The following is a 72,089-nucleotide window of genomic DNA, read 5'->3' on the forward strand; positions in this document are numbered from 1 at the left end:
TAATTTATTACAAGTGGTCTGCCCCAGGGCCTTGGAGAACAGGTTTATCTTTTGTTTCCCCCTTGGGATTTATCACACAGATAGCAGATAGCACATAAGTAGCAAATAACATATAAGATTTGGAGCACAGAAGGTGCTTGGATATTCATTGAACAACAACAAAAAAAAATGTTGCCCATTCACCAACCTCTATTTCACCTCCCTGTGTGAGCTGGAAAAGAAAGAGGAGAGGCAGACAATCTGCTGTAGCCTGGATAGAATTGTTCTCCTTGTCACTGCAGAGAAAGAGCCAAAGAATGGGTTGCTGTAGTGTCCTCCTCTCCTCCTCTGGGAAACCCACTGTGTCCCTCCCTATTGTCTGCTCCTTAGAATCTCCCTTATTGGTGTCCATTATATGATGCCTGCTATTTATTTCAGGATTTAGAATAAGACAATCCACACATATTTGTAGGAAACAAGAGAGAGAGTAAAATCAAATCTCCTAGTCTTGGAATCAGGAAGGACATGGTGATTGTTTCCTAATTTGCTGGAAGTTCAAGGGGGGAAACTGGAGAAAAGTTTGAGGGACAATGGCTTCTTGTCCTCCAGGCTGGCTTTTCTTTCCTCCTCAGGAGAGGTGACTCTGCTTCATAGGCTGAGACAGTGTCCAACATGACCAGCACCTTCCGACCACTTGAGTCCTACCAAGTGCCCAGTGCTGGAATTTTCCCCGTGCTCATGGGAAACAGTGTCCAGATTAAGTGACAAAGTCAATTTCCCTAAAACTTGATGTCTGATGTATTTTATTTTATTCTGACTTACCCAGTCCCAAGATTCCTCTTGCAGAAGGAGTTGCCTACTCATAATGACATTTTACATTTAGACATTTTTAATCTAGCTGATATTTCATTTTAAAGGTCATTTTCCCCTTTCCTGTTGGCCACAAATTAAGGAAGGAGATATTTTATGAATAACTTCTGCTTTTAGTGTCCCAGAACAGTAAATTCAAAGGCTGAGGAGCATGTGAAGTTGAAAAATAAGAATGGGAGTTAGGAGTCCTGATTTCTAAAACAGGTCGTACTAGGCAGAGAGCATTACTAGGGATGTTTACCAGGTATGCAGTCTTAGACAATTTACCTAACCTTTCATCAGCAGTACTTTCCTCATAGATTGGTGTGGGGATTAAGTGTATTGCAAAACATTAGCAAAATACCAGATACTACATAAATGGCTCAAAACCAAATGCATTACAGTACTTTCATTACTAAATTACTACTGTTACACTAGAACAACAGTTTCTTTGCCAGAAAATACATGCTCTCTCGAACAATTTATTGCTCCGATCACAATAAACTCTCTCGAAGGAGTGTTTTCCTTTATGGCAAAGTCCATAACTTCATACCCGGCATTCACTGTAAGGCTCCTGGGCTGGGGATCATGAATCCCCCTGGGCTGGGGATCATGAATCCCCCTGGGCTGGGGATCATGAATCCCTAGGAGCCTGGGAGAGATGGAGGGAGGGGATAGGAGCTGGATGAGCATGTCACATATCTTTTTGGAAAGGGGTCCTGGCTCTCTGCTGTCATTGCTGATAAGGATAAGGATGATGTTTTTAAACAGTGAAAACACGACTTTTGTATGTGTTATATTTCCAAAGTAGTAAAAGAAGTCGGCAAAGGTGGAGATAATGGGCACTAGAGGCCAAATTTAGTGCCTTAGACACTAGGGCTGTCCTGCCATCATCTCAGGAATCTTACAACAAGCTCGACTGACTCAGGCCAAAAGTACCAATGAGAAAGAAAAAGACGGATTGAAATTTTCCAAAGTTATTATACCATCTAACAGAAAGTGAATGGGAATATTATTAGCAATAATAGTGAACAGCATTTCTTTAGCTCCCACTAATGTGTCAGGTAAGCACTTTCTAGGCCTCATTTTGTTTAATCTTCACTGTTGCCCTGTGAGGGAGGTTTTATTGTTTTTTGTTTTTGTTTTTGTTTTGTCATATTTTAATTGAAGAAGCTCAGAGAAACTACACGATTTACCAAAAAAAAAACATAGTGCCAGTGGCAAAAACAGGATCTGACCCCAAACCTGCTCATTTCTAAAAAAAAGATTGTTCCTTGCTATTACATGTCAACATCGAGCCCTCTGCTTTTCCTGCAGAGGAAGCCAAGGAAGTCTGTTGGTGAGCAAGGCAGACCTTTCACTTTTGGTAGATGTTTGGTAAAACCAAGTTCAAGATCCTTTCACCCAAGCCATGATTCTGGAGTTTCCTGTGCTCCTGTTAGTATAATGATTCTGGCTGCTCTCCTAAGCATTTCATATCAGTTCCACATATTTTGACTGTCTTGTTATTGAAATATAAATTCATATACCATAAAATTTACCCCTTCAACATGCACTGATCACTGGGTTTTATTATATGTGCAAATTTGTGCAACCACCACCAACCCCTACGATTTTCAAGCATTTTTGGAGTTCTTATTATAGAAATGGGGGGTTTCCAGGAGAGCTAAGAAAATACATTGTAGGACTCTGCCTTTATAGGGTTTACGGTTTTATTGAGAAGACAAGTTTTATAAACTTGGGGCTTTTCACTACTTATAGTAAAAGAGGATGATACCATGCAAGAGCATAGCTATATATGTGAATGTCTATGTGATAGGTGCTAACAGAGGAGAGGCACTAACAGCCAGCACTGGTAATCATGACTGAGTCCTCATGGAAGGGGCAGACCTAAGGCAGGCCCGCAGATGAGGACGAATTGGAGCGGTGTGAGCAGGGAGGGCCATCAAACGCAAGGAACTGTCAGGAAAAATGGCCCAAGTGTCAAAGTCTTGCCAATCAGAACTATGTGCCTTTCTGAGAAATTGGCTGGGAATTAAATAGGAAAAATAGAAAAAGGATTAAATGAAGCCCTGTGGTTTCAGCCAGAGAGCGTCTGGTCCATTTGAAGGTAATTTATATAATAGTGACGGGTAGCTTCTCTCAGAAACTCAGGTGTCGTGCTCATTGGCTTCAGTGGGGTGTGTGCATTGTGGAGTGAGAATGGCGTTTGTCCCTTGGTTGGAAATTCCTGCTTTAAAAAGCCATTTTTTTCCACACTGAAATAAAGTGACAGTGAAAACCATGCCCCGTGATGCTTCATGGTTAATAAAACTGCAAAGGCATTTCTGCCTGGACATAAAGGATTATTTTAAGCATCATCTCCTGGGCTCCTTGGTTACTAAGGGAATCCTGTCTCAGTTCAGCCGTGCAGATGGGCGAGTTGCCATGACGATCCTGCTAGGCCTGGTTGGAGTCTAACACCGCGAACGGAGGAACCACGTCACCACATGACCCCTGAACAGCCTTTGTAGTTTGAACACTCCTCCTTATGGACCTGCCTCAGCTGTCCGGTCCTCGCCCCTGGGGGCCCAGGCCCAATGGAAACAGAGCTAAAGGTCAGCAGCTCTTGCTGTTTGATGGTTAAGTCTCCCCTTCTATCCCAGACTGTTTTTCACACTGCATCGTAAAGTCCCATAGATTTTTGAGCATGTACAATTCTTCAAGCCTGGCCTTTGTCTTTCTCAAAGAAGGAGATGCAAAATATTTGTCCAGAATCTACCCTGAGGGGCAAAATAAAATACAAAATAGATCTTATTTTTTTCCTGTTTGTCAACCAGACATAATCCGAAACTTTCACAGGGTAACTGTCATGGTAGTCAGTAATTTGGTCAATCCCTGCAATGACCTAGCTGCAGTTCCATTCTTTCACAAGGACATACACGGGTGTTTGTGGTTCTAAAAATGACTGCAGCAATGTCCTCCTTCCCACATACCCTTGTGTGCCTCTGCCACTTTCCCATTCAAGTTCAGATCTATCTTTCTTCCCCTTCAGTCTGGGCAAGATTGTGACTGAAGTGACGTGATACCATTTGAATTCTGGAGCTATATTGTAAAAGGTAATACAGGTTGCAACTAGTTCTTGGGTTGCTTTCTCTTGGAACACAACTGCCACATTGTGAGGAAACCCAAGCAGCCACAGAGAGATCCTACATGTAGGTGTTTCAGCCCAGTTGAAATCCTGCTTGATAGCCATCATCTACCACCAGACATGGAGTAAATGAGCCTTCGGATGGTTTGGGTCCCTTCCCCTGGCATCACCCCCAGGCTTTGAGTCATTCCAGCTGAGGTCCCAAATGTCATGAAGCAAGAACAAGCCATCCTCATGCTGTCCTTTCTGAATTCCTGGTGAAGCAAAACATACAAATTACAAAATGGTCATTGTACTATGCCAAAAATTTCGGACTGATTTATTACCTGGCAACAGTTTCTGGAAACTTATTTCTTCTATTTCTACTGTTCTTTCTCCACTCCTAGGAAATTTTACTCTTCCCTCAAAGAATAATGGGATGGCACCTCCTCTATGAGTATGTGATCCAAGCTCTTTGTCCATACCCTCTACTTTGGCACCTACTGTCTGTCTGTCTGTCTTCTCTGTCTTTCCTGCTACACTGTGAGCTCCTCAAGGACTGAGGTTTTGTCCTGACACCTTAGAATTGAAGCAGAATGAGTAAAGGTTTTAGAGCCAAATAGACCTATTTTTCTAGCTGTGTTACTTATTAGCTAAGTGGGCAAGTTACTCTCTGAGTTAAATCCAAGCACCTATGTAAAATTGTGAATATGACGTCACTATTGTCAGGAGAAACTTTGATGGTATCTATTCTATGCCAAGTCTCTGGCATATAAAATGCACAATACCTAACAGGTATGATCATTTTATTTTATTGTCCATTTGATGATTTGACCAATACTTGTTAAACACCTACTAAAAACTGTATATTTCATGGTTGACATTTAACAAATGTTTGTAGTATATAAATATACAAAATAACCTAATTGGCAATGAATTTGGATTTTTAATGTGCACAAGCCTGCCTATCAAGAATTTTTTTTCAAAACCCAAAAAGAAACTTGCAAGTAGAATAGTTTTGTTTTTCCTTGATGTCATGTCTCAAAATGTTCCAAAATTAAAGTTTGTTTATTCTATGAGTTGCCAGAATTTTTAACTTTGGACTGAACAGTCTATATTAGTTTTCTATTGCTGCTATAACAAGTTACCAAACACTAAGTGGCTTAAACAATACAAATTATTTATTTTTATTTCAGCTTACTATGAGGATACAAACAATTAGTTTACAATGTTTATGCTTGTTAGGTAAGGTCCCTGTTGTAGTTGTGCCCCTCACCCAGGAAGCGTGCCATGTATCTCACATTGTTCCCATTAGGTGAGAGCACACCAATCCCCCTACCACCTCCCTTCTCCCCCCAACTTGAATTAAATTGAGTTTTTCTCTTGTGTGAATTTAATTCAAGTTGGGAGGAGGGAGGAGGAACATCTACTGGCTTCATATTAGTTCATCTACTGCCTTCATATTAATATTGAGTACATTGGATACTGCTTTTCCATTCTTTTGATAGTTTACTAAAGAGACTGTTCTCCAGCTCTATCCAGGTTAACACAAAAGACATAAAGTCTCCATCTTTTTATGCCAGAATAGTATAAATTCCATTGTATATACATATCACAGTTTATTATTCCATTCATGAGTTGATGGGTATTTAGACTAATTCTACATTTTGGCAATTGCAAATTGAGCTGTGATAAACAACCCAGTGCAAATGTCCTTGTGATAAAATGAGTTATTTTCTTCTGGGTAGATAAAATACCTAGTACTGGGATTGTAGGATAAAACAAAAGGTCTATTTTGAGTTCTTTGAAGATTTTCCATACTTCTTTCCAAAGAAACTGTATTAGTTCGCAATCCCACCAACAGTGTAAAAGTGTTGCCTTCTCTCCACATCTGCGCTAGCATCTGCAGCTTTGGGACTTTGTCATGTGGGCTATTCTCACTGGGGTTAGGTGATAACTCAGGTGGTTTGATCTGCATTTCTCTGATAATTAGGAATGAAGAGCAGTTTTTTGTGTGTGTTTGTCAGCCATTTGTCTGTCTTCTTCAGAGAAGTTTCTGTTTATCTCTCTTGAACAATGATAGATGGAAAAACACCAATTTATTGTCTGACAATTCTAGAGGTCAGACGTCTGATAGGAGATTCACTGGGCTACTATGAAGGTGTCAGCAGGGCAGGCTTCCTTTATGGAGGCCCTAGGGGAGAATCTATTCCCTTTCCTTTTCTAGCTTCTAAAAACCACTGCATTCCATGGCTTGTGGACTTCTTCCTCCCTCTTCCAAGCCAACAACGTTAAGTCCTTTTATCATTGCATCTATCTAACCTGTGTTTCATTGTCACTGCTCTCTCACCACTCTTTTCTCTTTGCAGCCAGGTAGAGTCTTCAATTTTATAGACTTGTGATAGACTAGGCCCATCAAGATAATCCAGTATAATCTCTCCATCTCAAGGTTTTTAACCTTAATCATACCTGCAAAGTTATACAGATTCCAGAAATCAGGTCATGAACATCTAGAAAAACACGACTATTGTTACATCTTATATAAGAACCTTCAGTAAATGGACTGGAAAGAGCTGAACAAACCCTGTTTCTTGCCATCTCACAGGTGAGGAGACAGAGAGGTGAAGTGATTTACTCAGTGTTTCATTGATAGTTTTGAGCAGAGCCTGAAGCCTATGTCTCTTGCCTGAGTCTGCAGCTCTTTATAGAATGCTACTCAAAGCTCACCTGTTAGAAATGTAGACTCTTAGGCTTCATGTTCAACTTAATAAATTAAAGCTCTGAATTTTAGCAAGATTCCCAGGTAAATCTTATGTACATTTAGTTTTGAGAGACACCAGCCTGCAGTAATAGCCAGTTTCTTTTTTGAAAGAGAATGCTGTGTAGGAATTAAATGGGTAAACATCTCAAGCAGTTTGACCTCATTGCTCTCTCTTGAGACCCAGTGATTCTGATCAGACTGATTAGATTCCTGAGGATATAGACCTAGCACTGCCATCTCCAACCTTTGCTTGTTTGGGGATACCTCTGAGTGTTCCAATATTGCACCATCCAGCTTTATCTTTAAGGAAAAGAGGCAGTGCAGCAGAGCAGGTACGCACTTAAGTTAGAGACCAACCTTCCTGGGCTCAACCCCTGGCTCTACCACTTCACAAATTTAACATTTATGATCTTGGAAGAGATATTTATCTTCTTTGTGCTTCAGTTTCCGTATCTGTAAAATGGGGATAGGAATAATAGTGCCCACTTCATAGGTGAGGACTAAGTAAGTGAACATACGTAAAGCACTTAGAACAATGTCTGCAGCTTAGCAAAAGCAATAAAAATGTTCATTATTTATCATTCTTCTGGGACTCCCTCATCCTCCTTCAAGTAGGATCAAAATATCAAAGGAACTCAGTCTCTAGGAATTTCTCCAGACTGTATTTGCTAGGCTTAGAGGGGACACCCTGACTATGGTTCCAGGCTCCAGCCACATTCCAGCAACCAAAACTACACTGAAATTAGGAGGAAGACCAGGGAGAAAGAGATCTAAAACTTTTTCACACGGTAACTGTCATGGTAGTCAGTAATTGGTCAATCCCTGCAATGACCTAGCTGCAATTCCATTCTTTCACATGGACATACACGGTATTTGTGGTTCTAAAAATGACTGCAACAATGTCTTTCTTCCCACATATCCTTCTTACAATGTGCCTCTGCCACATTCACATTCAAGGTTAGATCTATCTCTTGCTGAAAGCATTTGGTCCCCTGGTGTGTGATGCTCCATTGGCTGTTGCTTACAGTTTTTCTTGGTAATCAAATAATTTTAAAGAAATAAATATTAGCATAATTACAATAAGTTCCAAAATTATACTGAATACAACACAGGGGAGCAGAATGCTGAGAAAGTTTAAAACTATGCCCCACATGACCATGCTGCTGGTCTTTTCCATTTCTTCTTCTTTTTTTTAAATCAACTTTCTTGAAGCCAAATATATTTTCATTCTGGTCATCTCATGAAACCCTAATGTCTATAGGCTGAGTTAGGATTTAGCTAATAAAAAAATGTGTTTCTAAAAGCATATTGAAGTTACAGGTTATGATTTGGTCTTACTGGAAGACATCAATACAGAATTCACTTTCTAACTAAATGAGCATCTGGATGGATTTTGTGATGCAGCCTTTAGACTTTCTATTCTAGCCAATAATGGAATATCAAAGTTCAAATTTCCTCAAGGATATTCCATTTTATCTAGAGTTCCATTTTATTTATTCTCCCATCAGATTCTTGACTCACCTTCATAATATCACTACTAATTTTAAAATACACTAAATTCTCACAACTTTGGAAAAATGGAAGAAGGCCAAGGATAAAGTAATGAAATGTTTAAACTCATTTTGAAAAGACTTTTAATTTCAAGTATAAGACAAGCATGTTATGAACTGAGACAGCATAAACAAATACTACAATGCAAGTTATCCAATTGTGAAAATTTTATTATTCTGCATTAATCCAACCACATAGGGCACATCATAAATGTTATAAGAACTAACAGTAGAGTTTAATGGTAGGAACGCATAGACAAGATTATTTCCAATGAACCCTTGGCTTGAAACCTACTCTTTCTTTAATGATACTCTTATATTGGACATGGCTTTAGTAATTCAGAAATGAAATAATTACTAATGTTTTATTTAATAAAGAAGTTTATTGTATCAATTTTTGGTTGGGATTAGTGGGGGTAATAATTATAGAATTGTTGCTTCAAAAAGGGACGGTGTAGGTTATCTCTGCTCTAATTAAAGTCTTAGCAAGGCAAAATGGTATCAGAATCCCAGGGTCTAGGAAGGTTCTAGAGAATGATGTCAGAAATAACGTGAAGCTTGTGGTCAATGTCTGAGTGCCCTAGAGGAGCCTAGGTCACTCTTGAGAATTAATCTTTGTACTTTTCAATTAGCAGAATGCATGACTGCTAATCAAATATGATGACACCTCCCAGCCCTGCCTAGCAATTAGGTGACACATGTTTCATGACAGAAGAAAGATTGTGTTTTGATGACAGTTCAGGAGTCGTACCTGATGAGAGTTTTATTGAGTCAAGGTCCCAGTCTGGGCAGGAAGGTATTTGGAACTAAGAGAGAAGACTGGACTTTACAGCTGCCTCCTCAATCTTCACAGACCACTGTGTGTGACATATTTTACTTACCAACTTTCCTCTCTAGTATTAGAGGAATTCCAAGGCAAGGGTAGTAGCATATTTGTCATAGAGAGGCAAAGAAACAAAATATCTAAGAGCACAAGCTCTATGGTCACACTGCTGAGATTTACATTTTGCTCTATTGTTTACTAGCTAGGTGACCTTATTTAAGTTATGAAATCTTTCTGTGCCTACTTTCTCAACTGTAAAGTCTAGATAATTATAGTATTATCACATGGGTTGTTATAAATATTAAGCAAATAAATATACTGAGAGACTAGAAATGAATCCTATTAGCAATCAGACCACAGAATATCAACACAATATTTGCAACCCATCAGTCCCAAACCCCCCAGGCCTCAATCTATTAGGAACTGGGGTACACAGTAGAAGGTAAGCAGCAGGGAACAAAAAAGGCTTCATCTGTATTCTTCAACTTCTCCCCATCTCTCAGATAACTTCCTGAGCTCTGCCTCCTGTCAGATAAGCAGTGGCACTAGATTCTCATAGGAGCACAAACCCTACTATAAGTTATGCACACAAAAAATCTAGGTTGCCTGATACTTATGAGAATCTAATGTCTGATGATTTGAGGTTGAAATGTCCCAGCCTATGGGAAAATTGCCTTCCATGAAACTGATCTCTGGTGCCAAAAAGGTTGGGGACTACTATTCTTTTTTTTTTTTTTTTGAGACAGAGCCTCAAGCTGTCCCCCTGGGTAGAGTGCCGTGGCATTACAGCTCATAGCAACCTCCAACTCCTGGGCTCAAGCGAGTCTCCTGCCTCTGCCTCCCAAGTAGCTGGGACCACAGGCGCCCGCCACAACGCCCGGCTATTTTTTGGTTGCAGCCATCATTGTTGTTTGGCAGGTCCGGGCTGGGGATTTGAACCCGCCACCTTAGGTGTACGTGGCTGGCGCCTTAGCCGGTTGAGCTATAGGCGCCGAGCCGGGGACTACTATTCTAACAGACCATACCATAGGCCACACACCACTACAACAAAATGACTAATAAATCTGAGTGATTGCTTCTTTCTTAGCAAAATCATTCTCACTCTCATTTTGTTCTAGTCTCCAGAACAAAGATAATTGAGAAGTCCAGTTGCTGATCCGCCCTTGCTTCTTGATAGTATTCATTCCAAAACAAGTCCTTGCTTCCCTGATGACACCTTAAAGTTACCCAAATCTTGTAACAACCCCCCCAATCCGTCTTAGAGAAATTTCCTCAGGCATGTGCTAGCTCTTGCTACAATAAGATAATCAAACTTAAATTTGTGTTAGTTCAGACGTTCTCCTGGTGGTCTTTGGCTGATAGGATTTCACAATACTGAACACATAACTATATGCATACCATATGCACAAGAAATGTCAGCTATTGGCAGTAGGATGAAAATATTTTTATTCTCAGCTTCTTGCTTGTAACATATCTCAAGACATGTTTGATCAATGATAGTGGATTCTTAAGTAATTAGGAAGCTATGAAGCATAGCTAGATGAAGAGATGTAGATTTTTCTCCAAGGTCCAAAGTGCTATTAAGATGTGTCTAAGGTGTGGACAGGCATGTGTAATCCTAGCCCTCTGGGACTCACACTTGTAACCCTACCACTCTGGGAAGCCGAGGTAGGCAGACTGCTTGAGCTTAGGAGTTTGAGACCAGCCTGAGCAAGAGTGAGACCCCCCATCTCTACTAAAAATTAGCCAGGCATTATGGTGGGTGCCAGTAGTTCCAACGACTCTGGAAGCTGAGGCAAGTAGATTGCTTGAGCCTAACAGTTTAAGGTTGCTGTGAGCTGTGATGCCACAGTACTCTACCAAGAGCAACACAGTGAGACTCTGTTTCCAAAAAAAAAAAAAAAAGTGTGTAAGGTAACTGCAACAGCAATGGGTGGAATGAAACAAACACTTCAAGTCCACTGAAGTCCAAGTAATAGCCAGGTATTATATATTGCCTAGACCTTGTAAACCAGGCTAGCCAGGTAGCTAATAAAAGGAGAGGGTAGAAACAGCTAAACTTAGGTTCTTATTGATATTTCCAAATTCTTATAAATGCCCATTTGACAAATAAGGAAATAGACCTTTGAGTAGTAGATAGAATAGTCACATACATGGCTATTAGGCTTTATCTAATAAAGGAACCCAGGACAGGGTTTATTTGTATAGAATGTGTATTAGCTCACTATTGCTGCATCACAAATCACCCTAAAACTTAGTGACTCAAACAACACGGATCATTTATTTTTTCTGGCAATTATGCCTCATCAGGAACCCATGAGTTGCTTGGCTGGGTGAATCGGATTTAAGGACTTTCATCAATTGCAGTCATCTGAAGAGTTCCTGGGGCTGATGGCTCCAAGTTCTAGATGGCTCTGTCATGGCTGGCAAGTTGGTTTGTCTTTAGATGGGCCTTTCTGCAGAGCTGTTTGCGTATGCAGGATATGAAGTCTGGTTTTCTCTACATAAGTTAACCAGTATGTAGCAATACGGTTTTATAACCCGGTGCTGGAAACCACACATCGCCACTTTGACCATATTCTATTGTTAACACATGCCAGCCCTGTTTCAGTGCCAACCCTGCCCATCTGTCAGCTCTGTTGTTTTGGACCAGCACCTAAATTTGGAGTCTCTATTCCTTCATTTATATGTAAAAATAACTGCTTCTTTTTATGACTGTCTTAAGGATTAACCAAAGTAAGATTAATAAACGCAGTTTAGCATGAGTTGCCCCGCAGTTGGTACTAATTTATATATTATTTTCCTTCCCCTAGCCTCCTCAGGAAGCCTATGCTTATTCTTCCAAAGTTTAAACTGTCAACATCCCTTTTGCTTCTACCTCCGGAAAGGAGAGTCGATCCCAACCCATACTACCTACCAGAAGTCGGATCAAACTAGAACTATTGTGAAGGCAGAACTCTAGTTCCGGAGTGTCGATGCCAGTGCCCGGAACTTATTGCAATACGGACCGGAAGTGACGCTAATGACTCTTTCCGTCGCAGAGGGCATCGTGGAGGACTGCCAGAGCGACGGTTCCCCAAGGGGGTCCAGCGACCGCGTGGCGGTGGAGTGGGGACGCTCTCAAAGTAGAGCGGCGGGGCGCCCGGAGGTGTCGCAAGCCGAGCCCTCCCCAGCTACTCCATGCCAGGTTGGAGGCTGCTAACGCAGGCGGGCGCCCAGGTGCTGGGTCGCTGCTCGGGCGGCGTGAGTGCTGCCCGGGGCTCGGGGAACAGGTGGGTGTGGGCAAGAGAAGGGGCGCAGGAGTGAGCCCTTGCTTGGGCCGGCCCCGAGACCACCCTCTAGTCTCTGGCGTGTAAAAGGAAGGGTCTCTGCCCGGTCGTGGAGCACAGAATAAGGACCCTTAACCTAATCACCAATCCCTTAGGTCCTAAGAGTTTAAAGGGCTGATTTTTTAAAAAATGTCTATGAGCCACTGGCTATCAGCGAACGTTATCAACAGCTGTAATAACATTTTCCAACTAGCGTTTATTTGTACTAGACGCTTTGTTAAGTGGCACCTTATTTCATGTAGCCTCTCGCGAGCAAACTGCTATATGAGGTTTATAGGTAAAACTAAAGCTTAGGGAGGGAAAATGACTTGCCTAAAGTCGCTCAGCTAATAAAGTGGAAAATAGGGACTCTAATCTGCATCTGCCTGATTACAAAAGGAAAATAGACGGCAGAAAGTTTTATTTCTATGGTGACCCTCCTGCAAAATTACACACACCCCTGCTTCTTGGCCTCCAGCTACGAAGGTCTTTTTTGATGTGAGCCCTTTAGAGGTCATGTCTTTCGTGGCTCTTTAAACTTTGCGCAGCCAGTTTCTTCACTTCTCTGAGCCTAGCCTAGATCGTGTTATTGCAGAGAGAAGGTGAGCTTGTCTGACAAACATCAGCATGCCACATTCTGCCAGGGCCACTGGATATAAAGCTATTAAAATACACATTTAGATGTGTAGTAGCTTCCCATATATTTCAGTCTGTTAGGAGTCTGATTATCTGAGAGGAGAAGATGAAGAACTTTTTCTCCAGAGTAAACATTGATACTTGAAGTGTACGCCATATTATCATCATAAGGAATGTCAGGAAAAAAACTTCTGTGGGTCCAAACCCTGATTATACCTTCCAACACATGTGACTTCCCTTTCCTACGTTTTTCATGGGAGGACCTTTTGAATTACGGTTTGGTTTATTTTTTATTTTTACAGAACAGACATCTGGCTTTTTGTTAGAAGTCTCCATGGCAAGAGTGCTACTTGGTGGGATGAGCATCTTTCTGAAGAAAATGTCCCATTTATTAAGCAGTTGGTCTCTGATGAAGATAAAGCCCAGTTAGCAAGTAAACTGTGTCCTCTGAAAGATGAACCATGGCCTATACATCCTTGGGAACCAGGTGATTATTTTGTATTTGAGGAGTTCTCTTACTTGAAGCACATTCAAAATCATAGCAACTGCTTGATAAATTTATCATCTCTTAAATTTATTTTTCATGTCTTCATTGTGTCTGTTTTGGTTTGGTTTGCAAGTTTATTTTCAGCTCCCTAGCCTATTTTTAGTGAATGTCTGATGATGATAAAGCCCTCTGTGTTTCCTTCAGCTAAAAAGGAGGTAAAATACATCAAGGAAGAAAGGTTGGAAGATTACAATGTGAATTATAATGTGTTTTGCATGGATGTTTTCAGAATAATAGTTTCCTATTATTCCTGTTGAGTGTGTGGTCTTTAATTAGGGTTTATTGTGGCAATTGTATAGTGGCCAAAAGTTCTTAGTGGAGCAGCTTTACCAGTTTGTACAATAAATCTTAAGTATCATGTTGGAGACTGATGTATTTTAGCAGTATGACCATTTGTAGCATCTCTGTTGCTCCACCTGTCTTCTTAGATTTGGAGTGATAGATATTTTCTAATGAGTAAAGCTGGATATGAATGAATACTAGGGAAACATAATGATGGGTTTATCTTGCTCTCTATTAATGCCTTTATTTTAAATGTTAATATAGCAACTTACATATTTTCTTTGTTTTGTACCTTTCTCATATTTGTTGAATTTGCAAATAATTTATTGAGTACCAATATATAATGCAAGGCATGGTTGAAGCCTTGCCTTGCCTTGCCTTGCCCATAATGATGGGTTTATCTTGCTCTCTATTAATGCCTTTATTTTAAACGTTAATATAGCAGCTTACATATTTTCTTTGTTTTGTACCTTTCTCATATTTGTTGAATTTGCAAATAATTTATTGAGTACCAATATATAATGCAAGGCATGGTTGAAGCCACATAATATCTCTAAGGAACAGTCTTGTTTTACTCTATGGATATATTAGCATATTTCTTACATGCCTGCTCCTTATATTGAAACTGAATTATAGGAAAGATTGTTAAATCATGTTGTCAAATGTTGAAAAAGCTTTTGTTACTGTTGACTTGATTTTAATTGCCAGGTTCCTCTAGAGTTGGCCTTATTGCCTTGAAGCTGGGCATGATGCCTCTGTGGACCAAAGATGGTCAAAAGCATGTGGTCACGTTACTTCAGGTAAGGAAAAAATGGACTGTGTAAAAAATAGGTATGTGTGCCAAGATCTATTTGTGCAAACTTTAATTGGCAATGTATATATCCCAAAGCATGTAAATGCATGGTGAAAAAGGCAGTGTCAAACATAAATAATATTAAAGAACTTCTGATGGTTTTAAGAATGTTCTGAATCTTGCCTAATTGGTGGCCTTCTGATATTAGAATAACTGGGGCAATGAGTTCAAAAAAAGAAGTATAACTTAACATTTCACAGATCTACTTGTTTAATTCATAATCAGAAAAAATCTCAATCTCATTTTCATTTATGGAGTTCTTTCAACTCCAAATTATATTTTTGATTATTTTACTAATAGAATGTAATACAGTCTTGTCTGGGCAGGCTGCATTTTGTTCGCTAAAATAAGGTATACTGTTATGATTAAGAATGTGGACCCTGAGACCAGAATCTATGAGTTTTAGTCATGGTTCTGTAACTTACTGGCTGTGTCCCTTGGGGCACTGTGCCTCATCTGTACAAAGATATAATTTTATTCTATAAAAGAAATAAAACCCTATCTCAAAGGGTTATTGTGAGAGTGCACAAAGTGACAGATGTTAGGCATTTAAAACAATATTAAATGATAACTATTAGCTTCTGTTGTCTTTATCATTAGAAAGATCACTGATAAAATTAGGAGACCATCACTTCCCAAATCACTTTGGACAAGTCAATCTTGGGGCCTCATTTTAAACAACTGGTTATATAGGTGATGATGATTAAAGTAAAAGTTCATGCACATAAATGCTTAGAAATCTAATAAGGCGCAGAGAATTTGCAAACCTTTAGTGAATTTTTACTGGCTCTGAATGATTGCATATGGGACAGTAGTTTCAAGAACTGAGCAAGCTTTCAGGAACAGCTGATGGGATTGTAAATTGGTACAACCGTTTCAGAAAACAATTGAGCATTATGTGGTGAAGCTGAAATAGCTGAACCCTGTAGTCTAGCAGTTCCACTCCTAAGTATTGCTAGAAAGCACCAGGATTCCTGTATACTAGCATTTAGAGCACCATCACAGTTAATACACCAAAACTGGAAATAACCCAAATGTCTATAAATGAATTGTGGTATATTTATGTCATGAAAGGCTATACGACAATGAAAATTTACAAAGCAGAGCTACACACAGTACAGATGAACCCTTCAAATACAGTGCTTAGTGAAAGAAGTTAGACTTGGAAGAGTACATTACAACCTGATTCCACAGATGTAAAGTTTAAAGCAGGCAGTATAATACATTATTAAACCAATACTTTCAAAGGTAGTTATTATTAAAAAAAAATATGAGCATGTAAACGTGAAACATGTGAACGTGAAAAGGAGTGATTCTCAAACTTTATTTAGCCTTGTAATCATCTGGAGGGCTATAAAACACAAAGATTCTGATTCAGTAGCTCTGGATTGGGGCCTGGGAATCTGCATTTTTACCAAGTTCCCAAGGGATGCTTGTCTGGGGACCACACTTTGAGAACTCGTGTTCTAACGTAAAAACATGGATTGGAAAAACACATAGAGGCTCGTGCAGTTCTATTTCTTGGTCTGGATAGTGGTAGTGTGCATATTTTCTTTACAAAAATTCATTTTGTTACATATTTTATGTTTTGTGTACTTTTTTGTATTTGGTTTTTTTTAAGGTTTATTTATTTTGCAGTTTTTGGCCAGGGCTGGGTTTGAACCCACCACCTCTGGTATATGAGGCCTGCACCCTACTCCTTGAGCCACAGGCACCACCCTAAGGATTTATTTATATACAGTAGAGCCTCCACAGTTCACCACCTCCTTAAGTGGACTTAATTTTCATCGACCAGACATGCACCACATATATGTATCAGTACTAGGCCTAGTTCCTTCTGTCGACCACCTCTGAATGTTGACAAGTTTGTTACAGGTCGCTTGGGTGGCAACTTATAGAGGCTCTACTGTATTTTAAGAGTGTGGTTGCTTTTCGAGGGATGGTATTAAGACTTTAGAGAATTCCTAATTGTCCCAGGGTTTTAAGTGGCTTGTGTGTAGTGTTAAAATATATCTTGGCACATGCTTACTTTTTTTGTGTTTGCTTGTTCAGGTACAAGACTGTCATGTTTTAAAATACACTTCAAAGGAAAGCCATAATGGAAAAATGGCAGCCCTACACGTAGGAGGAAAAACCGTATCACGTTTCCATGTAAGGATGTATTCTCATTGGTTTCAGATCTGAATGCTTTTATGTTTTGAGAATATTCCACAGCCACAAACTTGCGTTTGTCTATGTAGTAAATTGTATATTTGGGAGCAGCCGTCTAGCTGAGCCATTTTGCACAGGAGAATAAAAGACTTAGTTTGTTATGGTACCTCCCCTTGCGTCTGTAACAAGTAACTTTGCCTCTTTTAAGTTATAGCGTTTTTAACATCTATAAAATAGAATAAAAATACTACTTACTTATTAGGTTTATCACAGGATGAAATAAGGTTTTCCAGGTAGGCCCAGAATGTAATACACTCAGTACATTTCCTTATTTTGTTACTGTTTTATATTTCATTTTGCTATCTTCCTATAGAAAATTATCTTAGCACTTCACACTGATGGCATGTATAGATTAATTTTAGGTGTTCTTGAAGGAGCTTTCAGTACTTGGGAAAAAAGCAGAATATAAACCTACATCAGATTTTTTTAATGAAGCATTTTTTTCCTAAGTAGAATTAGAATGCTGAGTTTGTAGCTTAAATTTAAAAAAAAAAAAAGGTCTAATAAGTGACCTCTATTAGATGACTAAAAATAGAGAAAATCTTACAAATAGTAATGGTTTTTACTAGTGAGCAGCAAAACATGTTTAAGTTTATTAGAACTTAGCACTTATCCCTAAGGCAGACTTTTTTTTCATTAAAAATTGTTTAAAATGAATATGGCCAGAAATTAGCATAGTTGATATACTGTCCAGCTGTCAAAACTCCCAAGTATTGTGTACCTGCTAATTACTTGAACATTTATTTCACACTGGGTACCTAAGCATTAATCCTTTTGCATTTAATATCTTATGTAACCTTTTTAGCCTCTAAGGTTAAAGCAGTTTAGTAAATCACTTTAGGCTACTCACTCATAAGAGGTAGTAAGACTCTAGACCCTTGGTTTCTTAACTGTGTCTTGGTATCTACCCTTTGGGAACTAGTAGGCTAGTGAGCAAGATAGACAAATAAGCCATACCAATACAGTATTGTATAAATCCAAGAAAACAGAACCAGAAATGGCCACTTTGCTTGAGAAAACCCTAGGTGGCTTCACAAGCAGGAGACCAGAAAGGGAAATAGATGTTAAAGACATGGCAGAGAGAATGGTCTCTGCAGAAACAGAAACTCGCGAAAGAGCATGCGTGCTTGGGAAGCAAAATGTGATGTGGGTGTGTGTCAGCATGCAGGCCTGGGCCAGTGGATGAAGAGGCAACTGTCAAGGTAGAGTGCAGATGAGTTCAGACTTCATCCAGTAGACTTTGAGGAGCTTTCTGAACTCTTTAACCGGTGCGGTAACTTGTTTAAATTGTTATCTTGGTTAACTAAAATTAGAAAAGTGATTGAGGGAGGGCTTTTTAGGAGGTGGTTTTAAGCAAGTAGGGAAAGGTCGGTAAACCTTTTGAACCAAGGCACTGGGGCTGGAGGTGCAGGGAATTGTAACAGACTGGGTGAGTTTGAGTGTATGGTGAGAGGACACAGGCATGTGGTTCCTAACTAAGCAACTGGATCAGCGTTGTTACTGTAACCTGGGATGGGGCAAGGAAAGGGAAGTTTTGAAGAAAAGATGTGTTTGAAGTGTTTGTTCATAGAAAATCCAGCTGTATTTGTCCCATCAGTAGTGGGAAATACTGATCAGTCAATAGGTGGTGGTTGAAATGGTTGGAGTCTATTAAAGTGGCTTGTTTCATAGGTATTAGAGAAGTTAGCTATTTTTGCATACATAAGTAGCATAGTCCATTTATTCTTCATTAAAGATTTGTAGGAGTATCTGTCCTGCTATTCTTATAGTTCATTTATTAACATACTCAATTTCAAGTAACTCTACAATAATTAAAAGCACAATGAGATATTTATGAGAACTATAAAAAAATATAAAAGTTTGAATTTTTTGAATGTGTAAATATGTACTAGTCTTTATGTGAATAATTCTTTGATAGATGCCACTATTTTCTAATTGATTATACTTCTGTGTTTTTTATTATAACTAGCACCAAATTCATAACTTTATGCCCTTGACATATGTAAATAAAGTGTCATGTTGCAATAATCTATTCTGCTCCAATAGGTCTGTAAACATTACTTTCTCGGAAATATGAGGTAGTGGGAAAATAAATGGATATAAGGTCAAAATAGTTGGGTTCTAATCCTGATTTGTACCATTAGCTCCTGTTTACTCATCTTTTGAACATCATTTTCTTACCCAGAAGAACAGGGAATAGCACTTGATGGTCTCCAACTTACCTTTCAATTCCAAGAGTCTTATGTTGGGTGTGTGTATGTTTTGGTTCTCAAGAAAAAAACAAAAGTTCGAAAAATATGTGCTTGTTAACTCAATTTATTCTATTTTACTTAGTGGTAAAGATATGTTATAGTTAAGATTTTATAAAAATAATACTAATAGTATAACTAATGTAGTACTAATAATTAAAACATTACAGAAGTGATAGTACTTAACATACTTCTACACTTGATGCTGGTCTCCACATGTGTGGTTGCTACATACTTTTCTCTTTACCTTATTCTTGTAGCTTTATTCTCTTCAGAGGTTTTGCAGTGCAGCAGAGTGATTTGGATGCTATATTCTTACATTGTGGATTTTAACCCACTGAACTTACATAAACTTTAAAAATTATTCAGTTCTCTAACATGGTACTAAAAAGGTTCCTCTTACATGATTTCTTCAAGATTTAAATTTTCTAAGTCCAGAAGACAGTTATTGCAAATATTAAGAATAAGGCTTCCTCTTGCATATTATAGCTCTTGGGTGGGGAAACTGCAAATAGATTGATCATAGAGGATTATTTTTTAACAAGACCTATGAATGTAAAATTCCAAATAACCAAACATTTGGAAAAAATTGATTAAAACAGTTTTAATTACAATGGGTCTAGACTGTTAATTTTTTTTATCTGTAAGAAATTTATGCCTCTAAGAAATTAGACTATTTCACCTTTGCTATCTTGTATTATTATAAATAAAAACAGATGTGGTACATGGTGTTTTTGAATGAGGAGGTTAAGTGGCCTTGTAGTTGATTAAATCAATTCATCTTAGGAGCAGAGAAGCATTTTCATTGTGGGAAGGATAATTGTAGAGAACTTTGAAGAGGGAGAAAAGAATGCAACCTCATAGATGGGATTATCCAAGTGTGACAATGCTGTCAGTCTTTTAAATTGCTTTTTGAAATCATTATGAATTTGAGAGTTTAGAAAAGAGGGAAAAAGCCCACCTCTTTTACATAGTTTCTTGTTTAAACTCAACTTGAGCATTTGGTTTTTCTCATGACTGAGACCTAATTTTATAATACTTTGATTTTTTTTAAAAAAAATAAGCATTCAGTATTAGTGAAACTGGAAGGTAATCAAGTAGTAAATGTTGCCTTAGTCCTTCTTATGCTTCAGTCTAAAAGTTACTTGGGTCAAGATGCTTATTTGTCTGTTTTATATTACTAAAAAAAATGAAGGATTTTTCTCAGAAACTTCCTAGTATACTTTAAAGACTGGTATTTAAAAAATGCTATGCTTTATTAAGAATTTTATGAACGTTAAAAATCTGAAAATCCATTCTAAGCTGAATGTAGTACCTCAGGAAAATAATTTCAAGGAACCACACTGATAAATAAAAATGTTGTGTCCTTGTTGTGGACAAAGTATAATTGAAAAGGAAAAGCAAGGGCCTTGGGAGGAATGGTATTGGGTCTTAGTTTTAGATTTCAGTGTGTCGGAAGTGAAGCCATAGGAAACAGTTGGAATGAATTTATATTAGGACTTCTGGAGGAAATGATAGCTTCTTGACAGACCTTCATGAGATACAAAACAATCTGAGTGGACATCAGAGCAGAGCTTCTCAGTATTTGTCGTATAGCCCTGCTAGAGAACCTCAGGGAGATTAGAAAATCAGAGTTCTATGTTTGCAGGCCATTGCCACCCAATTTCAGGTCAACTAAAGAACATAGTTTCCCTACCCCTGGGAAGAGTGGTGTGCTGTGGCAAGGCTTTTCAGGGAGGGATCTGAGCAGGAATTATAACAGGAACTGCACTAGAGACATATATTTGTATTTCCTGATATGAAGAACTCCTGTTTATCAGAATATAACCAACACAGGTGTTCTTGCTATTTCCTCTTCCTCAGCTTTCCCTCAAGCCATAAATGAAACTTTGGTGGGGAGATTATAGGCAGAGAGAGTGGTGTAGACAGATGCAGGTAAGCATACAGAGAGGACCACAGGCATTGAGGTTCTTCATTTATATTCTGATGAAAGAGGTACTCTTCACATCTGGAAATAGAAAATGGTACAATGTTTTTGGCAAGTCATGTAACAGTCTACAAGAACCTTAGAATTAAGGTAGAAGGAAAAATAATTCTTCGTTTTATATGGAACCAGAAAAAAAAAAACCCGAATAGCTAAGGCAGTTCTTAGTTATAAAAACAAAGCTGGGGGCATCAGCCTACAGCCATAGTGATCAAAACAGCATGGTATTGGCACAAAAATAGAACCATAGACATCTGGAACTGAACAGAAAACCAGGAGATAAAACTAACATCTTACAGCTACCTACTCTTTGATAAACCAACCAAGAACACTGACTGGGGTGAAGAATCCCTGTTCAATAAATGGTGCTGGGAGAACTGGATATCCATGTGTAAAATACTGAAACTGGACCCACACCTCTCTCCACTTACAAAAATTGATTCAAGATGGATAAAATACCTAACTTTAAGGCATGAAACGATAAAAATCTTCAAGGAAAGCATGGGGAAAACCCTTCAAGATATGGGCCTGTGGTAAGACTGTATGAAGAATACTTCTGTGGCAATTGCAACAACAACAAAAATAAACAAATGGGACTTAATTAGACTGAAAAGTTTCTGTACAGCTAAGGAGACAACAAAGCAAATAGACAACCTACATAATAGGAAAGGATATTTGCATATTTTGAATCAGACAAAAGCTTGATAACTAGATCTACGGACAGATTAATCAACATGAAGAAGGCCAACAATCCCTTATGTCAATGGATAAGAGAGATGAATAGAACCTTCTCTGAAGTAGATGAATGGCTAACAAACATGAAAAAAACACTCATCATCCCTAATTATTAGAGAAATGCAAATCAAAACCACTCTGAGATACCATCTAACCACAGCAAGAATGGCCCATATCATAAAATCTCACAACTGCAGATGCTGGTGTGGATGTGGAGAGAAGGGAGCACTTTCCAGGGCTAGTTGGACTGCAAACTAACACCTTTTTGGAAGGAAGTATAGATTTCCCATTTGATCCTGCAATCCCATTACCCAGAAGGAAAAAAAAATCCTTTTACCTTAAGGCAGCGGTTCTCAACCTGTGGTTCATGACCCATAGGAACTGTATTAAAGGGTCACAGCATTAGGAAGGTTGAGAACCACTGCCATAAGGACACTTGCACTAGACTGTTTATTGCAGCTCAATTTACAATTGCCAAAATGTGGAAACACCTAAATGCTCACCAACCCAGGAATGGATTAACAAGCTGTAATACATGTATACCATGGAATACTATTCAGCCATTTAAAAAGATGGAGACTTTACATCTTTTGTATTAACCTGGATGGAAGTGGAACACATTCTTAGTAAAGCATCACAAGAATGGAGAAGCAAGAATCCTGTGTATTCAAATTTGATATGAGGACAATTAATGACCTAGTACACGGTGGGGGAGGGGAGAGGAGAGAGATGAAGGGGGTGGGGGGTCATGGTGTATGACACACCTTTTGTGGGCAGGACACAATTATAAAGAGGGATTTTACCCAGCAAATGTAATCAATGTAACCTTGTTCAAAAAACTGAATAAAAACTAGAAGGGGTAGAAGGAAATAAGATGTCTGATAGATTTTATTTTTAAGGACATTGGTTGTAGTTATTGTTACAATAGCAGAAAAAAAGACATGTGTGGGCATAAGAGCAGACAGCAGGACCTACCAAGAACAGGGAATATAGCAGCAACTAAAACAGATTTCTGCTTCTGCCTCAGGAAGCTTACATTTGGGTAGGCTTGGGGATGAGATGGGGAAGCTGTTGCATAGAAAATAAAACAATAAAAAATGTACATTATGACAGGAGGTGATAAGTGCTTTGAGGAATCAGAACAGGCTGAGGAGATATCTAATGGAGTCTGAATAATTTTGGGGAGTAAGTCATGCAAAAGTGTGAGAGAATAGCACTCCAGGCAGAGGAAAGAGTACATGCAAAGTTCCTGAGACTGATGTTTGTGTTCTTGAGCCAGAGGGAAGGTAGAGGATGAGTTCAGATTGCCTTGTAAACCTTGGCAAGGACTTAGAATTTAGGACTTTTTTCTGCTTGAGATAGAATATCATACAGCCTGAATTTTAAATGATCATGCCAGACTATGAACTGAGAACAGGGAGTCTGGGGTGTGGAAGGTTAGAGACTGGTTAGGAGGCTACTGGAATAATCCAGGCAAAAAGTGGTTGGGATTGGGGTGGAGGGGGAGAAAGTGGATGGTGTGGGCTGTATTTTTAAATAAACTATATGAATTACAGATGGATGGGATAGGAAGAGTCAAGGGTGACTGTAAGATTTTTGGTTTAAACAACTGAAGTGTGGAGTTACCTTTTGTTGAGATTTGGAGGCCAAGGGAAAGCAAGTTTGAGAGGGGTGGGGAGTTGAGTTCACTTTAGACATGTTAAGCTTGAGCCGCTGTGTGGCACTGAAGTGGAGATAATGAATTGGCCGAGTACAATGTGGAAAAGTTACAAGAATAGTACTAGAAGCCAGTTGAAAGTTTTTCAAGAAAAAAGCGGTCATCTATCTCAAGCATTGAGTATTGACTAGATCCAAGCAAATGAGTATTGACTAGTATACTTGACAATGTAGAGAATATTGCTGATTTTGACAAGTACTTTTCATTAAATGGTAGAAGCTAAAAGTACCTGATTAAAGTGGGTACAGGGAATGGGAAGAAAGAAAGTAGACTCAGAAAGTCTTTCAAGGAGCTTTGCTCTAAGGGAAAGCAGAAAATTTAGCTGAAGAATTTGGAGATCAGGGAAAAGTTTTGTTTCAATATGTGAGTTAATGTCACATGTTCTTATACTGATAGGAGAGTTCCAACAAAAGTGTAGCGATTGATGATTTTTAAAAGAATGAGACAGTTTTAGCAGGAAGGCCTTTGAATAGGTGAGAGACAAGTGGGAATCAGGGCTTTTACGAAGAGTTGGAACAGTTTATCTGTCAACGTGATTCCCACTCCCAGTTTGACCATTGGAATCATGAGGCGATTAAAAAAAATGCTAATGCTTGAGTCTCAGCCTAGACTAGTGAGATTATAATCTCCAAGCAGAGAGCCTGTCATTAGCAATTTCTAAAAGCTTCCCATGTGCTGTCATGTGTAACCTTGAATTTGATAGGAGTATAACAGTATATGGGTGCTGGTTATAGACAGTTTGATTGACTTGGTGATGAGAGCATGGAGTTCTCTTGATTTTTCTATTTGATCAGCTCAGATGGAAGCGGGCAAGCATTGCTGAAGGTTTTACGAGAGGGTATGATATAGTTGCCTTGGATAGTGTGAGAAGGATTTAACTGGAGAAGTGTAGGTTGGCCAGGCCACATTTGGGACTCCCTTTGAAGTTTGTAGTCATAACATTTAATTGTGACCCATCCTGCTTTCTTCCACTTGCTTTAGAAGTAAGTGCAGAGGAGGCAGAGAATGGGTTTCATGGGGTTGGGTTCTTGATGCAGTTCCCAGTCAGAATTGAAACATGAGTACAACTCTTTATTTCTTTTCCTCCAGAACAAACATCTTTCTTTCCCAGTGTAACACATTTGAAATACTATGTACATGGGTGGATCTTATTTGTTCATAGAGATGTAATGGATTATAGCTATAAATCTCATCTCTTAAATAAAGGGAATTAGGTGATCTTTATTCAGTAAGTGAATTGAGTGTGCTGTGATTCTTTTCTGGGGTGTTGGTAATTTGATTTAGATTTATGTGCATTTAACTCCCCCTTTATTTTTTAATGTATCAACTTATATGTACTGTTTTTCCTCTAGAAACCTCCATCTAGTTTGGAATTTTACCGAGAACTTGGATTACCGCCAAAACAGAAAGTTAAAATCTTTCATGTGACCGACAATGCTATAATTAAGCCAGGTAATCTGAGGTCGGGGAGAGGAGGGAGGTAAAAATACCCAAATATGTGATTTGTTTTAATGCCAGCCCCTTCAATAAAGCTGACTCTAAAATACAAAGCCCTAAACACTTATTTTTAAATATAAAACCGTATCTGATTTAATCACTAGGAACAAACAAGTCTTTGTCCTTTTTAAGTGGAAAAAGCTGGAGAGAACTCTTTGTTTTCCCTAAGAGAGGGAGGAACACTTTTGTTTTTGATGTAGGGAGATTTCCACATTTGAAAATTTTGAAATTCACTGTTTGCAGAAGAACTTGAGAAAATTCAAATTTCAAAACTACTTTTAATTTTATCTTATAGAAAGGCTCAATTAATAGATGCCTATTGCAACTGCATTTTACAACAAGAAATTCAGTTCAGATGTTAAAATGCCAAATCTTAAAACATTCTACTGTGTCCTTGTTCTCTGAGCTTCAAAGACATCAAAATGTTATATTTTGTGAACTAGATGAACCAATATAATCATACACCAGGTCTTACTATTTCACATTCCACGGATTAAGTAAAATATTTTGAAATTTTTAAATAAGAATTTTTGCTTCAAGATGCCAGGGTTGGTCACTCTGCTGTTTCAGGCTATTGTTTTCTCAAGTTCTTCTACCTAAATAAGAGTCTAACGATTAATTAATTAATTCTTATTTGATGATATTAATGTTGGTTCCTTACCAAGATAACACATTTCTTGAGATAAGGGGCCATGTCTTATACTTTTGCATTTCTAGCTGTACATATTTCTAAATACCTTATAAATATTTGTCAATTAATTGCCAAATGGTTCTTATAAATGTTAATTCCAAATTTATATAAATGAAACATTTTGGAGGGCTTGATTTATCACAGAATTTTAAATTCTTTTAAATAACATTTGGCTCCTGCTTATAATCCCAGTACTTTGGGAGCCAAGGCAGACAGATCGCTTAGGCCAGGAGTTTGAGACCAGCTTGGCAGCATAGTAAGACCAGGTCTTTATAAAAAAACTTTAAAAATTAGTCATATATGGTGGTGTGCACCTGTAGTCCTAGCTATTAGGCTGAGTCATTAGGATCCCTTGAGCCCAGGAGTTCACGGTTACAGTGAGCTATGATCATACCACTACACTCCAGCCTGCGTGACAGTGTGACCTTGTCTGACAAACAAAAAAAGTAAAAAACTTGTTTCCAAAGTATATTTAAAGTAACAGTTTATTTATTATACAACTAGTTTTATAAATGTTTCTATGTAAAATTAAAGGTATCTATAATGGCTTTTTTTTTTTTTACTTTTTCAAGTATCTATGCACATGTGAGGAGAACTATTAAATTGGTGCAATGACTAGTTCACTAAAAATCTGATATTGCATGGACTTTGCATGGATATCGTACATAGGATGATCATTACCCCACAAATGAGAGACTTAAGTTCAAGTAATTAAATTTCCTGTTTCTCATAAATGTATATAAATACTAGATCAATACTCAATATTTTTACAGTTATTCCTTTGTTTTTGTTTTCCTTATGTGAGTAGGAAATATATCTTAATTCAGTAGATGATTATTCACTAAAACAACCAGAATCATCAAACTTGTGTGTTTACCACAAGTCACTAGAGTAACTTATTTCAACTGGCACCACTTGGTGTTTGCGAAGGCACCAATCCACCAGGTGAGTGTGGTCTGGAGGCTCCTCTAGCAGCATGTGCACCATACTGGGCCACATTGGTCTTCAGTCCATGCACGGACAGTTACAAGATACATTTGTTGAATAATTTTCATTGTTTGAATGTTTCTAATGTTTATAATTACAGAGAGAAATCTACCAGTTGTGAAATCTGATAGCTAGAAGCCTTCCTGGATATAGTTCAATTTACTGAAGTTGCTTCTGTGCTGACAGATTTAATGTTGATTTTTTTTGTTTGTTTTTCATCAAGGCACTCCTCTTTATGCTGCTCACTTTCGTCCAGGACAGTATGTGGACGTCACAGCCAAAACGTAAGTCCTCTTGACAGGTTCTCTTTTCCTTGTGTTTCCCATCTGTTCAGAACAGTGAAGAGGAACAGTCTTTCAAGTCAGTGAATAAAGGATAAGTGCAGTTACTAACTGTACTGGTTTTAAAATTGCACTAAATTAGTTGTATGTGAAGAGTTCACATCAGGTTATAGCTATTAAACTGACATATGTGCTTCTTGAAATGGGGCTGAGAGAAAAGTCACTTTACTTAGGTACTTTGTGAATTGGCCCTTTGAAGACCAAAGACAACAAAGTTTGATGGAGATATTTAGATCTTTGGGAAATAGTTTTTCAGAAATTACTGTAAGTCACCTCACTGTGAAATGAAGTAAGCAAGCCCTTATATATGTTAATTTAGAAACTCTTCATTGTAGTTTGTTGGGATCCACATGACCTAAACTAAACAAAATTCCAGTTATCAGCAATTTTCCATTCCTATAGTTCTCTCAAAATAGGTGATAATTTCATTTCTCTTTGTGCCTCAGTTTTCTCCTTTTTGTCACATGACATTGTATGCCAGGATTATCCTGACTAGTAGCTCTTTGGAAAAAACACTTGTCCATAGGTATTGGAGGATGGTCTTAGGATCATAGTGACAGAGCCACAGCAGCTTCTGTTCAAGGAAACCAGATGAGTGCCAGCATCACTTTCCTTCACGCAGTCAGATACATTCCATGTTTCTCCCCAGGGTCAAATATAGGCCATTACAAAAGCTGTTAGATGTATTAATACCTTTGTTTAGCTATTTAGAAATGAAGTGGCATGGATTGATGATAGAGTGAGTCCTCTCTATAGGAGAGATGAAGAACCTGGCCCTTTTTTTCCACCTGATTTCTGATTGTCAAGGATTTGTCCTAGGTTTCCAAGGTCCCCAAAATTCCTTATTTCTTGGTAACTATGTTTGTTTTGCTTTCTTTTCTGAAGAACTCAAAATATTGGAGCTCTAAATCTTTGGTTTGGTTAGTTGATGAAGTGTGTGTGTTGTAAATCATTATTATTTCACTATTTAACTTCTAAATTATTATACATAATAAAATACCTCACAGTAATTCTGTTAATTTACACATGGTTAATATTGAGTAAATTCCATTATATATTTTATAAGAATATATGCAATATTCTGAGAAGCTATGCAAGTCCTAGGCTTTGTTAGCAGAGGCCTTGGGACAGGACTTCTGACTAGATTAGAGCTGAGTTTTTCAAGTGCCTATATTCAGTAAATGCTTTTATCACATATGCTGCTGTTTGGTTTCCTTGGCTTCTTAAAAGTGATTTTTTAAGACCTCAACCTTCTTGTTAGTATAAGGTGAAAGGGAAAGTTTTTTTTGTTTTGTTAGGTCATGTTCCCAGAAAACAAGATTTCGTAAACCTGTGTGCCAGCAGAGCACTTAAATAGCTATGTAAACAAAAAGAATTACTAGCCCTGGGATACAAAATAGTGACAGTCAACTCTGGAGAAGAGGGGAGGACCTCCATTTGAGATGATCACCACTGCTGTATGGACTGCAGTACAGTATTCTTTTGACTTTTTACCATGGAACAGTGGGGAGGGTGTTACCCTTGTGTGTGCACTGTATTCTGGTGTGCATACCTTCATGTGGTATTATTTGATCAGAATGTTGGACCTTATCTGACCTTTTGCTAAATGTTACAATGAGTATGGCTCTTGTAGCTGCATGTAATTATGACTGTAAGACACTTTTAAGTGCTTGTGGATTTATAGGGCTCTTTGTCTTTATTGTGTAAAGCTGTTTTGAATTTCCTCCGAGGGGAGCATTGGGTTCTTAGCAGCATGTAGTCCTCGTTGCTGCTGCCTCTTCTTTTTGCCACTGACTTCCCTGGGTTGTGACGTGTGTGCACGTGCACACATGCACACATGCATGTACACGCGTTTCCTTTCTTTTTCCTTTTTAAATTCTTCTGTCTCCTTTCCCTGATGTTTCTCGTTTTGGAGGCAGTTCCACTTGCTTGGAATTTAAGACCTTTGCAGCCAATGAGAATGTTCTTTTCTATATTAACTAAATGAAACCACCACTTTCCAGCTAGGTACTGACTCTGAGTCCTCTCAGTCTCGTACCACTCTCTCTCACTGCCGGAGATGTGTTTTCCTTTTCCTCCATTTTCATCCTGTTTTAAAATGTTGAAACTTCTGGGTTTCATCTTCTTGTTTATTAATCCTGTTACAAGGGCAAACACTAGAGAAAAAAACAGTGTGGTGCGCTGGTTAAGGGAGTGAGGCAGGACCTGGGATTCACAGGCTGTAGCAGCGGCTCTCATGTTTGAGTGTGCTGTAGAGTCTGCTGCAGGGTTTGTAAAACCAATTGGCAGGCCCAATCACAGAACTTCTGATTCTCTAGGTCTGAGGTAGTATTTGAGAATTTGTATTTCTAGGAAATTCTCAAGTGATAGAGATGCTGCTGCTCTGGGAACATACTTTGAGAACCACTGAACTGGAAAATAGGAGCTTATCAGATTAAAGAATTTTTCCTCCCTACTGCTCTACCCAGCACAGAATTGAGACTCCCTTTCATTCCTTAACCTTGATTGAGTTACAGCATGTGGACATCTGTTTTAAAGCAAGCAGATTTAATGGATGCAATTAAAATAGCATTGCCAATAAAAGTGGTCCTGTTTTTAGTTAGCATAAAACTGAAAATTGATTATGTTTAGTAATGGGCTTCATTATCTTCTTTCCATTAGAAAAAAGAAAAATCTCAAATTAATCTCTAATTTCCTTATATTTCTCATGTTAGAATAATTACATTTTAATTGTTAATTTATATATGTTTTGTACTATATTTCAGGTTTTTCTTACCTTATACATTCAGTTTTAATTGCAGAGCTAAACATACTTTAGAAATAACTAAAATGTTTAAAAGCAAAAAACACTGTTTACTTTACAAAAATGCAGTGTTAATAGAATCTACCTTAGCAGTAAAATTATAGATATTTTCTAAAAAGTGAGTAGTAACCAAGAATAACAGCCTCATCTTGAAAACATCCTTAAATTTTTTTGTGTTCCTTCTTTAACAGTTGCAATAGAAAATCTGCTTACAGGAAAGCTACATTATGTTTATGTGTACCAAATTAGATTATAATTTTCTACATAAATAGGTAAGTTTATCGACATTAGTTTAGGGCGCAAGGTGAATACTTACCACAGTTCTTTTAATATTTACTTTTATACCAGAAATAGCTTTTTTTTTTATCTGAAGGTTCTAAGAATACAAATTCTTTTTAGATGGTATGGGAAAGATTTTTATATCTAAATGCATAAAACCATCTAGCAGAATAGTTTTACATAGTTTCATTATGTTATTAATATGTAATAAAGCCCGGTCTTTGAAATATGGCAATTTCATGTAATTCATTTTAATAAAAATTTTAAACTAACATGGCTCTCCTCCATACCCTAGAACATTTCTAAAGTTTGTATTCTTGTTCTGTTCTAATAATCATATTCCATTGTAACTTCTAAAAGATGATGGTTTGGTCTCAATATTAAGTAGCTAATAGATGATGTATAAATATAAATAATAGATGAGATGAGGTATGGCCATTGATTCTGTCCTCATCATAGGATGGTTAGCCCATTTTTTTTTTCCTGTTAAATCCTAGCAGTTCTTATTATATAATCTGTAGTTGAAAAAAAAAACTTGAGAAAAGAATGAAACAAAGAACAAAAAGAAAACTAAAAATGATTCTGCTGTGTTTAGGAGGAAATATTAGGTCTCTTTCTTAGGGAATTTGAAAGATAGAGATGATGGAGATGCATCCGTAACAGTGGGCATGGTGGCACTTTCCTATCTTCGTGAACTTGGAATACTTGACAGTAGCGTGACTGAAGTAGTTTTTTCCTCCTGGTTATCTGGAATGAGTGAATGAATGAATGAATTTAAATTTGAAAGTCTATGTTTGAAGTCAGAAGACTTCATGTACTTAAAAGAATTTTTTTTCTTTTTGGAAGAAAGATAATCTAAACTATTATCTACAAGCCTGGACTAATTAAAACAGCCCATATATTATTAGGCATAATTTTTATTAGTTCAGTAGCAATTTCAGGCATCTTATTACTTGAAAGTTGTCAGTGCCCTTTAAATTCTCCTTGCCTGTTGGTCTCAGAATAGAAAAATAGGCACTTATCTTTATAATGTTACCACTGGTAGTAAAAATTAAGGGATGTGGGGCGAGGGTGATTAGGGTAATTGATGGCGTACCTTCACTGACATTCAATTAGTTTGGGTTCTTTCGTTAGAGTATCAAATGTGTAAAGGCTTATAAAATGGTTAAGAAACTGGGTGGGTTCTCAAAAGAGTAAAGACTCTGGGCTCTATGCCTGGTCATTACGCTGTTCAGTGAATGGTACCTGCACACCATCAGAAACCCTCCCCACTGGTTCGTTCTTCTGGAAAGGAAGCAGTATGTCTTCAAGATACAGTTGCTGTCCAGTCCTATACACTTTCAATTTTATTTCATTTTTAATATTTAACTTTTTTTGCTAGTTACTGAAAGCATCCATTTTCAAGTATATTAGTGAAACAATTTTTAAAATGAGTGATTAGACTATACAGGGAAATCGCTGTAAAAAAAGTCTGTTAAATTAGTGAAGGTGAACATCTATTTTGGGGTTATATTCAGTTGTTTTATTGCATTAAAATTTTTTTTATAGTAGTCATCTATAATTGCCTCGCTGTTTAAACTCTACAAAGCAGCACTTTTTAAATCCAAGGTCAGCAAAATTAAAGCTATCAAAGGTAGAAGCTAAAAGCATGGGCTTCTCAGTAGCTCTGTAACCTAGACAGCTTTCTTAACCTCTTTGTGTATAGCCGTGTTAGAACAGATAATGCCTGAAACGCTCTTAACTCAAGGCCTGGCACATAATGTTCAGGAGTACTGGCTATCCTATTGTTGATATTGCTGCTTTTTAATTTGTTTAAATTTCAAAAGGAAAGATGTATGTTTTCTTTAATAGGAAATATTTTTGAAATGAGTGGAAAACGTGAAGTCATTAGAAATTCAATTCTCATATTTTCTAACATGTCAAGTTTTGCCTTTAGTCTATGTTTTATGTAGCAAAGTAGTAGCTTTACAAAATACATAATTCTAAGGTCACATACTATCTTGTACATCTAGAATTTAATGAGGATGCCCTTAATATGGCTTCATGCCTCCATGATATGCTTAGATATTTTCACATTTTTCCTCTAATCTATTATCTTGAGAGCCAGCAGTATGACCTGGGTTGAAGGCATAGCCAGAGCTTCCATTTGCCATGGATTTGACCTTGGGCAAGTGGCTTAACCTGTCTGGATTAGATTTTATTATCTTTAACATAAGGGTATGAGGATAAGTGGTTTCTAAAGTTTCTTTAAATTCTAAAAACTCTGTTTCCAAAAAGTAATCTCTCAGTTGTCCAAGTCACATAACTTACTCTTATCTGTAACTAATGAAGAAATCATACATGACAGTAGATTGACAGCATGTGACAGTGTGGTCTTCTACTGCAGAATGTTACAAGGCTGAAGACCTTCAGGAAACTGATGTCCTTTAATGCTATTCAACAATTGGTTATGTAAGTTTTCTTTTTTGAAAACAAACTACACTTGGGACACCCTAGGTGGTATTTTAGGACAGCCAGGAAATTGAAGAAATCTGCACATTTAGCTATTTATACTATCGAATGAGCTAGATTTGCTGTCAGAAAAACTATATGCAGCACACTCTTAGTAGTCTCTTGTTAATAACAGTGTTCCCAGATATTGAAGGGAGGACTGTGGTTTTTATACAGAAACCGTATACCTTCGTTTCAGGTGACATTGTCAGGAACTTGTCCTAGAGAGTTACCACTCTACAGACACTCCATGCCAGCTTCTAACTGTATCTGAATGGAACAAAAAGCAACTGGAAAATTCCACCATGACTTACTTGCGGGCTCAGGTGCTATTATCACTGACAAGTAGGTTTAGACAATACTGAATTTGGTAGAAATTAACTTTCAAACTTTATAGGAATCTTCAGTAGAGATATTATGCCTTTGAAATATGTGGAAATGAAAATAGATAACATCTGGGTGAGTTTTTTGAAATGCAAAGTTAAAAATTATTTGTGTCATATTAGTTTATCAAGAGTTAATAGCTAATCCCAAGGAAGATACAGTTCAATTAATTAACTTATTTATTTATTTTCTTTAAGACAGTCTCACATTGTCTCTCTCGGTAGAGTGTCATGGGATCACAGCTCACAGCAACCTCAAACTCTTGGGCTCACGTGATTTTCTTGCCTCAGCCTCCCAAGTAGCTGGGACTACAGGTATCTGCCACAGTGCCTGGCTGTTTTTAGAGATGAGGTCTCACTCTGGCTCAGCTCCAGGCAGTCCACCCGCCTTGACCTCCCAGAGTGCTAGGATTACAGATGTGAGCCACTGTACCTGGCCCTGTAGTGAATTAATAAGCCTTTTATATCCATGTAATTTATTTTGGCAAAAAATACTCTTTTTTGTTTAATGGCTTTTTGTGTGTGTTTTAAAACTAGGACCATTCGACAGTTTGAATCTAAAGCATAGTCACATGATTATTAAGTTATAGCCCACAAGAAATTTTTTTGATGTCAATTTGCCATTTTGCCTTTATATTCAGAACTACTTTTTCATAGTTAAAGATTTCATCTTAACTCTAATCTGCTCTTGGTGGTTCAGTTTTATAAAGGAGCAGCCCAGTCTTGATGTTAACTAGAAACTCAGGTAGTCTTCATTTCCTTATATTCAAACAGAAGATTTAACCATAACAGAAAGGCTGATTTTAAATCAGTGGTTTCTTCACCTTCCTACCCCCACTTCTATTTTTATTTACTAAATATGAAAATATAACCTGACCTTGGAGCATTCTTAGAGAGGTCAAGAATTCTGCTTCCATTTAGTACCCAGTTACTGATTTTCCGAGGACTACATACAAGTCGCTTAAACTTCCTACAGCAGAAATCAACTGAGGAGAGAAAGTTAAAACTTCATTTGGAAGGCATACCAGTAGACCTTGCCTGACTCAGCTCGTGGCCAGGCAGGGGGGACAGTGTATGCAAGAATAATTTGGAGTTTGTGCCAGCTCTAGCCAGCTTAATCAGTGGCTGGGTAAACTGCAGTACTCCAACATTCTCTTGAGGAAAAAAGGGGGAAGAAAACTTACCGGAAATGTTTCTGATTGAAAAACCTCTCCTTACAGTATGGATTTTGATTTTAGTTATAAAGAGGCTGAGATAGGTTGCAGGTAATGCAACACTTGTCAATAAACACTTTTTTTTTCATGGCAATAGTAGACAATGCAGTAGGAAAGGTGTTGGCAGAGGGAAGAGAATGAGCAAAGGCATCAAAGAGTGTCTTGTCTAGGGATTCATTGGATACTTTGCTGTAACTAGGGTTTGTGGTAGGCAGTGTTTGAAAGTTAGGTTGAATCCAGTACTAAAAGACCTGTTGTGTCCTAAGCTAAAAAAATTACTGGGGAACTATCTCAGGTTGTATCTTAGTTTGTTTGTTGTTATGTTTGTTTTTTAAAGCAGGGAACAATCTTGTGTGATGAAATGAATCACTTTAGGAGTTTGACTCTAGTGGCCTTGAAAAGATAGCTTGAAGAAAGGGAGATATTTGGTTTCTGTTTCTGAAACACTGTAATTGAATGGCTGGGGCCTTCTGGATGTGGTTGGTACCATTGTGGAATGGGCTGATGGCAGAATTCTTGGCCAGAGGGCAGGGTTGTGGAACTCCAGTTTATTAGTAATAGCTTTAGAGGTCAACGAAACTTTTTCTCAAAGAACCAGATGCTTACCTAGTAAATGTTTTTGGTCTGTGGGCATTGTGATCGCCACTGCCCTTGAAAGAACTACTCATTCTGCCATTGTGTCTCTAAAGCATTAAGAGCAGAGCAGAGACAGGTAATATGTAAATGAATGTGGAGCACTCTTCCAATAAAACCATTCACGAGAACAGATGGCTAATGCAGGCCAGGGTCTGCCAACCTCGGTTTAAACTGTAGTGAGAAGAGAATCTGAGACAGAACTATGAGACCATCTTTTCATATAGCACCAAGAGGAAGGACATTTCTCAAAGATTATTAGGCAAGCAGGAAAATAGGAAAGAATGGCAAGAGAAGAGGGTAGTCGAGAATTTTGTGGAGAGATTCTACTTAAAAGATGCCATAGGAATCTGAACTGATTCAGATATTCAGTAATTACTCATGGGGTGGGGGGTGATGATAATATTGTGATTTTGTTCTTTATAAGCATCCTTATCTTTTAGAGATTTATACTAAATATATTTCTGAATAAAATGATAGGCTATCTGGAGTTTGCTTCAGAATAATCTATTGAAATTGTGGAAGTAGAGAAGAATAGATGGAACAAAGTAGGGCTCGAGTCACCAAGTGTTCAATACTGGGTGATAGATACATAAGAGTACATTGTATTAATCTCTCTGCTCTTGAATACAAATTAAAACTTTCATAATGAAAAGCTTTTTTAATTAAAGACTTTAGGATTTCGGATTAGGGGATTGACCTCAAAGCGAGTTCCAAAGAGTACTTGGAGAGGAGGATGGATTGCAGAAAGTGCATAGTGGAGGAGTGGAGAGGCAGTTTGCTTCCCAAAAAGGAAAAGAAAGAGGATATAAAGGCGGAAGAGGTAGGAGAAGCCAGTATTGAGGGAGAGACTCGAGATGGGGATTTTAGAGAAACTTCTCAGAGGATACAGAATGGATGGTTTAAGCAAGTGTGTAGTCACTCTTCAGCCTGTGGGTGTTTAGTTTTGTCCCCATATGTAAATATATCTAGAATTATGTAATGAAAAGCCATTTCTCACAAAGTAAGGAAATACAGGATGGATTTATATTTAAACCTGTGTCTCTGCTGGTAAACATTGAGGCATTTATCACAATAAGGCAAGAGAATGAAATTCCCATAGTTGAAGTCTCCAGAGATTTATAGAATGCAGTAGGAAACACTCATTCCTTTAAGATTCTCCCCTTTTCTCTATGCTATCTTTTAAAACGGGCATAAAGGCTATGCCCATTACACAACGTTGGGAAACCAGAGGAAGTATAAAGGAAACTAATCCTCTTTTGTCCTGTTACACAGTTGTAGCCAATTTTACTACAGTTGTACTCTGACTTCTCTAGGCTGGGCACCAAAGAAAGGATAAGTAATACACAGTCCCTACCCTTCAGGCACAAAGTGTACTAAGAGGAAATGGACTGAGAAAATAAGGGCAATAAAATTTCCTGCGTTAAATAATACTTCAGGATTTTTGGATGAATTTTTGGTTTAACAAGTACAAATGTTCTAAGTAAAATACATTTTTCATGTTTTCTTAATTTTCAGATATATCAAACATTGAATTCTTTCTGATTTGAGCTTTTTTGTTTGATTTTTGGGGAACTGTCATTAATTAAAAACTGCAGTGGAAAAGGTTGAGGGATAGAAGCCATGTATATTATCTTTTGTATGTTATTTTTGATAAAGTGACGATTTCATTTTATGTGACCTGTGAAAACTTTATATTTGAAAGGTGCCTGGATATGCTGGGTATAGATAAGTTCTTTTCTTTTATCTCACGCTGGATGACAACTAGGAGGAGTAATAGTATAAATACCTGCACCACCCATGGATCAACAGGTGCACCTTATTCTCCCTAATCTGAATTCAGCCAATAATTTGTCGTGTTATTTGTGTTTTATCCTTTTGTTTAAAGGTTTTTGAAGAGGTTTCCATTGTACACAACATAACGACATGACGTATTCTGGAACTGGATTGAAAAACAATCTGTAATTAACCAACAGATAATTAGCACTTTCAGAATATAGTACTTTCATCTTATAATCATTTACTCTTAAAATGAGCTAAATTATCTTCTGTAATTTACCTGGCATGTGTTTTGTTGGTGCATGAACTCACATTCTCTCTTTTTAACTAAAAGATAAATCAGTTTTAGAACTTAGAAAGCACCAGTAAACTTTCCACCAAGAATGGCTTAGGGTTACAGTGTGGTATTTTGAAAACATGTTCATTTTAGGTTAGTGTTACCAGTCCCTCTCTCCTTTTTTTTTTTTTTTTTAATGTTATTTGCCAAATGATATCATAAGTTCAAATGACTCTTTAGGTGTTTACTTTTTAATTTTTAAACTGCCAAGCTATTTACTTTCCAAGTATGCTCTAAAATTCAGTGTAAAGTGAAACTATTTTGTTAAATTTCTGAGGTATAATTTTAGTGAAATATTTTAGTATCTTATGTTCTCGTCTTAGATATTAATCTCTTTATAAAATTAGTTAGTGGGTTTTCACTCAATTTATATTAAATTGCCATTTTTAGTTCTTTGATCAGGAATAAGCATTATTTTAATTTTTTATTTCTGAGTTTTCAGGGTGAAAAAAATCATGTACACATCATAAGTTTTGTGTTTTCTTGATTATTGTAAAGGAAGTGTTGTAAGCTACATTTAAATTATTGATATACAAATAACTTTTGACCTATGAGTGGATAATACTTAATCTGTTAGGGTCTACACTTAATCATAATTGTTTTTATATTCTTGATTTATCTGAAATAAGTTGTATTATCCATATGGGCTTTCTTCAATCCATTGCTCTCTGATAATTCTTCATTAAGTGCATAGCAAAGTACTTATGGAAATAACATGATTTTCATAATCTTTTCCTTTTGATCCTTGAAGAGTACACTAGTAGTAATAGCTAGCTTCTTTACTGCTAGCCACAGTCCCCTTCCTGTACAATGGAACATCAGAATTTACTCCTATCTAATTGTAACTACGCATTGACCAGCTTCTCCCTGTCTTTATTCTCTCCTTAACCTCTGGTGACTATTATTATATTCTCTACTTCTGAAAACTTTTTTAGATTCCACATATGAGTGAGATCATGCAGTATTTTCTTCTGTGCCTGGCTTAGGTTCCTTAAAAATGTCCTCTAGACTTATCCATGTTGTCACAAATGATAGGATTTGTTTTAATAGCTGAATGATATTCCATTGTACTATGTACCACATTTTCTGTTGCATTCATCTGTTGTTGGATACTTAGGTTGATTCCATATCTTGGCCATTGTGAGTGAATACTGACTGCTTCAGTAAACGTGGGAGTGCAGGTACATCTCTTCAACATACTGATATCATTTCTTTTGGATACATACCCAGTAGTGGGATTGTTCTGTTTTTAACTTTTTGAGGCCCTCTTCCATACTGTTTTCCATAATGGCTGTACTGATTTACATCCCCACCAATACTATGTAAGTGGTCCCTTTTCTCCACATCTTCCCCAACACTTTCTTTCTTTTGTCCTTTTTTTTTCTTCCCAATAGATTTGGAGGTACAAGTGTTTTTTGCAGCATGGGTGAATTATATAGTAATGAAGTCAGGGTATTAGTGTATAGTGTACACTATTCAGGGCTTTTACCTGAATTGTGTATAGTGTACATTGTTCCTGGTAGGTAACTTTTGATCCCTTAGCCCTTTCCCACCCTCCCCCTTTCTTAGTTTCCAGTGTCCATTATACATACTACTTTGTGTAAACCAGCATTTTGCTTCCATTTTTAAGTATTTGTTTTCCCCTTCCTGAGATACTTCACTTAGGGTAATGGTCTCCAGTTCCATCTAGGTTGTGACAAAAGACATTATCTCATTGCTTTTATAGTTGAGTAGTATTCCACAGGGTAGTGTAGATATATATATACACAGTATACATGCACACCACATTTTATTTATCCACTTACAAAGTGATGGGCACAGGTTGATTTTATGTCTTTGCAATTGTGAATTGTGCTACAATAAACATACAAGTGTGTGTGTTTGATCTAATGACCTCTGGTCTTTTGAGCAGATATGCAGTAATGGGATTGCTAGATCAAATAGTAGCTTCTTTTAATTCTTTGAGGAATCTCTGTACTGTTTTCCATAGAGGCTATACTAATTTAATGGATTCCCACCAGCAGTGTATAAGTGTTCCTTTTTTATCATATCCATGCCAACATCTGCTATATTTTTGACATTTTAATAATGGCTGTTCTGATGAGGTGAAATGATATCTCATTGTGGTTTTAATTTGCATTTCCCTGATGATTAATGATCAGTTGAGCATTTTGCTTATGTTTACTGTTCCATTTGTATGTTGTCTTTTTGATAGTAGCCATTCTAACTGGAATGAGATGGTATCTCATAATGGATTTGATTTGCATTTTCCTGATGACTAGTGATGTTGAGCATTTTTTCATGTACCTGTTGGCCATTTATATGTCTTCTTTGGAAGTGTCTCTTGAAGTCTTTGGCCATTTTTAATCAGGTTATTTGGGTTTTTGCAGTTGAGTTTTTTTAATTCCTTTTATATTCTGTATATTAACCCTTTGTCAGATACTTTGCAAGCGTTTTCTCCCGTTCTTTAGGTTGTCTCTTCAGTCTTAATTCTCTCCTTTGCTTTGCAAAAAGCTTTTTAGTGATGTAATTTCATTTGTCTATCCTTGCTTTTGTTGCCTCAGCTTTTGAGATCTTATTTAATCCTTGCCCAACCCAATATTGTGAAACATTTCCCCTATGTTTTCTTCTAGTAGTTTTGTATTTTGGGGTTTTACATTTAAGTCTTTAATCCATTTTGGGTTGATTTTTGTATATGGTGAGATGTGGGGGGTTTAGTCTCATTCTTCTGCGTATGGATATCCAATTTTTCAAGCATTATTTATTGAAGAGACTGTCTTTTCCCCAGTGTGTGATTTTAGCACCTGTCTTGAAAATCAGTTGACCATAAATGTATGGATTTATTTCCAGACTCTATTCTGTTTGTTGTTCTGTGTGCCAATATCATGTTGTTTTGGTTACTATAGCTTTGTAGTATGTTTTGAAGTTGGATATGATGTTAGTCTGATGCCTCCAGCTTTGTTCTTCTTGCTCAGGATTTCTTTGGCTATCCAGGCTCTTTTGTGGTTTCATATGAATTGTAGAATTTTTTTTCTACTTCTGTAAAGAATATTACTATTATTTTGCTAGGAATTGCATTAAATCTCTAAGTAACTTTGGATGGTTTGGCCATTTTAACAATATTAATTATTCCAGTTCATGCACATAGGATATCTTTCCAATTTGTATCCTTTTCTTTTTCTTTTTTTTTTTTTTTTTTTTTTTTTAGTTTTTGGCTGGGGCTGGGTTTGAACCTGCCACCTCTGGCATATGGGGCCAGTGCCCTACTCCTTTGAGCCACAGGCACGCCACATTCTCTTCAGTTTCTTTCTATCTTAGTGGCTGCATGCCGTATCTATTAAGTTTATTCCTAGGGGGGGGTTTTTATTATTATATGTATTGTAGGTGGAATTTTCTTGATTTCTTTTTGAGATAGTATACTATTCAGCATGTAGAAACACTGATTTTTTTTTTTTGAGACAGAGTCTCAAGCTGTCGCCCTGGGTAGAGTGCTGTGGCGTCACAGCTCACAGCAACCTCAAACTCCTGGGCTTAAGCAGTTCTCTTGCCTTAGCCTCCCAAGTATCTGGGACTACAGGTGCCCACCACAACACCTGGCTATTTTTTGGTTGTAGTTATTATTGTTTGGCAAACCCAGGCTGGATTTGAAGCACTAGCTCCAGTATACATGGCTGGCACTCCAGCCACTTAATCTATAGGCGCCAAGTCAATTCTTCTTGTTTGTTTGTTTTGGGTTTTTTTTTTTATTTATTTTTTTGGAAACACTGATCTTTGTGTGTTGATTTTGTATTCTGCACCTTTATTCTAACAGTTTTTTGGTTAAGTCTTAGGATTTTCTATGTATAAAATTATCTAATCTGTAAATAAGGACAATTTGACTTAGTCCTTTCTAATTTGGATGCCTTTATTTCCTCCTCTTGCCTAATTGCATTAAGACTTCTAGTACTGTGTTGAATAGAAGTGGTGAAAGGAGGCATCCTAGTGTTGTTTCTGACTTGAGTATGTTGAACATGATGTTAGCTGTGGCTTTGCCATATATGGCCTTCGGCATGTAGAGGTACGTACCTTCTATACCTAGTGTGTTGAGTTTACTAATGCCAGAACCTTGTGTTTGCTTTCTTCCTGCATCATGTAATGTTTCTTAGTTAATAGAATTTGAACTAGAGTGATTTCAGTTAAAAATGAAATTTTAGGTTATTAGATTTTATTTCTCCAGTCACTTCCTATTCAGCCTTGAGACCAAGATCCATATGGTATCTTCTAAAACAAAACTTGTTCAGCACTCTGGGAGGCCAAGGCAAGTAGATTGTCTGAGCTCTAGGGTTTGAGACCACACTGAGCAAGAGAGAGACTCCTGTCTCTAAAAATAGCTGGGCATTGTGGTAGACACCTGTAGTCCCAGGTACTTGGGAGGCTGAGACAAGAGAATCACTTGAGCCCAATAGTTTGAGGTTGCTGTGAGCTATAACGCCACAGCGCTCTACTGAGGGTGACAATGTGAGAGTCTGTCTCAAAAAAAAAAAAAAAACTTGCTCAGTATTTAAAGCATTATTACTTTTTAATATATTTTATATAGCCCTCTGTTATACCAGTATCTATTGCTGCCTAACACATTACCCTGAACTTAACAGTTTAAAATAAAAAACATTTATTACCTCATCATTTTCTGTGATCAGAAATCCCAGTACAATTTACCTAAGCATCTCTGGCTTAGGCTCTCACAAAGCTGCAATGAAGGCATCATTCAGGGCTGCAGTTATCTCAGGGTTCAACCTGGGGAGAATCTGCCTCCACATGCACTAACATGGCCATTCATAGACCTCAGGTTCTTATTTGTTGGCTGGACACATCCCCACAACACACCCCTCTGTAGGACAGCTTACACTATGGCAATTGGCTTCCTTCAGAGCCTAGTAAACAGAAGAGTCCAAAGTAGAAGCTGAAGTTTCTTTGTAACCAAATCTCAGAAATGACATCTCGTCACTTTTGCTGTATTTTATTCATTAGAATTGTGGCACTACATTCACCCAGACTCAAGGGAAAGGGGACTGAGCAAGAGCATTAGTACCAGGTGGTGGGGTCCGTCTTAGTGGCTGCATGCCGTATCTACTATGAGTGCTGTACAACTTTACTACTTTTTACTGTGCCATCTTCACAGGATTACGCTGATAAAATTCCCTGTTTAGATAAAGCTCCCTGTGCTTAGCTTGCTGTTGTCTCACAATCTTGAATTAATCACTTTATATAGAATTAGACTCCTGTAAAGGGAGGAAACCAGGACAGAGATAAAGGAATGTTCATTTGCAATTTTACTTGTATAGCTTTTTCTAGTTATTTAGATAAGAAGCTTTGTTAAAACTCTAAGGTACTATCAAGAAAGTGTACAATTGGGAATATTTTATGCTCTGTTCATTATATAAATTCTAAAGTTTGTTTTGTTCAGGATTGGTAAAGGTTTTCAAGGCGTCATGAAAAGATGGGGATTTAAAGGCCAGCCTGCTACGCATGGTCAAACAAAAACCCACAGGAGGCCTGGAGCTATTGCAACTGGTGTGAGTATAATTAGTGATGTTCTTTTTAATGCTAAATATTCATCTTCTGCACATGAAGTGCTTAGGTCCTTGAGATCAAGTCACATAAATTTAATCTGATTCCAGGTGGATCCAAGTACTTGTCACCCTTTTTGTAGGTTCTGGCCTCACTCATTTTCCAAAGCCAGACTTTTATATCTCACATACTTAACCACTAGTCCTCAATACCTTTTGACCTACTTTCCTGTTCCCTTCTGTTTCCTGACGTGTACTCTGAAGTTGACTGCAGAAATCAGGGGTTACAGTGCTATTCCACCTGCCCTACTTGCTCCTTCCCAGATTTCTTTTTGCCTTAAAGGATCCAAGAAGATTGTCAAGGACAATATCATAGTACAGGGAGAAAGAAGGAAAGAGGAACAGTAAGAGCGAAAGAAATAGAGGGGATTCTTTGTATTGCTAATTCAGTCCTATTCTTCCAAAGGCATAGCATAAGGAGGCTAGAGGAATTTTATTCTGATTTGGTGCATCAGTGTAATACAAGATCTTTCTCTAAAGGTTGATAATATATTCTGTTTTTCTCATAATAGGAGAAACACAGATTAAAGTTGTTCTAAGATAATTTCTCACCTAGCAGATTGTGTCATAAAGCTGTTTAATTTTTGTCACTCTCTTGGCAAGAAATAGCAACAGGCACTCTCCTATATCACTGATGGGAATACAAAATATGAAGGGGAATGTGGCAGTATCACAATTACACATGCATTTACCTTTGATGCAGCAATCCTGCTTTTAGGAATTTCCACTCAAGGTGGTCTCTCAAAAATGCATTTATACAAATTTAATCATTGCAATATTATTTATAATTATAAGCGTAAATGTCCACACCTTTGGAGTTTGGATTAATAAACTATGGCACATCTACTCAATAGAATACTATATAGCTCAGGGTCCTCAATCTTTTTAAATGGGGGCCAGTTCACTGTTCCTCAGACCGTTGGAGGGCTGGACTGCAGGCCGTGGGTTGAGTCGCCTGCTAAGCAGGACAGGCAGAGACAGCAAAAACACCCAACAGGCTGGATAAATGTCCTAGGTAGGCTGCATGTGGCCCGAGGGCTGTAGTTCGAGGATGCCTGATGTAGATGAAGAGAACAATGAGAAGGTCACTATGAAACAAGGAAGTGATTTGCAAGACATTAGGAAATATACATGCTTTCTACTTATTTTTAGAAAAAGAACTAAAAGGATAAACTAGAAGTGAATGAGATTGTTTACCTGCAAGAGATGGGTTGAAACAGTGTGGAAGAATTTAGGTATTACAAGAGTGACACTTCTTTAGGTGTACTTTAGGAACCATGTTAGTGTTTTACATATTTAAAATAAAAGCAGATAAGGGGGAAAATGCAAAATGGACTATCATTAGTAAATGAATCCAACTCTTTCACATGAATAACATAACCACGCTAAAGAGGGAGAGAAAACACTAAAGCAACTTCTGAACACAGTAATGTGGTCCTTAACTTAATGATGTTTCAACTTAAAACGACTTTACATTGATATGAAAGTGACAGGCATTTATCACAGAAACTACTTTCCAGTCACCCATGCAACCATTTTGTTTTTCACTCACAATGCAGTATTTAATAAATTACATGAGATAACCCAACACTTTGTTATAAAATAGGCAATGTTAAGTGATTTTGCTCAATTATAGCTAGTGTTAAGTTTTTAGAACACATACAAGGTAGCTAGGCTAAGGATATTTGGCAAGTTAGGTCTGTTAAATGCATTTTCATATGATATTTTCAACAGAGGGCTTATCAGGCCTCCATTGTTAGTTGAGAAGCATCTAGACTAAATTTAAAATGTACTTTGTACAAAAGTTGAGTTCTAATTTAGTTTTTGCAGTAGTATCAGAATTCTAAACTAATTTTCTATAAGTTGTAGTATTGAGCAGGGAAGCATATATATTGACAACAGCAGACAGGCTTCACGCTATTGGAAAAGAGCATTAAAATATGAAGAGGGTACAGTTGTGTTCTAGCTTTCATAAGAAAGTGTGAGTAAATATAAGTTGGTTTCATAGAAGTACTGAGTACATTGGAGTACATTTTTCCTCCATTCCTGAGATACTTTACTCAGGAAAATATGTTCCAGTTCCTTCCATGTAAACATAAAAGAGGTAAAGTCTCTGTCCTTTTTAAAGGCTGCATAGTATTCCATAGTAGACATATACCGCAATTTATTAATCCATTCATGGAAAGAGAGAAATGGAGTGGGGTGGGGTGGTAGAGGGAGGGTAAATGGTGGGACCACACCTATGGAACATATTGCAAGGGTACAAGACAAATCTATCAAGTGTAGAACATAAAAGTCTTAACACAATAACCAAGTAAATGAGGCTAAAGCTATATTAATTAGTTTGATATAAGCAGTACGTCAAATTGTATTAAAAAATTCAACACATTGTACCCCACATATACATAAATGTACTCATGATCTGTGTGTATATGACTTAATTAAAAAAAATAAAGAGCTAAAAAAAATATGAAGGGGGGAAATTAGAATGAACCATATAGTGTTACATTTGAGTTTAAGTATGTATTTACTTGGGCATACGCATGCATGCAGAAAACAAATGTAAGGCACAAAGGAAAAGAAATACTCAGGATTGTCTTTTAAGCTATATTGGATACATATTAAACAACTCTTAATGCTGTGATGAGCCACTTCCACTGGGAGGTTCACTTACTAATGTGAGAGCAGATGATTGAAAAGTGTTTATATTCTAAGGCAGTGGTTCTCAACCTTCCTAATGCCACGGCCCTTTAATACAGTTCCTGTGGGTCGCAACCCACAGGTTGAGAAAGGCTGTTCTAAGGATTCATGTGTTGTGAGAAGCTTTTCTATTTTAGATATAATTTGGATTTTCTGCTTTAGATGTAGAAGTATTATCTATTGTCAGAGCCAAAATCAGAGACTTTGTGAAGGTATTTGATTTACGTGAATCAAAGAAAATTTGGACTAGCCAAACTCAAAATTCTGATAACTAACTCTTTAATCATTTTGTTCAAGCAAATCAAAACATCAAGAAACGAGGGGTAGGGCCATTCTAGCATCAGCAGTGTGGGGCATCTTTTACATCAGTGAATAAAGATTAGTTGAAAACAGGCCAAGTCATTCCATGTTTTTCTCTGAATGATGCTGTGATGTGTGTATATGTTTTTTTCTCTTTCCTATCTCAGCTAGTATTTTGTCAGTTACTACTTTGTTGTTACTGAGTTTTTCTCTTCAATCTATTTTCTAGTCATTATTTTTTGACTAGGCTCAGTCTAGTCGAATTTGGAAAGGAAATCCTCTAGAAGTAAATGTGTCCAAATTGACATTTAGATCTTTCCTGGGGCCCAGCAGAACAGGAAGAAATTACAAAACATTTTAATAATTTCTCTGAGTTCACATTGTGGTTTGATCAGTACTGTTTGAATTTGAGAGTACTTAAAAGTGTTAACTTTGGTTATCTCATTTAGGATATTGCCAGAGTCTGGCCTGGAACTAAAATGCCTGGGAAAATGGGGAACGTAGACAGGACAGCATATGGACTGAAGGTAAGTTTCTAAAGTGGTTATTTTTAGGAACAGTTAAATTAGCTACATGCAGAGGCACCAGCACGTGTATTCAATCTGTTTCTGATTACTCTAATAGACTTTATAGTTACTAGGAGCAGAGGATGCTTGAATTCTGTGTATGTTTATATGGTTGTACGTTACAGTGGCAGTAGTAGAGTAGAAATCTATAAGGAAAATGCAGTTGCTAAAAAGAAAAAAATTAGGTCTCTTAACGTGGAAGATTTCCACAAGATTTTTTTTTTTTTTCTTGGCATGAAAGATAAGATTCAGAGCATCAGGTATAGTATAGTTCTCTCTTTATAAAAGAATGAACAAAAGCTCCCTGCTTCTGTATGTTGCTGTACTATTAGATGATCACAGAGAAAAGTAGAAGGTTATATACTAGCTCATCTTGAATGATATATCAAATGTGTAAGTAGACAGAGGTAGATTTGGGTAAGAAGGAGAGAAGACAATTAAAATAGGGCAGAAAACAGCATTAAAAAAGGGTTGTAGTATACATCCATTTTTACAAATATATATTTAAAGGGGAAGAAATTAAGTTCCATTTCTACAAATTTGAGAAATATATGTAATATGTAAGTGAAAATGAGTTGTACTATAATGGGTGCTGTATAATTATATTATTTTATTAAAACAAACAACTTAATGTTTGTACAAAGAAGAAAATAAGCCGCTTAAAGACATCTGGGCCAGGTGCAGTGGCTCATGCCTGAAATCCTAGCACTCTGGGAGGCTGAGGCAGGTAGATTGGCTGAGCTCAGGCATTCGAGACCATCTGAGCAAGATTGAGACCTTGTCTAGAAAAATAGCTGGGCATTGTGGCAGACTTCTGTAGTCCCAGCTACTCAGGAGGCTGACGTAAGAGGATCACTTGAGCCTAAGAGTTTGAGGTTGCTGTGAGCTGTGACATAGCACTCTACCCAGGGCGACAAGTGAGACTCTTGTCTCAAAAATAAAAGAACAACACCCAAAGATAATCAAACATTTTGGTGTATGTTCCCCTGTCTCTATTTTAGATGTATTTTATTAATGAATTTTGACCAGTAGAAGTTTTTCAACTTCTGTATAATTAAATCTAGGAAATTTTTTCTTTTATTCTTACCAGAGACCGTCTGTTTGTCTACCCTTAGTTTTTCTATGTGTATAAGATTCTTATAGTATGTAACACCCATTATTAAATATGATCCGTGAGTTGAACTCAATTTCTTTTCCAAATACTTTCTCAGTCCCATTTCTTTACCGGTCAGTTCTCTCCCATTTGTGTAAGTTTTTTCTCCACATGCAGATCTGTTTGAGGACAATCTGCTTAACTCATTTATTTCAGAAATTAGAACCAGTGAAGTTGTGGCTTCTCCAGTTTCTAGTTACAGCAAGCTAGTACTAACTAAAAATAAAGTTGAATTTCAATTTATTATTCTTAAGAGGCCCAACATATCTAAGTGGTCTTGTTTATTCAGTCATATTTCCATTTAAAATGAACTTTCTACCATTTCCATTAAGATGTATCTGTGATAATCTTACATTACAAGTCACCATAGGATTTGAAGTTTTTCAATTTTTATTCATCATTTTGAAGTGCTAATATGAGTATTACTTTACAGGCTGCTTACATCCTCAGCTTTTAGTAACATTCTTTTAATACAAGTATGTTCTCAAATGTTTAACTCTCAAAGTTTGGTTTTATTCTTTAGGTATGGAGAATAAACACAAAGCACAATATAATCTATGTAAATGGCTCAGTACCTGGACATAAAAATTGTTTAGTAAAGGTATGTATAGCTTTTTCACATTGTTCATATATATAGACATGTGCCACAAATTCTCCTTTGACTCTTATATATAGCTTAAAAATAAATAACTGTTTTTCCACATGTTCTCTGCTGATTTTTTCTTGCACCTGAATGAAAAAAATACACAAGGTAAAGTATATCTTATGTCTATAAAACCAAAAACTTGTAGTGACCATAAGGAGGATACTAGGCTAATTATTGCCAAAAATAGCTGTCTTTTCAAAAAAGATCATTTTGGCTTTTTGAAGTACCCATCTTCAGATAAACAGGTAAAGAAAATATGGGGTATGGGTGTGTACTGAGTACTATTCAGCCATGTACAGAATTAAATTCTGTCATTTGTGGCACCATGGATGAACCTGGAGGACATTATCGTAGGTGAAATAAGCCAGCCGTGGGAAGACAAGTACCACGTGATCCCACTAATGTGGAATCTCAAAAAGTTGATCTCATGGAAACAAAGAGCAGAACATTGGCCATCAGAAGCTAGAAAATGGTAGAGGGAAAGAGAGGGTTGGTCAACAGGTACAAAGTTAGGGTTAGAATAAGTGCTGATGTTCTGTTACACAGTAGGTGACTATAGCAAATTATATATTTCAGGATTCCTAGAAGAAAGGATTTTGAATGTTATCACCACAAAGAAATGGTCAATGTTTAGACTGATTGATGTGCTTATTACCCTAATTGGCTCATTATACAGTATACACCTGTATTGAACATTATATGGCACTCCATAAATATGTACAGTTGAATCTTAATTATAAAAAGACAACATTTTAGCTTTTCTAAAGAGTCCTTTGACAAAGGAACTGGAAATATGTAAGTTACTTTCTTGTACTTTCTTGTGATGGTAAAAGGTAGACATTTTAGAGGGAGGTTTATTATTATTATTGGCCACAGCTGTAATTACACTTTTAAGTGCTTTTCTTAAAATATGTATTTTTATTTTAGAATTCTAAAACAAAGTAATAAAAACATATAGATAGATTTTAAGAAAAACTCTTAAGCTCTCAGAGATTTACTTTAATCACATAAAATATAAAATAAGTAATTCTGTCTGGGATTTAGGCCAACGTACAAATTCTCTGACTTTAGAGTTTTTCATCTCCCATTCTGAAAATAAATCTATATTAGAAGTGATGTCAGCTATATCCAGAAGTATATTCTTCGTTGATTTTCCAACAATAATTTCAGCAAAAAATAAAATTTAAACTTAAACCTCAGATTTATTTGGTGTTTCCCTATATCGTCTCTCTTTTTAAAATAGGTTCCATTACTAATATAAAGTGTAATTATTTTTACTCTTACAATAAATAAAAGTTTTACTTTTAAATTATTGCTCTCATTTTTCTTAATGAAAAATGCATTTGATAAATTTTTGAAAAGTTTTTTTGTTTTTACTTTTAAGTGGGTTTATAGCCTTCTCTGACAGGTAGTTGAAGCCAGCAGGGTGTCATTGTACTTCTCATAACATTTTGCCTTCATAATTAAATGTGTCCCTAGCTCCACATTCCAGGTTACAGATTATGAATATCATAATCTAATAAAAGAGAAAAAAGTTGAGAGATTATTTTCTGTAATACAGTTATACTGTATAGCAGATTAATTTCTAAATGTCAAGTCCTCCTTTTCTGCCTGTTCTACTGCATAAAGATTTCTAGGCTTGATTTCTAGCTGCGCCTTAACCACTGCTGCAACTTGTGAAGTACCATCTTAGCGTCTTGTTTGGCACCAACAAGGATGAATAGTTCAATTATCTTGAAAAGCTATAGAATGTACAGTGATATTATGTTGTGGTTGTTACAGATTTAGGGGAAGGGGCTAGGGTGTCATAGCTCACAGCAAACTCCAAGTCTTTGGCTCAAGCAGTCCTCTTGCCTCAGTTTTTCCATCTTTAGTAGAGACAGTGTCTCGCTTTTGCTCAGACTGGTCTTGAACTCATGAGCTCAAGCAGTCCATGAGCCATTGTACTTGGCCTACAGATAGTTTATAACCAGCAACATTTAGTATTCATATTTACTGACCACTGCAATAAAAGATTATTTTCAAAACCTCAGTCTACTTACTCAACCAGTGATGATTCACCATCACTAAAAATATTCAGAAAGTACACTGAAGATAGTTCTGAAAGAGGGGTCTAAATGTATTTTGACAAACAAGTCATCAGAGCAATGTCTAGTCCACTTTGATCTGTTATCAAACTAGTAAATATACTTATAACAAACACATTTTGATTTAAAAAGAGAACTCTATACTAAAAGAAAAATCTTCAAAATATAGTACCTACATAACTAACCTTAAACAAATGTCTGTCTCTAACATTGACATGTGGCTCTGGGAAGTGACTTATGGGTTTGTCTTTTCACCCCCATTGTTTCATTTCTCCAGTGATCCCATAGCATGGAAATAAGGCCCTCTTTGCCCCTGGAGATTGAGCCACTCCTCAGAGGGCAGGTTGTTTCATTAACATCCACTTACCTCCGAGGAGGTCAGAGTACAGAGCTACCAAGATTTTATTTTATTTTTTTTAGATTCCATAGTTAGTAAAGAGAGTCTTAGGAATGATCATCCTGCTTAATTAGCATAAGATTTTTGCTAATTTGGATTCACTAAATATATTACGAGAGCCTAAAGAACTGTTGTTTACAGCATAATGTAGTCAATGTTATTAAATTCTATTCATTTGTGCTCATTCCTGTGTTCTCATACGTAAAATTTATTTTCAGTTTTGCTTGGATTTATTGCCTGTTCTTTCCCCATCTTTCCTTAAAAGACTTAAACTGGTTTGCCAGTAGACATAATTATAAAAAGAATGAGATAGATAGTTGAGTCTTGGTGAAGGCAGGAAGATAATAAAGGCTGGGGTAGGATTAAGTACACACCAAATCTTACGCATTTGTTAAAGATGGGCTACAGACTTCAGACCCTCAACTTTAGAGCCACCAAGACAAAAAAGACTTAGATGTCATCATTTTTATTTCAAATTGAAGAATTCCACTACTGTAGCATTTACAGTTGGATACATACTTTTGTTATGTAAAATATTCCTCAAGTGTAATGGATTTTAGAAGTGTAGAAACAACTGAGAAGTAGTTCTTTGAGACATTAATGACTAATTTTTATTCATCAGATTAGCACAAAGTTTTGTTATGATTGGCTTTTTGCTTGGGTTTATTTTCGGTGTTAAATACCAAAAAAGTTTGAATTCGTAAAAATATTTTTTTCCTAGTTGTGGCTCAACCTAAGATTAATGAATTAGGGGGAAAAAAACTAAACAAGTTTATTTTCTCCTGGGCAACTTACTAATAATTTCTTGAAACAGTCATTAGAGATTAAAATAGATCTGTTTTTCTGTACTTAACTGTTCTTAGCAGCTGTGTGCTTATTTCAACTAAATTATTCATTTCTTATTGCCAAACTGATTATGGCTTATTTTACTCTGTGTATATAATTACATGTAATCATTTTTTAATTTCACTATGAATGAAGGCTGTAGAATGAGTCAGAAGCTTTAAAGAACCCAATAATGTTTTCTAAAAATAAAATCTAACATTTTAGATCACATTAATATCTATACTCAAATTCTTTGGTCTGTGAATTCACAGATATAATTTGAATTCTTTTTTAGAGCACAAAGAGTTAATAAGGCTCCTACAAAGACTTACAGGTCTCTTACTGTTTTTGCCAAATATAATTCTGTCTTTATCTTCCAAATAAGAATGCTGTTTACTAAATGTAAGCTAATTTTCTTAATAAAAGATCATATTTTTGGTTAGGTACTTTTAGAGTCAAGATTAACAAAAATACTAATAAGGGTTTTTTATTAACCTCAGCTCAAAATATCTGTGCTATATTGGCTCAGTGCCTGCAGCTCAGTAGTTATTGGTGCCCAGGCCAGCTAAACCAACAATGACAACTGCAATAAGAAAGTAACCAGATGTTATGGCGGGTGCCTGTAATCCCAGCTCCTTGGGAGGCTGAAGCGAGAGGATCGCTTAAGCCCAAGAGTTTGAGGTTGCTGTGAGCTGTGATGCCATGGCACTGTAGCAAGGGCAACATAGTGAGACTCTGTCTCAAAAAAAAAAAAAAAAAATTTTTGTGCTAAAGTAGAACATAAAGTAATCAAAATAGACACTAAAAAATAGATAATTATTTATCTATTAAAATAATAAAATTATTAAATAATAAGATAGATAATTATTAGGTATATAGTTTATGTCAGGTAAAAATGAATCGATATAAATGATGTTTGAGTAGTAATTTCAGAATATAACTTACCCTTTTGGGCTGTTTAGGAGATTTATAAGTTATGATAAGATGTAAAGTAATAATTAGTGACTTTTATTCTTATAAAATAGCTGATTAACTTGAGTTTTTGTCATTGATTTAATCAGATTTTTGGAATAAAAAGAATGCATTAACTGAGTTCTTTTTTATGCTCTATATATCACAGTTGTGTTATTCACATTAGAAAGTGTAGGAGCAGGTATTCTTTGATTATGAATAATAGATAAAACAGACTACCTTTAAATAACTTAATTGGTAGTACTTATTAAAGTAAAATTTTTTGCCTTTTCCCTCAGGTCAGAGACTCTAAACTGCCTGCATATAAGGATTTCTGTAAAAATCTACCATTCCCTACATATTTTCCTGATGGAGATGAAGAGGAACTACCAGAAGATTTGTATGAAGAAAACGTGTGTCAGCCTAGTGCACCTTCTATTACGTTTGCCTGACATCATTGGACTTGGCAGAACCTTACATATTCTGGGAGCACTGATGAGCCCGAATAATAATCTAACCAGAAATTATATTCTTTCCTAGTCACAACAATACCACACTTGTCATCTCTGTCAAGGACAGATCCCTCATCACTGAGTTGGATTTGGTTAGAATAATTACTTTATTAAACATATATAAATTAAGTAGATTGGATTTGCTAAAATTGGCAGTTTGCATATTAGCAAAATATTTGTAATTCGTGGACTTCATTATTTTCTACACCTTTCTGGAGATAAAATGTATATAAATTTAACTTTTATTAAAGATCTGTCAACCTTTTTTGAAAGAGTGGTCATGATACAGTAGAAAACCGTAAGGGGACTGTGGTGCAACTTATTTGGGTAAAGAATCCATTTGCTAAAATTCACTTTTATTATTTTGCATTTCAAAGAAGAAAGTAAGTGAGATTTTTATTTGAATTACAGAAATATATGTTGAAGGCCTGACAAAGGAAAGATAAAATCATTAATTATGGGTCCTGTTTACACTTCTGTTGGAGCAGTAATTATTTTTTAGTTTGATTACTCAGATGTAAGATTGGTATAATCATTTTTCTATGATGCCTTTCAAAAAGGAGTTGTACGTACATTCAACAAACTTAATCAAGTGTTACTCAAAATGTTAATGGCTTCTGGGTTTCTTTTCATTGTAAGAAATTAAGACATATTTATTAATGGCTACTCAAGACAAATAATTAAACTTAACAATGTAAGTATAAGCAGATCTCATTTAACTACTCAATTTCCTCCAAACCAGATTCTTGATTTTTATCAGCCGAGAAGCTTATTGATCATAGTGTTGTGTTAGGTCTCCACATGATTTATTTATGGCTAATAAATTTGTATTAAAAGATGCAGTAGTGCTTTCCTGGCCATATTATATCTTTCCCATTTTCACTTTAAATCCAAATCCAAAAACATCTTTTTTAAAGTTTTCATTTGTACTTATCTTATCCATTAAATATTTATGGCAATTGAGAGGTAATTCACTCAGTAAAATAGTAGGGAGGATATGCCAAAAGAGTTATTAGTTTACTGGCTAAAAACTCCCTCACAGACAGTGCCAGGGGAGCTGGTGCATTGTCATGATGTCAGAGCCATGAGTTGTTGACCAAGGTTTTCAGTTAGGATTTTCCTGTTTCGGCCAGGCACTGTGGCTCATGCCTGTAGTCCTAGCACTCTGGGAGACCCAGGTGGGTGGATCGCTTGAGCTCAGGAGTTTGAGACCACCCTGGGCAATAGAGAGACCCTGTCTCTACTAAAAATAGAAAAACTGAGGCAAGACGATCACTTGAGCCCAGGAGCTTGAGGAGGTTGTGAGCTATGAAGCCATAGCACTCTATTCAGGGAAGCAGAGTGAGACTCTGTCTAAAAAAAAATATTTCCCTGTTTCTCTGCTAATATTTACTTGATCTGCTATCCTTTCACAGCTGATGATTTTGACACAATTTGGTGAATTTTTGCGATGTTTCCATCAGTTTCGCTTGTTACTAGCTGTCCTGACCTTTCTTCATCAGTGACGCTTTCTCTCTCCTCAGAAAACCATTTAATCCATTTGTTCACTGCCATTTTCTTAATGGCATTCTCATACTCTTGGACTAACATATCCTGATTTCACTTACATTCTTGCCAAACTTAACAAGAAATTTAACATTTGTTTGTTGCTCTAATTCAAGTTCCAATATTCTCACAGTAGCACACAAAAACACATAACAACAATAATGAACACTCAGCAAGATACTGCCACACATTGACACAAACACAGCTGTGGGACACTGATATACCAAGGTTATGAAACCACACCAAGCTGTTTGTATAGTTCTGCCAACATAAGCTCACAGTGGCAAGCTGGCAAACCTAATTGTCTGAACTTTAATTAGCTGCATTTGATAAAGGACCCTTTAATGAACTTACACATGCATCAAGTTTGCTGGTAAAGCATAGGAAAAAGCTCTTATCTTGTAAGACAAACGGTGATTGCTGGGAGAACGTAAGTCTTTTTCCTGCATTAAGTATTTGTGCAAAGATTTAAAGGAATCAACTCATGAGTGTAGCCAAATGATAGAAGGAAAAGCCAAGGAGCAGTTTGGCAAATAATTGAACAGAAATAAGATGTTTTCAAGAAGGCAGGGAACCTTCACTAGAGAGTCTGCCGCAAACCCACCCCATCTGTCACAAGTCAGCAACTGGTCTGCGGATCTATTTTTAAGGTTTAAGGAGACAGTCTCCAATCAGCTTTTGGGATCACAATGTGAGCTCTGTATTTCAGAGCCAGACAGAGAGCAAAGCATCTAGTCTCAGCCTCCATCTTCCACTCACTCCCCACTGCCAGCACCTTGTCCGGAGCTACCCAACTATTAAAGAGGATCTGGGTCACATTACTGCAAACGGGTTGGCCCAGAAGAAATGTCCAGAGTTGTGTCCTACCGAGCTGGATGGAAAAGGAGAAAGCCTTCTCTCCAGTTAATGAGCCAGAGACCACCTGGTCGAACATGAAGCAAAACACTTGTGATTTGCTAAGAACCTTGGGTCACTGTTTCTGCCTATAGCACAAGCAGCTTGCCTGAATACCAGCCCTCAAATGTTCAACTCAAAAATGGAAGAACCTTGGGTCTCTGCTTCTGCCTACTATGGATAGGAAGGATATGGCCCCATCCTAGGCCTGCTCACCTCTCTGGAGCCCAAGCAATACTAGAAGCCTACTCCTGACCAGTGGTGACTACCAGACAGTTGTGGAAGCAATTCAGTTGTCAGCAGTGGAGCCCTACTGGATCTTGATTTGAGCTTGAATTCGATTTATTGTTTTAGATTTTATCTTGAAATGGGGAACCTTTTTGTAACTGAACTTCTTTCAAATTGGACATTTGTTCCAACATAATTGACACTAGCTATTAGTGATTAAATAGTAATAAAATAGGGAAATACTGAACCTTGTATAATTCTTCAGGCCTCAGAAAGGCTGTCTGATCAAGAGGTACCTACTTTAAGAGTTATCAAGTATTGGTCATCCTCCTTCCTTTCAAGGAAGTTTACCTTACCTGCTGGGATAGCTGAAGGTAAAATGTGATTTTTAGTTAGTCCTATCTCTATGGTGGGCCCTGGCATGGGAAAATTAGATGATAACAGCTATGGTAAACACTATTAATGAAAGCATTTCTTAAATACAGCAAGTGTAGGGTATAATTTAAAAGATTTTGATGTTGATTGGACACCAGTGGCTCACACCTGTAATCCTAGCACTCTGAGAAGCCGAGGCAGGCGAATTGCCTCGAAATTGAGGTGAATTGAGCTCAGGAGTTCAAGACCAGCCTGAGCAAAAGTGAGCCTCCATCTCTACTAAAAATAGAAAAACTAGCCAGGCATTGTGGTGGGCTTCTGTAGTCCCAGCTATCTTAGGCAAGAGGGTCACCAGAGCCCAGGAGTTTGAGGTTGCTGTGAGCTAGGATGCCACAGCACTGTACCAACGGCACAAGAGTGAGACCCTTCGTTAAAATAAGTAAATAAATAAATAATATATGTGTGTGTATATATATAAACATGTATGTATAGATAGATAGATGTTAATATACATTGACACACTGACATCTCAGAGTCAATAGCAGCGCTTTTGCAATCTTAAAGATTGCGTTTCCATGTCTGATTTCATTCCCTTAGTAGGATGCACATTACTCTGAAAATTTCCATTACTGCCTTTTCTGCCTAGAAGTCACCAGTTGGAAAGCTCTTTCCACTTTTGCAGGAAATGTGTCAGGAAGAATGGGCTTGTACTGCTTATTAGGTTCTTATAAATAGTTTCACAGTAGAGTACTTCAGTGATGACGTAGAGCATGTTACTAATACCTGTGTCACTGAACTGCTGAACCCAGAGAGCATCTGAAGACAGGCACACAGAAGTAGGTCCCCATGCTGTGGGGCACCTTGGAGGAACATCTCTAGAAGCCTTACAATCCTATGTGTCATTTGATGGCTACCCGTTTTCTATATAGGAGGAAGTTCTTCACATAAGTTTATTTGACTAAGGACAGGTAACCTTTCTGCGGCCTTCAGGCCTTTTCCATGAAGTTGACTTTGCTGTAACAACAGAAGTTTCTTCTTCATTTTCTAGTTTTATTGCGCTGTCTGCTATAAAGCCTGTCCACTAACAGTGACAGTGCTCTCTCAAAGCATGCCTTACTGGGCAAATAATGACTCTCAATTTGGATGCTGCCTCCAGCAATTGCCTAGAATTCTCTGAAATGAGAGGACTCGCTTAAAGTGTCACAGTTCCCTCCAGAGTCCTGAGTGGGAAGAGTCGCCAGCCTCAATTTCATCATTCACTTTTCTGCTTTTGATTGTTGTTTACAAAGAACTTACAGCAGTTTGTGTCACGCATTGTTTTTTATCTTTTTTAGATTAATGAGGTGGCCTGTTCAAGTTAAGCAGGCCAAATCAATCTCAATGAGTGCAATCCCTAGCACCAGAGAAGCAAATGAATGATTTTAACCCAACGGCCAAAGAATCTTCTTGGCACAAAAGGTGCATAAATGTTTCTCTTTGGCATTTGACTGGGAGAGTGAAAATGGCGATTGTGATCTTGATTCTCCAAAAGCAGACTTTATATGAGCACCAAGTATATTTTAAAGCATTGAGAAAGTTTGTTGTTTTAATGAAAATGGGTAAGACATCCATTAAGTTCTGACACTGCGCTGAATTTGCTTTATTTGGAAAGGAGCCAACTAAATATTCTGTCACAAAATTCCTGACAAAGATTCATGGATGACTGCATGATTGATGCCATGTCACGGTGAATAATAATAAATGGCTTTCTTGGGCATCCAAGAAATTTTCTTATCTCAAATATTAGTGTATTTAAATGATGAAGCAAGGGTGCTTCAGAACTGTTGGCTGCCTGTTTTATTCTGCTAACTGCAGGAGCATTAAATCCGATGCCTTACCCTGCAGAGGACAGGCGGGCTTATCTCCCCTTCCTCAAACAGGGAAAGCTTGACAGGTTACTAATAACAGCCAACCCATTGCTAAAATATCATCAGTGACAGAATGGAGCTCACAGTATCCACAGAGGACATGGATATTTAGGAAAACATGAGCGAGTAGGTAAGGAAAAAACTACTGATAAAAGGAAAATGCATAAGGAAAAGACCTGTTACATAAAAACTCTCGACATTCTTTACCTATAAAATTAGTGCGGGCAGCATCTTCTCCCTGCTTGTGGGGTTCATTTCTCTAACCAGCAACCAGTGAGGACACTGCCATGGGAAAGAAGGTTACAATTCAATGATCCAAAACCCACTTTTAGATACAACAACACCGCAAAGAGACAGGCCCAAGGTTCTACCCCTCACAGCTCGTTGAGATGAGCATTTCTGATGAGGGCCACTCACACAACAGAACACGAGGGAACATGTCAGGCACAGGTAATTCCCATGGTGGTTCACAAAGGTGAGTCTTACCTTTACCTAATGCAGAGGTTCTCTACCTGGCTGCATATTAGAACTTTACAGGGAAATTTTAAAATCCTAGCCCAAAATTCTTGGAATCTCAGGGCAGGAGTGGAAGAAGACCCAGACATTAGTGGTTTTTAAAGCTCCCCAGGTAGTATCAGTGTATAGCCACAGTTAAGAACTACTGACCTTAGACAACACCATTGTAGATGAGCAAGCCATTGGTGGAACTCAGGCCAGTTAATGGGGATCCTCCCTAAAGCAGTTCAAATTGGAGGGAATTCTATCGAAATGTAATAACGGCATGTGTAGACTACTTTATATGAGTATAGCATTTTACATTTCAAGGTATTTTTATGTTCATATGAGAGTACTTTCTTGGGAAAATCTTGTAAAACTATAGAAATGTTTGATATTATTAATCCTATGTTAACAAGAAAAATGAAGATTCTCGGACTTATTTAGGGTTTCACTAAACAAGTGACTTCAGAGCCTGTCCTAAAATTGAGGCACTGGACCTTCCTATATCCCTTGGCAGAGCAACTTGAGAATCATGATTTTCTTTGGAGAACACTGTAGAATACTGACATATTTTGTTCCCTTTATTATGGGTGGTTATTTAGTCTCACAAATCTGTATTGAATTTTTTTTAAGTTGTTCTAGAAATGTGTTAACTTCAGTGTCTCAAATCAGCAATATAATCACAGGTAAAACGAGCTGTCAATCTTAGCTTGTCTGAAGTTTTCAAAGTTAGCGTTGTTGTCGATATTCGCTCTTTTATTTATTTTACCTGCCCTGCACCTACAGCAAGAATCAAAGATTTAGGGGAAATTACTCAGAGAAAAAAATTACAATAAGGAAAATCGTATCCACTAATTTAACTTTTCTTTTTTACAAACTAGGATAGATCAAGGTTGTTATTCTCTTTTCGTGGCTGAATGCTTTTGTATAACTCCAGAGAAGCAGGAGATGGATAATCTCAGATATAGGATGAAGTTGCATGAGCAGATTCCTAGCAGTTGACTAGGAATCAATGAATCCTCCCCATCCCCCCACTCCCCCACCCCCGGCCTCATCAGAACCCATCTCCCTTATGATTGGAAGGTAAGAGTCAAAACTACATGGCACGTACTGAACACTCACTGTCAGAGGTTTTACACATTGTCTCTGATTTAATTCTCAACCACCCTGCCAGGTAGTTATTACCTCTGCTTTCTAGAGAGCACATTGACACTCACAGATTAGGTAACTTTTCTAAATCAAGTATCTAGTAAGTGGCTGATCTAGGATAAGAACTGAAAGTTGCCCCTGCATTCCCAAGTCACCCAAGTTTCCTAACCATTCAGGTGAATGCCACTGAATGAGCCCTCTCTTCAGCTGTGGAGAGAGATGAGTCCCTTTTCTCTGTGCTGCACCGTGGACTTGACTTCGTCAAATTTGGGGGGAGGTATTTTCTCCCACTTGTCCAGAAGAAAACAGTGTACCATATCCCTTAAGTTCTCCACTTCTCACCTCTTCTCCCATCATCTAGGATGGAAAGAAAGTGGAATGAAGATTGGTTTACCGGAGCTTAGCTGAGTGAGTGTGAGGGGAAGAGCTGGGCTTTCAGGTGAACTAATTCACCACTGGACTGTGCAATTCTGGGAAATGCTACTTATTTATAGTTAGTTGAGTGAAAATTCTCTATTTGTTAGGGCTGTCTTCACCATCATCAGAGGGGTAGAGGGTTGGGTATGTATTGGAGGGGATGAGTGAAGAGAAAATAAGAATGAGCATTTCTTCCCTTTTACTCCAGATTTCTGGTCTAGGCAGTCGTATTACCCTCTCACCAACTCCAAAATTAGACCTGAGCCAGCGTTCTCAGCCTGACTAATAATTATTGATTAGACCTGTAAGTGGGTCAGGCAGTAAAAGATGTGACTTTAAGAAAACACATTTGGAATCTCAAAATACCAATAGAAGTCATATAAGCTAAAACTGCTGAACCATCATTTCTTGAAATTAGCATTGATTCAAAATTGAATTGCGAAGCTTTTTAAGGACAATGTCCCAATTTTCTCTCCACCAAAGGAGGTATTAAGGAGGTTGTTAGAGGCACTTGTGACCTCTGCGTGACTTTGTGGACAGGGAGACCTAGGAAGAGTATCTATGGATCAGCCATTTCGCCTCTTTCTCAGATGAACTAAGTTGACCTAATCAACATGATTAGGTTGATCTGGCTGACTTGAAGAAATCTTCCAGAGAAATTTTTCTTTCACCATGAAGAAGAAAAGTGAACTTTTCAGGTTCTTGATGCTCCCCAGGCAAGGAGATTCCACTACTTTTTTTTTCCAGATAATATGAGGGTACATGTAATTAGGTTACACAATTTGCATTTGTAAGGTAAAATCCAGAGTCTGAGTTGTAGTTAGTTGAGTCCTTCCCCAGGAAGTGTGCCATTCACCTCTGATTGCACCTATTAGACAGGAACTTACTGAGCTCCCTGCCATCCTCCCCCTTCTTGAATTTAATTGTGTTTTTCTCTCACGTGGCTCTATAGTTGTTCATCTACTACTTTCAGGTTGTACTGAGTACTTGGGATGCTTGCTTTTCCATTCTTGAGATATTCTACACACGAGAATGTTCTTTAAATCCATCTGGGTAAATATAAAAGATGCAAAGTCTCTTGGCGGCTCCTGTGGCTCAGTGGGTAGGGCACCAGCTACGTACACCGAGGCAGGCGGGTTCGAACCCAGCCCAGGCCAGCTAAAGCAATAATGACAATTGCAACAACAACAAAATAGCTGGGCCTTGTGGCAGGCACCTGTAGTCCCAGCTACCTGGGAGGCTAAGGCAAGAGAATCGCATAAGCCCAGGAGTCTGAGGTTGCTGTGAGCTGTGACACCACCGCACTCTACCCAGGGTGACCGCTTGAGACCATGTCTCAAAAAAAAAAAAAAGATGCAAAGTCTTCATCTTTTTATGGCTGAATAGTACTCCATGTTATATGTATACCACTGTTTATTACTCCATTTATGGGTTGATGGCCACCTATGTTGTTTCCACATCTTTACAATTGTGCAGTTTTTGGCCAGGGCCGGGTTTGAACCCACCACCTCTGGTATATGGGGCCGGCACCCTACTCCTTGAGCCACAGGCACTGCCCCACATCTTCGTAATTATGAATTGAGCTGCTGTGCATTCAAGTGCACATTCAATTTGCACATTCAAGTGCAAATATCCTTATCGTAAAATGATTTTTTTCTTCTGAATAGATATCTAATGATAGGATTGTGGGATCAAATGGGAGGTCTGCCATTAGTTCTTTGAGGATTCTCCATACTTCTTTCCAAAAAGGCTGTACTAGTTTGCAATCCCACCACCAGTGCATAAGGTCCCCCACCACTTTTTAATTTGCTGATCTCTGTGTGGAATTATTTGTCTGGCCAAGGTACGGGTCCCTTGGCTACCTCCTGGGCTCTTGATTTATTGATTCTATGTTGAGCCAGTGTTAAATTCCTATTTTCACTGAAATATGATAAAAAGGAAATTGAAAATCCACTGAACAAATAAATAAAAATAATGAAGAAAGTACTATGGGTCAACCAACCGGTGTGATTTTTAAGGGGATACTAAAGAAAAGGAGTAATAAGGTGTTCTCAAGTTTAAAATAACCTTTAATTTGCATTATAAAGATAATATTTCTAATAAAAATTGGAAAATATGGATTTAAAAAATAAAAACTTTTGATCTCATCTTGCAGAGTAACTAAGACTATTGACATAGAACCTCCAGATGTCTCCATGTACTTCTACGTATAGTAAATTCACTTACACTACGCATACTGTTTTGTAGTCTTTTTTCAGTTGGTAAGATGCCCATTTAATGTTACTGAAGTTTGGATTTTCTTTGGTGGGGTCTTGTTTTGTTTTTGCTATTAGAGACATGCTATAGTGAAGGTCTTTATAGCTTCTTTATATCTTTGTGGCCAGCACTTTTTTTTGCAGTTTTTGGCTGGGGCTGGGTTTGAACCCACCACCTCTAGCATATGGGGCCAGCGCCCTACTCCTCTGAGCCACAGGCACTGCCCTGTGGCCAGCATTTTTTAAAGTAAATTTCTGGAAGAGAAATGACTAGATCAAAGAATATATAATACTAAATTTCCCCTTAGAAAGATTGCACCAAGTTAAATTTTCAAATTCTCCTCTATTTACTTAAGAGAAAAAAATATGGTCTCTCCCCCCTGACATGAGGTGTGCATAGGCTTCCTTCTTGAGCTTTCCCAGGTTTCAGACAGGGTAATGCCTCGTCCTCCCTCATTTCACCTTTCTCCCTCCATTCCTGGAACTGGATTTATCTCTCTAGTGAGCCACATAAGGTCCCTTACAACCTGGGACTTTCTGAGGGAAGTTAGCGGGCCATTAGTGGAAAGCAGGAAAGAATCACTTCAGCTCATGGATATTGGATGAGTTCAAGTATTTCCATCAGGAAATGTTCGGATCCTCAGGAAGAGTGTGTCATTGCATGGCTGAGTGGAAGGAGTGTGGACTCACATGGTCTACTTTAACTGGCTCTGTGAGCAGGAGAATATGCCTTATGTTGTGTGTGTGTGTAGTTAAGCTCTTACGTTTCATGTTTCCAAGCCAGTAAGAATTGCTGACCAGTACTTTGTAACTTTCTGTTGCACCCCCTTTAGAGTTTCTTTCCCAGGAATGGCAGAACCTCCTTGTAGCCGTGAGATAAATACAGAGCCTTACACCACCATGTGTCCAGAAAAGACAATAGAGTGATATGCCACCACACGATATTCCCAAGGACCCACTGAACCTACACACAAGGCTGAAAGAATGACCAGTATTAACTCATAGCTCATTACAATATGAAAATTCCCACCCTGGATTTTCCCCATCCCTACATATCTACCATTTTTTATTCATGGGATGTATGTGCTAGCATGATTTTTCACTGTACTTGTGTGCCCTGTGCTCCACCCCAGACATGTAAAGATGTTTACTCTCCTTATTCATTATTCATTTTCATCTGCATAAAACCCCTGACCAACAGGGACTTGGCTGATTTGAGGCAGTTCACACCTTCCCTTCCCAGCAGATGCACCTTCTGCAATAAATCCTTTTTTCTTTGACAATCCTCATTGTCTCAGTAATTGATTTTCTGTGCAGTGAGCAACATGAACCTCCTTGTGGATTCATTAGCACAGACTGGCAAAAGGTGATCTTAGGCTGGCAATAATGGACCAGTATTAACACTTGACAACCACATCTAGGAGTATTTCTGGTATACCATCTCTGTGAGGTCAAAGGAGGGTAGATAGCTCTGCTGTGGAGACCCTGGCCATATTCCTTACACAGGGGGCTGTATGACCCTATCCTCTCACAGAGTAATGTTAGGAAGATCTGGGTCCTTCCTGTCAAAAAGTGTATGACTCCTTGAATCAGGTAAAGAAAGGCATTGAATTCCTCATAAAGACTTGACTCCCTGAAACAGAGTAAAAGAATATGGCCAAGAGAACTAACTATTCTTAGCCTATTTCCAGGGTAGTGGTCTCTCCCCATGTCATGTTTCCTGTTCACATTGTGTGGCAATTAATATGTAGGTCTATATTTTTTAGTATTTATAGTTTTGCTATGTATGTGTCTTTTATGGCACGTCACACCACCTTTGAAAGAAAAGAAAGAAGGGTGGGGGGGAAGGAAGAGATGGAGATTAGCCGGAGCCTTTTGTGAGTGGTTAATTTGAACCTGGAGCTATGAATCTTAGGTTCCACTTTAATTTACTTGAATTTTATTCCTTTCCATTGATTCAGAATGAGTGGAATATAAATGTTCATTGGATTCCTGTTTACTGAAGACTTGAATTCAAGAGTTAGGACAACACTCTAGGTAACATTTCCCAAATACCTGAAGGAAGAAGGGAAGGACAGAAGGAATGAAAGACGAAGGAAGGAGAAATAAGTTATGGCTTGGGGAACATCTCCTTAAAGCCCAGGTAGAGTTAGCAAACAATTGCCTATGTATGCATTTATTAAGCACCTGTAATGTAACCAGCACCATGGGAAGTACTGCAGTAAACCATGGAAAATGTCTCTGCTCACCCAGAGCTTACTTTCTCAGGAGGGATTGAAGTGGCGGTGTCAGGGTGTCCTGTGAAGGCGGAGAGTCTAGAAGCCAAGGACCTACTTTTTGTTGATAACCAAGCTTGACCTTGATGATGATAGGGACCTTAATATCCTCTTCCCAACATCAAAATTTTATTATTTGATTCCCTCCTACATAGTATGATTTGGGGAATCATTTATTGTTTCCAGATGCATGTTGTTTGCTAAAAGAGTAGGAATGGGGGTGGAGGAGAAGAAAAACCAATATATTCACGGTCATAAAAATAGAAAGTGTGTTGTTATTTAAAAAAAAACACACAGCAACTGTAATGCAATTTAAAAGTAAATTATTTAGCATTAATGAGATAATCCCACTCAAACGAGTATTACTGTTTGAAAGTAGGTCAGATTCTGGGACTGTGTGTCTCTAGACTACCTGTAATAAGTGAAACTCAAATGTTTTCATTGCTCTTGCATTCAAATGGTTTTAACATGAAATTTTAATTTGTCTTCAAAAGTATGTCTGCCACTGGGAGTGTGAGGAATTTGTGAACTCTGGCTTTTTTGTTCTCCTAAATGTCAGACTGGCAAACCAGTTTGTTTAAAACTGAAATTTCCTTTCTCTTAACGTCTGGTCAGTTGTATGGGATGAAAGAGAAACGCAGTCCTTGACATGTGGAGGATAACATGACACTGGTGTTCTAACTGCCTTGGTGTTCTACCAAAGACAAAACTTTCACAGAACAGCCAACACCAGAGAAAGCCACTCTGTGTCCCTGAAGGACCATGACAAAAACCAGACCACACTGCATTCATGTCTGAGCACAGACAAAACATGAACATTCTCCAAACCTCAAAAATGATCCAACATCCCCCACCTCACTCGTATAAGTGACTGCTGCTTCTTTGCCCCTTCCAGCTTAGCCTTGGTCTACTCCTCCCTCCTTCTGGACAAGATTTATTAAGGTACTCAGCCACTGAGTTCTCTTGGCATATAGTGGCCACTCAAAGTTAAATTTGTGAATAGAACCCCAGACCCCTGACTTCATACACACCTTCTGTGACCACTGTTTTCTGTTCTAGCTCATGTGCCTTACCTCAAATGCATGGATCTTACTGAAAGCGAAGCCTGGCTTTTCAGCTTCTCCAGGTCTGGCCTCCAAATCTGAACATTGCTGGAGAAAGTCACACCACTGTGAGTCAGTGAATGTGGGCAACGCCCCCCTGCTTACCCATGCCATGAGGCTAATGGGGTATTTTCCTGGTGGTGATGTTGAGCAGTATTAAAATCCAGGATGGGAAGAGGAGTTTGAGAAGGAGCTGAGGGTCTGGTGGAGAAAGCAAGAAGCTAAGAAGAGTCAGGAGTAGGAGGTGTCATCTTAGGCCACACTGGCTTCCAGTGAAAGAAAGTGGCATTTAAGTGCCCCTGGAACAGGAAGTAACAAATTTATTTTGGGGTCATGATCCTTTACTCCCCACCATTCAAATACGAATCATTCCATTCATAAGCCCTTTAACAATATTTTCAAAAGAGATATATTTAATGAAAAAACAATGCCAACTATCTTTGCATGCAAGGATAGAGAATTCCATAGTGGCCACGTTGCTGGATATTCCACCATCATTATTACCCTAGACCTCTCAATGGGCATGGAACCTTCCTGCTCCCTGGTCCAGAAGCCCTCTGCCTCATCCTTTATCCTGTCCTCTCTTTTATGACTGAAAACATCTCTTGCTTCTATTTTGGGCCATTCTAGAGTCTTCTCTAAGAGATGCTTTCTCTCAAGCCCCCCAGTCACCTGCCTCCCTCCCAAATTCATCTTTAGTGTTAATACGTAGCAAAGGAAGCCTCTGTGCTAAAGTCAAAGTCTCAGAGCATCCAGTGCTAGTGTTCCCACATAGCAGTAGACAAACACTCTTTCCTGGGAAATAAAGTAGGCTGAATAATAGGCCCCCAAAAGACATACACGCCCTAATTCCTGGAACCCATAAATGTTAACCTGTATGGCAAAAAAAGATTTTGTAGATGTGATTAAGTTAAGGATCTTGAGGTAGGAGATTATGCTGAGTTATATGGGTGGGCCCCATATGCAATCACATGTATCCTTCTGGGAGGGAGGCAGAGAGAGAGCTGACATAGAGGAAAAGGAATGGAGAGAGAGGAGTGATGCAGCCACAAGCCATGGAATGCTGGCAGCTGCCAGAAGCTAGAAGAAAGAAGGAATGGATTTTCCTCTTTTCCGAGCTTCCAGAGGAAGGCCAGCTCTGCTAATACCTTGTTTCTAACTGCCCCCATCCCAATCCCAAACTGTGAGAGAATAAATTTATGTTATTTAAGCCACCAAGTTTTTGGTGATTCATTACAGCAGCCCTAGGAAACTATTCCAGGGAAACTCTCACGCTTCTCTCCCCTGGCTATGGTTCCCATTAGAATCATGGTAGAAGAAATTGAGAAACAGACTTCCCAATGGGTCAAAATGCTGAGGGAACTAGTGACCAGTCTTCCCTGGAGCACCTAAAGGGGAACTGGCCACAGAAAAATCCATAAATGTGGAGCAGCAAGGCAGATTTCAGCCACTCTCTCTACCAGACTTGTTGCATCCCTGCTCTCACCCTGTTCTTGGTAATGAGTCTCTACCAATGTCAGATAATTCCTCAGCTATAAACTAGTATTTCTTGGGGAGTAAAATCCACTTTTGGAGTAGGAAAAGTTTTTATGGAATGCATTCAGGGTAGGTGACCTTTTCTGAAATGTCATGGCCTATGCAAACTTCTAGTTTCAGTTAGGCAAACATAACAGCCAGGGAAGTTGACACTAAGGAGGGCTGTTTGTCTAGAAGTGACTGAAAGCACCAGGGACTGAAACTTTTTGCAGAAAGCTCTTTCTTTTCTGAAATGATCACTGAGCTCACTCAACTCATATAGTCTGACAGGAGCAGAATCAAAACTTTCAACTGAATGAAAATGTTTTAACCTGAGATCTACCCTTTCCCTAGGCTACTATGAATGCAAAAAACAAAACAAATTAAACTTTCAGAGTATAAGAGCAATGCCACACCCCAGGGAACTGTCAGGTCCCTTAATCCAATAGTTCTTTCTCTCTCTTTTTTTTTTTTGAGACAGAGTCTCATGATCTCGCCATTGGTAGAGTGCCGTAGTGTCACAGCTCACAGCAACCTCAACTCTTGGGCTTAAGTGATTCTCTTGCCTCAACTTCCCAAGTAGCTGGGACTATAGGCACCCACCACAATGCCCAGCTATTTTTTCTTGCAGTTGTCATTGTTGTTTGGCAGGCCTAGGCCATGTTCGAACCCACCTGCCTCAGTATATGTGGCTGGCGCCCTAACCACTGAGATACTGGAGCTGAGCCCCAGTTCTTCCTCTTTTAAATAAAGTTATTGTTCATAATTAAGATATATAAGCATATTATAAAAAAATATGGAGAATAGAGGAAGAAAAAAAATCATTGCTTTAATGCACCCCCCCACCTTCAGGGTTTTTAGAGTCTTTCTTCCATACCCCTTTTCCTTGGTTGTAGAACACTACACTTAGGACCATAATTCTCAAATGCTATCTCTGCAAAGAGCTCAGTCCAACTCAATATGAGTTGCCCCTGTCCCCCATGGTTGTCTATCATTTTACTTTGATTCCCATCATAACCTTTATCAGTATCAGGACTTACGTGTTTTCTTACTGCTTCCTGTAGATTGAGTGTCTTTTCCCATTAGCTCCAGGAAGGACTTTGTCTGATTTCTTACTCCATGTCATACCCAGTATGTAGATGAGTGTCTGGCACCACAAATAAGTATGTGTGCAATGAATTACCTAGATTGATGGATGAATGGATAAATTCTGTACATTCCCTTTTCTCTTAATGTTGCATTACAGATATTTTTCTTTTGCCTGTTTAGTTGTTTAACCTACAGGAAATATGATTAATATGCAGTTTCTTATGAAAAATAAAAATAAAAGCCTGATTCCCAATATTCTTTATCCACAGTGTTCCTACTCTGTCAGGGAAAGCTAATCTCTAATTTTTCACATTGCAGGTCAACCATTCCACAACCCTTTTCTGACCTACAGTCAAGGCAAAGACATTACAGGGAAGAGGAATGAGGAGAAAAGGACTTAACATTGGTATAGTCTGTGGAAACAAAACTAAGCTCTGTTTGGCTAAGTGGTGTCAAATCAAAGTGGCAAGACCTTATACAGTGGAAATTAATTATTCACAAATTCTGTTTTTTGCAAATTTTACTACTCACTAAACTTTCTTTGTAACCCTGAAATCAATACTCAGGCTTTTGAGGTCACTCACTGACATGAGCAGTGCAGCAAAAAATTTGAGCCTCCTGATGCACATGTTCCCAGCGCAGAGCCCTAAGAGAAAACGGGGATGCACTGCCTCCTGTTTCAGGCCTCATACTGGAAACAAGTGTCCTTTTTGCAGTCTATTTAGTGTCACATTTTCCACATGGTTGTGCTTTTTGCTAATATCACTGTTCAAACTGGTCTACGAGCATAGGGCTAAAGCACTGCCCAGCACACAAGGAGGCTGAGAAAATGGGAAAAAATGTGTGTCAGATGAGTTCTGTTCAGACATGAGTTCTGGTGCTATTGGCCAGGAGTTCAATGTTAACAAATCATATATATGTGTGTGTGTGTGTGTGTGTGTGTGTGTGTGTGTGTACATATATGTATTTTTTTTTCTGAGACACAGTCTCATTTTTTTGCCCTCTATAGAGTGCCCTGGCATCATAGCTCATAGCAACTTCTTGGGTTCAAGTGATCCTCTTACCTTTGTCTCCTGAGTTGCTGGGACTAGCCACAAGGCCTGGCTAGTTTTAGAGGCAGGATCTCACTCTAGCTCAGGTTGGTCTTTAACTCCTGAGCTCAGGCAATCCATCCACCTTGGCCTCCCAGAATGCTAGGATTACAGGCATAAGCCACAGCACCCAGCCTGAATCAATAATATATTAAATGAAGTTTCTTTAAATGGAAAAGTCCATAAAGCAAAATTATGCTCGACAAATGGTTGACAAATATGTTGTGACTAGAAGACGAGGAACACATTCCAGATTCTAGAACATAACTACTATAAATAACAAGAGTTGACTGTAATTCTTATTTAAAGTATTTCACTGTTTTTTAAATATATAATTTACTAAGTATACAAAAGCATAAAGAGAAAAACTAACCTACGACATTGACAATTGTCACTGTGTGTGTGTGTTTGCACACACAGGTGTAGGGGAGAGAATGAGAAAAGAAGTGGTGTATTTTTTGCTTTTTTCTCTTAGAAATGTATTCTTCATATTTACTCATGAGCTAAAAATAAAATCAAAGGCATCAATCACCAAGAGGGTTGAGAAAGAAACCACAAAGGTGGAAGGAGTGTGGGGAAAACAAGACAGGCCTGGCTGAAGTCAGAAGTCGAGCACTGTCATACATGGAACACGGGTTTCCCCATCAGACCAAGCTGGTTTCAGATCCTAATTCTGCTGCTAACCACCTATGACGTCTTAGCCTCTCTGAATCTCTGTGTCCGCATCATCAGGGCATGACGGATAGCTTCTCTCTCCACTGTTTGTCAAGGTTAATAAGATTATGCGGGTAAAGTATCTGGTTTGGTTTGGTTTATTTTAAGAAATTAAATGTAACATTATTAAACTTTTGATATCACAATGAAATCGCTATAAAATAAAAGCCGAATGAGTATTAAATAATTCGCTAAGTAAATTATCCATCAATTACCAAATTATTACCTAACAAATTACATACCATAATTTATTGTCATGTTGACAGGGCAACCCTTTCACAAAAGAGATTATTAGCAGTTCAGGAGTGTACAAAGCTATGGTTGAGAATATGAAAGAATTTTTTTACAGCGGCCATATGCCCCCCAATCTGAATACCCACCAGCAATGGGTATGTCATAATCAAAGGATAAACAACAGATGTACGCCTTGTTCTTTGTTTACAATTTTAGAATACAAAAGTATAGGCTATCTGAATTCATGTGATAGCATTTTGCTTCAAACAGTGTTATTTGCAACAAAAACAGAATTAAAGAAAGATGTTATTTGGCTTATGTCACAAACATACATATATGAGTTCTTATAAATACTATTAGAAATGCTATTGTAAATGCTACTGGAAAGAGGACATACACATGTGGGAACACTAGACTCTAGCTGCTCTGTAGAGAACATGATGATTTGTTCCTTAATGAGTTTCCCTCTATAACATTCACTATGTGCCAGACCATCTTTACATGGATTACCTAACCTAATCCTATGACAACCTGATCCTATTATTTCCCCCACGGTACAGATGAGGAAACTGAGGTGCTGAAGTCAAGTAATTGACCCTAGGCTACAAAGTTGCTGGTGATAAAGTTGGATTCAACCCTAGGCAGTCAGATTCCAGAACCCACTCTTTTGATTCAGAACTGTACCACCATCAAAAATAATTAGACAAGCAAAAGATAAATTATTTAATGACATTGATAGAAATGTCCTTAGACCATCCTTTAATAGTGCATACCATCGCTTCATGATAATGAAGATAACAAGATCCTTTTGTACAAATTATTATCTAAAATTTTGTTGAGGGCTGGGCTTGGTGGCTCACACCTCTAATCCTAGCACTCTGGGAGGCCAAGGCAGGTGGATTGCTTGAGCTCACAAGTTCAAGACCAGTCTGAGCAAGAGAGAGACCCTGTCTCTACTAAAAATAGAAAAACGGAGGCAAGAGGATGGCCCAAGAGTCAGAGATTGCTGTGAGCTATGATTACGCCATGGCATTCTATCCAGGACGACAGCTTGAGACTCTGTCTCAAAAAATAAATAAAATAAAATAAAATTTTGTTGAGAACATTTTTTAAAGCAAAGCATTTTTATGAGTATGGAGCATTTTTCCTACTTAGGGCTATATATTAATATTTAGAAGACTCTGACATGTATATAGTGTGAACAGACCAAGTGCATGGGCATGTCTGCACGCAGGTAAACGAGGACAGCAAAAGTGGGTTCTAACTTTTGTTTTCTGTGCCCAAGACCACTGGCAGTCTCCCCAACATCTGTTCTCTCCTTATTCCTCATTAACAGCACCCACATTTTATTTACGGTGGAAAGTATACAACCAAGTTGTGTTTCCTAGCCTCCCTTGTAATTGGCAGTGCTCATTAAAGTATTGTAATTAACTAGTAATTTACTATTCTTACCTGTGGCATTTTTGCAAGTTCCCTTTAAAGGGGACTGATTCAGTGGGGAAACACCCTTTCTTAACCCCTCTTTTCTTCCTCCATAACCTTTCTGGAACATGGATGTAATAACTGGAGCTTCAGTAACACTTGAGGGAACTTTGAAGATGGAGACTAGAACTGGGTGGTAGAAATTAGACTCATTGTTCTAACACTTGTTGAAACAGGAAGGAACACTTTACCTAGATGGTTGCGATGGAGGGAGAGAGATCAGGCTCAACTTCAAATATAACAAGGGTAAGTGGGCATTTGTAGCCAAGGACCATGGGAGGGGTCGGTGGATAGAAGATTATTGAGAGGAGACAAGAAGGGCTGGAGGATTCCCAACCCTTCTGACCCGACAAGATTCTTGCTAAAGAAAGGCCAGAGACTGAGGAATCAAAGTTGATGCTGAAGAACTTGGTCCTACATCAAGGGAGTTTCTCTAAACTGACTTAATAGGATTCCTGCTAAGACTAGACTAGCCAAGCAGAGTCAGGGTCCCAGGTGAGAGAGACCTAGTCAAGAAGAGGACTCAGGGAAGCCTGACAGAAGTTTG

General features: G+C 37.9%; 1 protein-coding gene and 1 non-coding gene across 2 annotated transcripts; both read left to right on the plus strand.

Moving 5' to 3' along the window:
• Window positions 1-12,096: 12,096 nt before the first annotated feature.
• Window positions 12,097-53,035, plus strand: MRPL3 (mitochondrial ribosomal protein L3). Its single transcript, XM_003781702.3, has 10 exons — window positions 12,097-12,343; window positions 13,318-13,502; window positions 14,553-14,644; window positions 16,750-16,848; window positions 24,946-25,045; window positions 26,992-27,052; window positions 42,471-42,579; window positions 46,083-46,160; window positions 47,876-47,953; window positions 52,558-53,035. Exons 1-10 carry the CDS (start codon window positions 12,252-12,254, stop codon window positions 52,708-52,710), a joined length of 1,047 nt encoding a protein of 348 aa, XP_003781750.1. The 5' UTR covers window positions 12,097-12,251; the 3' UTR covers window positions 52,711-53,035.
• On the plus strand, window positions 34,082-34,217 carry LOC111725818. The gene has a single exon (XR_002773785.1). It is a non-coding gene; the product is annotated as a small nucleolar RNA SNORA58 (small nucleolar RNA).
• Window positions 53,036-72,089: the final 19,054 nt, after the last annotated feature.

The sequence above is a fragment of the Otolemur garnettii genome, unplaced genomic scaffold (genome assembly GCF_000181295.1).
Source record: "Otolemur garnettii isolate 467f Iridium unplaced genomic scaffold, OtoGar3 scaffold00002, whole genome shotgun sequence".
NCBI classification, from domain to species: domain Eukaryota; kingdom Metazoa; phylum Chordata; class Mammalia; order Primates; family Galagidae; genus Otolemur; species Otolemur garnettii.

What these genes read in the sequence shown, in the direction of transcription:
- MRPL3 (XM_003781702.3), top strand. Translation starts at nt 12,252, where the DNA reads ATGCCAGGTTGGAGGCTGCTAACGCAGGCGGGCGCCCAGGTGCTGGGT. An exon ending in GCCCGGGGCTCGGGGAACAG is followed by an intron (nt 12,344 to 13,317) that starts GTGGGTGTGGGC and finishes TTATTTTTACAG; the next exon opens with AACAGACATCTGGCTTTTTG. An exon ending in GTGGACGTCACAGCCAAAAC is followed by an intron (nt 27,053 to 42,470) that starts GTAAGTCCTCTT and finishes TGTTTTGTTCAG; the next exon opens with GATTGGTAAAGGTTTTCAAG.